General features: G+C 51.5%; 1 protein-coding gene across 4 annotated transcripts; it reads right to left on the reverse strand.

Moving 5' to 3' along the window:
* Positions 1-26,346: 26,346 nt before the first annotated feature.
* On the reverse strand, positions 26,347-49,427 carry Pcdh1 (protocadherin 1). Of its 4 annotated transcripts, XM_047556435.1 has the most exons (6): positions 49,223-49,427; positions 40,134-40,996; positions 35,066-37,261; positions 29,819-30,038; positions 28,804-28,842; positions 27,490-27,601 (listed from the first exon to the last, which is right to left on the reverse strand). In XM_047556435.1, exons 1-5 carry the CDS (start codon positions 49,260-49,262, stop codon positions 28,817-28,819), a joined length of 3,345 nt encoding a protein of 1,114 aa, XP_047412391.1. In that variant the 5' UTR covers positions 49,263-49,427; the 3' UTR covers positions 27,490-27,601; positions 28,804-28,816. The 4 variants fall into 4 exon arrangements, with proteins under 4 accessions (XP_047412388.1, XP_047412389.1, XP_047412390.1 ...); XM_047556432.1 differs by lacking the exon at positions 28,804-28,842 and having other exon boundaries at positions 26,347-27,601; XM_047556433.1 differs by lacking the exons at positions 28,804-28,842; positions 49,223-49,427 and adding an exon at positions 49,088-49,179 and having other exon boundaries at positions 26,347-27,601.
* Positions 49,428-60,948: the final 11,521 nt, after the last annotated feature.

Consider the following 60,948-nt stretch of genomic DNA (forward strand, 5'->3'; position numbering starts at 1 on the left):
GATGCTTCTCTGCATCCTGCCTAGATGCCTGGACTTTTAAAAATCAAATGAAGACCCTGGTCTCCTTACCTTTCCTCTGGACTCCCCTCCCCCCCACGACTTCTCGCTGCTCGCCAGCTGCACAATGCAGTCAGGAAGGGGGTGGACTGGCAGAAACCAGCTTGTTTCTGAGGCTGGAAAACAGAACTGTAGGAAATTAACAGGCTGAGTAATGTCTGCTCAGCTCCGTGTTTGTTGGGCACCCTCAGTCTCTGCAACTCCCTCCTCCTGCCCCCGCCACCTCGATCCTGGCTCCCTCGCCCCCACCGAGTGGGTGCCTGGGGCTTGGTGGGTGTGTGTCCGGGGCTTTGCAAGAAGGTGCACTCGGGGTGTGAGTGTTTCTCTGTGTGTGTTTAGGGATGGCAGACCTGCCCCTCCTCGGGAAGCAGCTTAGCCAGAAATGCCAGCGGCAGAGACAATTGTGCGGGTGGGGTGCTGAGCCCAGAGCTGGCGGAGCCCGCAGGCAGGCAGAGAAGCACCACACAAGAAATTGATTCCATTAAAAAGTAATCTTAAATTTAATAAAAGTTATGATTTGATTATAGCCACAGAACCTACAGGCAAGAGGGAAGGGGGTGGTGGATTCTAGTGATGGATAAACAGAAAGAAAAAAAAAAAAAAACAAGATGAGAGCAGGGAGGAGGGAGAGATGCTTAGGTTTGGATGGATGAGAGGATGGGAAGACCTGGGGGTGGGGAACGAGACCATTTTCTCTCTCAGATGGAAGAAAAAAGCCTGTGGCTGGTTTCCAAAGAGGAAGCCAAGTGAGGAGTGAGTGGGGAGCCTGGAGGAGCTCTCAGGAGATGGAGAAGTTGGAGGAGGCTGGGTGTGCAGCCAGGCCTCCGCTAGGTAGATCCGCAGGAGGATGGTCTTGAACCCCAGGAAGGAACACAAAGCATGACTTTGGCAGTCAGACAGGCAGTGTTGGGTTTCCATTTCAGGGCAGACTCTTTCTAGCAGTGTAACTGAAAACCTCTCAGAATCTCAGTTTCTTCATCTACTAACGGGAGTGCTGAAGATAGCACCTACCCCTGAGGTGGTCACCAGGAAGAATGGACTTATGTAGGTGCAGGATCTGGCATGTTCTAAGTGTTCCATAAAAGGTAGCTCCCTTGCTGATTCTCTCCCACTAGAAGTCATCACTCCAGTACTGCTTTCTACCATTTTTTTGCAGATACTGGTTTATTCTACTTCTTTCTTTTATTCTTTTGGCAACTGAGGGGAACTGACTGGTTTTCATCCCCAATCTCAACCTGGAGGTTGGTTCTACTAGGTATTCTTATACTTGGTCCTTTGTCCATCTCTCAGGGGCATTGACAACGCACCCACTTCCATTGTGGGTTAAGGGACCACATAGGGGACACATTGACTGCTCAATTCCTCACTTTGCCCTGCCTCTTCTCTCTCCTACTCAGCCCAGGATCATGCTCAGGCACAGAATTGAAACTGGCCCGACCATGGAGAGGAACGCGTTGGGTGAGATGGCCCAGGTCTAGCCTCTCAGTCACTGTAGTCTGGTGGGTTTGGACAGAGCACTTGGCTTTCAGGCAAGTCTCCTGTCTGTCCCTTCCAGCCAGCTCAGGCCTTGCTGTGAGGCATGTGGGGAGGTGCCAGGGCCTGGAGGGTCAGCACTACACCCTGTGAGTGGGGCCTGGGCAGGAAGCCAGGACATCACTGTGAGATGCTAAGTGAGGCAACAGCCAGAAGATCTCAGCTTCCCCAGCACCCAGGAACTGGGAACCAGGAAATATAGTCAAGGGAACGTGAGTCTCCAAGGGACGTAAGAAATCATTCTGGAGATAACTTGACCAGCCCTGCTTGGTCCTCTCTTCCCCATCTGGACTACTTTCAGAGAAGTATTTCTACCTGGATTCACTCTTGCCCTTTGGTCTGTAAAGACATCTGCTGTTAGAGACACTGAGGAAGAGAGGACTGGAGGTACTGGCACCTTCCTTTTACTGAAGAAGCTGAGGTCAGAAAGGGTCAGCTGAGGGCTGGGGTGCAGTTCTAAAGTGCTTGCCTAGTATGTCTGAGGTCCTGAGTTCGATCCCCAGCACCACAAATAAATAAATAGAGCAAGCTACTTCCCTCAGACCCACAGCCTCCCCCGAACCATCATGACTACATCTACCTTGTCATGTAGCAGGTGACGACATCTGCCTTGTCACCTGCTGCTCAGCTCCACTCTTACCAGGTTCAACAGAACCCAGCTACCTCACTGTTCTTTGCAAGGATTCCCTTCTTTCTCCTCTGCAGAGTCTGAGAATGTGAAAGGCAGTGGCTGGGTGAAGAGACCATTTAGGGAAAGGTCCCGGTGGAGTCTTGTCATCTGCATGGCATTCACTAATAAATCAGTCTCCAGGTCTCTCCTCAGACCTGCTCTTCCATGATGAATGCAGGAGATCCAGGCAGGGAAAGAAAGATAACATTGATTAAGAGCCTACTATGTGCCAGGCCCATGGTGAAGTTTTGGCCTGAGAGACACCATTTTATCCTCGCAATAGCTTTGTAAGGCAGCTCTTATGTTCCTTGGCAGTTAAGGAAACAGGAGCTCAGAGAGGTTAAGTGACTTAACCAAGATCACACAGAAAGTAGCAGAGTCAAAATTTGAACCTGAATATCTCTGAATGGACAATCTATGCTCTTTGTACCCTGGGTGTCTTTTATCTCTGGTTCAGCCCCTGGGAGGGAGGACTCCTCCACAGGGAAAAGGTCTTCACTCCAAGTTGGCAGTATCTTTCAAAATGAAAAATTCAGGGCTGGGGAGATAGCTCAGTCGGTAGAGTGCTTGCCTTGCAAGCACAAGGCCATGGGTTCGATGCCCAGCACCTCAAAAAAAAAAAAAAAAAAAAAAAAAGAAAACACAAAATGAAAAATTCATACACATTTTAAGCCAACAATCTCTCTTCTAGGAATGAATCCTCAAGAAACACTCATACATGTGCACAGATTATATTCTCTGTTCTTGTTTGCAATGGCAAAAACTCAGAAACAACTTAAATGTCCATCAATAAAAGAATGGATAAATAAACTGAATTAATGTGTAACTATAAGAAAAGATGAGTTAGGCCAGGCACAGTGATGCACGATTATAATCCCAGCTACTGGAAAGGCTGAGGATGCAGGATCACAAGTTCAAGGCCAGCCTGAGCAACATAGTGAAACCCTGTCTCAAAATTTAAAAAAATAAATAGGGCTGGATATAGCTCAGTTGGTAGCGTGCTTGCCTCGTAAGCACAAGGCCCTGGGTTCAATCCCCAGTGCCGCAAAAAAAAAAAAAAAAAAAATTTAATTAATTAAAAAAATAAATAAAGGGCTGAGGATGTGGCTCAGTGGTAGAGTGCTTGCCTAGCATGTGTGAGGCCCTGGGGTCAATCTCTGTTATTGGGAGAAAAAAAAAGATGACAGACTAAAGCCATACTGGCATAGAAATCTCTCTGTTTCAAGGAGGAAAATAACAATACTTTGAATAGTGTATATATTTAGGTATATTTTATATATACAAATACATTACAAAGCTGTTTCTGACTTATGCAGGGTTTTTTGGTTTTGTTTTGTTTTTTGTTTTAAAGGCATCAACTGTTGCCCAGTGAAGAGAAGTAGGAAAAAGTAGATTAGGGTAATGGGGCTCCCAGGCACCAGGAACCAGACCTTCCACCCTCTGTCTTTCTTTTCTTTCTTTCTTTTTTTTCCGGTACTGGGGATCAAACTCAGTGCCTTGTGCTTGCAAGGTAAGCACTCTACCAGCTGAGCTATCTCCCCAGCCCTCTGTGTCTTTCTTCAGGGCTCTGTCCTCCCTGTCACCCCTGACGATTCCCAGCACAGACATAACAGTGTGCGTGGGACCAGGGAAGGGAGTTTCTTATGGGTTCTGGGCACGGCTTCCTCCCCAGGCCTCCGCCTCACCTGGCTGCTCCTGCAGCAGCCTTAGTGCAGACCCATGGTCGCCCCCAGGAGCTCATCTCTCTAGGTAGGTTTACAACTGAAGGGGGTTAAGCACATCTTGCCACTCGAGGGTGAGAGGCAAGTGGGGCTCACGCGCTCTGGGCAGCATCTCATGACATGTTGGAGTTGTGCAACCTGGACCACTTAGTTCTGCCATCTGTCTCTCTTGTTTATCCCTGAGATTTGCATACTGTACATCAGATGAAATCTGGGAACATCCGATAAGGAAGGGCTTGAGCTAGGGGAGGAATTCCAGTACATGCAACAAGCAGGGATGCGTTGAATGTTCCACTTGTCTTTAAAGATATGTTTTGGAATGCAGTTGGCGTAATAGGAGCTATTAGTATAGATGTCCGTTGCAACTGGACACTAACCAGATAAACTCCAACAGACTTCATCTTCCTCTCCACCCCGTGTAGACCCACACCCTGCACAATTCCTAGGGACTATTACTATTATGCCAAGTTAGCAGCAAAAATGTTTTCACCCCATCTCAGATTGGCCTCTCAGAAAAACATCTTTGGTTGTGTGTTGTTTTCAATAAACTCTCCTATTTCTGCTTCACTGCTAAGTCTCAGCTCAGTGATCCTAAAGGACACCCCACCACCCCTCCGCTTCTGCCACATACACACTTGCTTTCACATCAAACTCAGGATTTATCCCTCTAGTTGTGTCTCTCTCTGTCTGGGTTGCCCTTCTCTCCATTTGTTTCTCTAAGCTGACCTAGAGTCTCTTGGATGCAAGCAACAGAAATTCAATTCAAACTGGCTTAAGCTTTTTTATTCACATAATTAAAACCTTCAGGAACAGACTTCAGGCACAGCTGAATCCAGGCACTCAGACAATGTCATCTGGCATCTGTCTCTTTCTGATTTAGGCCTGCTCTCCTTTTGAGGTAGCTTTACTCTCTAGTAGCCCCACCCCAAATAATCTAAGCGTGGGAGGCTTAAACCTTCCCAGGTGACAAACCAAACAGAAAGAAGCACCCTTTTCCCAGTAGTTCAGCAAAAGATTCAGTGCTGATGTCATTGGATCAATTTCTATTGAGTCACTGTGGCCCAGAGAAGACAGGCACAGATTGACATCCAGTCTCATGTCCACCCTAGGGTCTGGGGTAAGGTCAGGAAGGTCAGCTCCTTTCTAAGTAGACACTTGGAAGGGGGTCCCCTAGGGAAATTCAGGAATGCTCCCCAGAAGAAGGAAGGTGAGAATGGAAGTGACTGTTTAACCAAAACACTGACTCTGGGGAGATCTTTACCTCTCTCTGTCTCAGTTTTTTTTCTCTCTCTCTTTTGTTTTATTTTTGGCAGTGCTGGGGATTTGAACCCAGGGCCTTGTGCTTGCGAGGCAAGCACTCTACCAACTGAGCTATAGCCCCAGCCCTATTTTATTTTTTTGTACAGGGGATTAAATCCAGAGGTGCTTAACCACTGAGCCATATCCCCAACCCTTTTTTATATTTTATTTAGAGACAGGGTCTCTCTAAGTTGCTTAGGACCTCCTTAAATTGCTGAGGCTGACTTTGAACTTGTGATCCTCCTGCCTCAGCCTCCCGAGCTACTGGGATTACAGGTGTGTACCTCCATGCACGACTCAGTTTTCTCTTTGAAAACTGGCGTGTGGTGTCCAGATCTGATTCTTTGCTCTTGGGACTCTGGTGGCCTGGCTTCTTCTCACAGCCTTGGGCAGATGGTCTGGATTAAAGCAGCTCCCAGGTATTTCCTGACATCACCACTCTCACTACTCCCTTCCACTTCCACTCTCAGTGGAGACCCCCGGGAGAAGAGAGAAGGTAAGGGATAGGACAAGAGCTGGCACCAGTGCACACTGTAACCTCAGCCACTTCAGAGACTGAGGTATGAGGACTGCAAGCTCAAGAACAGCCTAGGAAATTTAGTTAAACTGTCACAAAATAAAAATCAAAAAGAGAGCTGGGGTTTTGGCTCAGTGGTGAACACTACCTCACACGTGTGAGGCACTGGGTTTGATTCTCAGCACCACATAAAAGTAAATAAATAAAATAAAGGTATTATGTCTACAACAACAACAACAAAAACAAATTCAAAAGAGCTGGGGATGTGGCTCAGTGGTAGAGGACTCCTGGGTTCCGTCTCCAGTACTAAAAGAAGGGGGTGGGGGTGGGGAGATATGATGGGAAAGGGAGAAAAGGGAAAAGCAGCAGAGCAACAGAAGTAGAGAAATGGAGGGAGACAGAAGCTCCCGAACAAACTTCCAAGGCTGCGCTGGTCCAGGTCACCTCAGGCCCACCTTCCCGCCTGCTCACATGCTCCAGCCTGGTGGGTGGTGCGAGATGGCTTAGCTATGCCAGCACCCTGGCTGGGCTGGCCTCCAAGCCCCTGCTTCCTTGTCAGGGTATCATTATCCCCTTTCTGCAGCTCATGTCACCTGGAGGTTCTTTCTTCTCGCCAGCCCACACACTAAACCTGCACACAGGTGCTCCATGCTCACCTCCTGCCAGCTTTTGGATCTTCCTAATTGCTGCCCTTTTGAGGGCCCTTTCACTGTCACAAGGTCAGGGCCTCTGCCCAGGGAGTGCTGTCCCTCCCTAGCCCCATGCTCACCTCCTTTTCTTTCCCTCTGACTGGATTCTCCACTCTCTCTAAAGACAGCCTGGACCTCTGCTTCAACATCTTCCTTTTTCTCTGTGACAGACAGAGGTAGAGAAGGTCAGAAGAGGTATAAGAAAGGTGGCAGAGGGCTGGAGTTGTAGCTTAGTGGCACAGTGCTTGCCTAGCACATGTGAGACACTGGGTCCCATCCTCAGCACCACATAAAAATAAATAACTAAAATAAAGGTGTTGTGTTCATTTGAAATGAAAAATATTAAAAAAAAAAAAGGTGGCAGAGAGCCGAGCATGGTGGTACATGCCTGTAACCCTAGCAGCTCAGGAGGCTGAGGCAGAAGGATTGCAGTTTTGAGGCCAGTCTTGGCAACTTAGTGATGCTGTAAGCAAACTAGCGAGACCCTGTCTCAAAATTAAAAATTTTTTAAAAAGGTCTGGGAATGTGGCTCAGTGGTAAGCTCCCTTGGGTTCAGTCCCCAATACCAAAAAAATGAAAGGTAGCAGAGATACCCAGGTGTTGGGCAAATTAAGGTACCTGATCCTCCAGTAAAAACTGGGCATCCCTCTGGGCTCCAGTCCAAGATGCAACCACAATCTCCCTACAGCTCTGGATTTTCTGTTCCTCTACAGTTATCCCACACTCAAGGCTTCTGAATTCCCCATTCCCCTTCAGTCCCTTGTCTTCATCTAGTTGGGAAATGCCACCTGGGTTTTAGGAGACAGCAAGAGGTTTGAGAGTTGCCTGCAACTCACCTTGGCCAAATCCCTTTCCACCGGGCTCCTTAGTTGCTCTATAGTGAAGACATTGAAACTAGAGCAAGGATGTAAATCCTAGCACACACCACCATCTCTCACCCAGCGACCATGGCAGACATTGCTAATCAATAATGGCACTCTCTCCCAGACAGCTCCTACTTATCATTCCACATTAGCCTGTGACTCGAAGCTTCTTTGTCACTCCTGGATTGGCAGATCTGAGGGCCCTTCCTATACTGACAGTAAAGGATTCTTTGGGCCTGACTGAATCAATATCGCTTCCTCCATTTCCCATTTCTCCCACCAGCTCATTCTTTTGATTATCCCCAGCCCTCTCTCTCTCCCATCTTGCCACGTTTCCAGGTTTCCACTGCTGAGCCCACGTAAGCCCTAGATGATGTCTGGGTCTCCAAGGTTCTGTTTCCTGTCACTCAACCTCAGGCTCCTTGAAAGTTACATTTTATAGGCAGTCACACTTACATGCGTTGGGCGGTTCCGTGACATTGGCTCGGGGGAGGTAGTGAAAAGAGACACCAGAGTCAGTCAGAGGAGGTACAGGAGGGACAAGACCAGAGAAAGATTGAGATAACAGAGTAGGCAGACAGAGGGGTAGAGTTAAATTTATGTATCAAGGTCATCCTGGTAGGAATGAGGAGGAGAAGTTTGAATGGAATTTTTCTGAACCCCAAGGTCACAGTGGGAAGAAGGATCAGGTAGAATCTAAAAGCAAAGGACAAAGAAAAATTAGTGGTTCAACTGACAAACATGAAAGGAAGAAAGGGATACTTTGGTAGGGGGAAGTATCAAGAGTTGCCATAATGAGATGGACTGAACAGTGCTTTGTGAGTGTAAAAGCAACCACAAGTGATTGATCAGAGGAGTTTGGTAGGAAAGGTAGGCGCTGGCCAATAGCCAATTAGAGGCTTAGAGCAAAGCCTGACCCAGGTTGTAGGACATGGCCTAGCCCATCAGAACTGTCCAGAGCAGTTTCAGAATTTCAGGAAATACTGTCCATTTTATCTGAGGGGCATGTGCACTTGTGTGGCATATACAAAGACCAATCAGTTAGAAGAGTGACCACAGGCTGGATGTGGTGGCACACACCTGTCATCCCAGCAGCCCTGGAGGCTAAGGGAGGGAATCAGGAGTTCAAAGTCAGCCTTGGCAACTTAGCCAGGCCCTAAGCAACTTAGTGAGTCCCTGTCTCAAAATGAAAATACAAAAGACTAGGGATGTGGCTCAGTGGTTAAGCACCCCTAGGTTCAATCCCTGGTACCAAAAAGGGGAAAAAAAGAAGTGACTACAAAAATCTCCCTAATCTCCAGACCTGGGTTCAAATTCCAGCTCATCTGCTCACTAACTGTAAGACTCTGGCCTCGGTTTCTCATCCAAAATCAAAATGACTCTAACTCTTAGGGTCATTTTGAGGGTGGGTTGTGTGTGTGTGTGTGTGTGTGTGTGTGTGTGTGTGTGTTTGTGTGTGTGTGTTAGTAGGGATTGAACCTAGGGGTGCTTTGCCATTGAACTACAACCCCAGCCCTCACTAAGTTGCCGAGGCTGACCTCGAACTTGTCACCCCCCTGCCTCATACTCAGCAGTAGCTGGGGTTATAGGCACACACCACCACATACAGCCTGAGTTTTTTATTTTTTTTTTCCCTCCTGATTCTGAAAATGAAACCCAGGACCTAGTACATGATAGACAAATGCTCTACCACTGAGCTACATCCTCAGTCCTCAATTTGAGTATTAAATAAGAATGCACATGAAATACTCAGCAGTGTCACATATATCAATCACATTTATATGTACATATGTATGTATATACATATATATGTATGTATGTATATATGTATATTTTATATATATATTATACACACACACACACACATCAGGTACTGGATTATGAGTTTACAAGTTTTTTGCCAACTTGAAGGGTGAGATCCTTCCATGCCATCTAGTCCGATATGATAGATAAATTTTGTTTAAACCAAAAAGGCTGCAATCCAAAATGCCTGCTCTTAGGAATTGTTATTGGTATAGGAAGAGCTGAACAGCTTCCACAGGGCCTAGGAAGATAGGCTTATTTTTCCCTAGGATGTAAAAGCCAGATGTGGCAGAAAAGCACTGGCTGGAAAGGACCCAAAGATGGTGACAGGAGAGAAGGGCAAGTTCTCAAGTCGGTCTTTTTTTTTTTTTTTTTTTTTCCTGGCAGGACTGGTAATTGAACCCAGGGCCTATGCATATGCTAAGCAAGTGCTCTACCACTGAGCTACATCTCTAGTCCCAGTCTTATCTCCTTTGCTATTGTGCTATGATTGGGCCCCTTCCAAGCCATTAGGCCCGCCCAGCCCCTAGCCCCTGAAGGAAATGGAAAGGCAAACAGGACTTCTGCTGCCGCTCCTGCGAGCCCTCCACTGCGAACTGCCTGGTTGGGGTCAGCAAGGGTCAGCCAGGCCTGCAGGCGGGCTGTCAGGGCAGTCAGGATGCTAGTCACTTGGGACAAGAATCTAGGGTTGAGGCTGATGGGCAGCTTCCCAGAGCCCCTACAGCTGGCCTCTCTGCTGCCACCGGGAGGCTTGCACTGAAAGGTGGCCAGGAACGGGAGCCAGAGACCATCTGACCTCATGTGTTGTGCCCACTGACTCTAGCAGGAGGGCAGAGTAGAAGCCCAAATCAGTGCAGGAGGAACCTGTCTCCCAGCAGGCTACTATCCCTGGGGCTTGAGGAGGTGGACTTAAAGTTTGGAACACCATTGTTTTCAAGCTGCTGCCTCAGTGGGGGGCCATACCCTCAGGCTGTTGGCACAGAGGTTAAAAGGAAAAGACTGCAGAATCAGACCAACCCGATTTCAAGTCCCATCTTTGCTATTTACTACTAGGATCCAGGACCAGCTCTGTGAGCAATCTGTGCCTCAGTTTCCTCACCTGTAAGTTAGGGATGATAAAAATGAGTTCCTGACAGAATTGAGAATAATATATATGTAGTGTTTAGCCCAGGTCTGGCGCACAGTAAATACTTACAAAATGTTAGCCAATCTTCTTTCCATTAATTTATATGGTCCTCGAGGCCCCCAGAATGTACTGTAGCTGAGCTGTTCCACAATTTCAATCAGATATGCCGTAGGGCCTAGTATGGAAGTGAATCTTTCTGAAATACACTTTACTGTGGTCCTGGTCCTTCTGCTATGAGGATATGACCCTAGACTGCCACAGACGAGTTAAGAGTGCCCTTTTGGACCACTGTGGAGCCCATTTCCCGTGGCTACTTGGTTGCCCAGCTGGAAACACAAGCAGATCTCAGATGGTCACACTCCTGGGCCCCCTTTGGCCTCTGTCCTGGCCAGGGTCCAGGAGGAGGCAGAGGGTTGGGAACAGATGCCTGATCCAGTTTGCCCAAAATGGCTGTCTTCCCATCCCTGGGAAGCAGAGAAACGGGATACCCTCAGGGGATATGACCCCAACCTGTTGCAGGGTAGAGATGGGGGAGAGGGCTCCCTAGATTTTAGTCCTGACCCTGGACAGGGCTGACCTTCAGGGAGGCAGCCCACGTTTCTCCAAGCCATTGCTGAGGAAGTGGGAAGACAGCTATCACTCCTGATGAAAGACCCAGGCCATTTTGGTTAGGGACCTTAGTTCAAGAGCTCCACTGGCAGCGTTCTCCCTCCCACCCCGTTCGTTCCATCCCCCACCTCTTGCCTTCTTTCTCCTCAGGAACAGACTTTGTTCCTGTGTTTACCTGTGGGTGCAGGGCCCCTGGGTCTGGGCATTTCTTTGTTTGTGGGTCCTTCCTTGTCCCCACCCGGAGGATGCCTGAGCCGGATTGTATATTTCCGGAGTTGACTACTTGAATCACAGGCTTTTATTTTTAGAAGATTACAAATGCGAGGGCTGGAAGGAGAGGACAGGGGCCTAGAGCTGGAGCAGAAGATGAAGTTTAGGGGTCTGGACATGGTGAATGTGGAACAGGAGTGGAGTGAGGCCCCAAGGGGAGTAAGTGGGATGGTGGGAAAAAAACAAGGTGAGGAAGCGGGGGTGGTCTCAACCTCCCAGTGCCCTGAGGGCCCTGAGCCTGGATCAGAGTTTTTAGCTGGCTGGGGAGTCAGTGGAGGGGGCCAGGTCAGGGGTCACCTCTCTGGCATGTAGCTGGATCCCCTGGGAGGCTGAGGAGCCTGGGAAAGAGACTGAGAAAGTCGCTCCCATCCCCCTTCCCCAGAGGCCTTTGAGACTGGGAGAGTAGCTTCCTGTGTGGACAACTCCTCTGTCCCCTGGGCTGGGGACGTCTTAACCCTTCTGGTCCTGGTATCAGAGAAAGCAAAGAGCAACACATGTACACACATGTTCTTGTAGCGTTCTTGCAGGCGTGGCCCAAACACTGTGTCCCACGAAGGCAGCAGTCCTCTCACTCTTTCCTGCTCCATGTGCTTGTCCCACATGCAGAACTCCAAGCCCTAGATGGCCCGAAACTGCAAGCTGTACTCAGCGGACTCTCCCAGAGTACAGTAGGGAAATGGGGTTCCTCCGCTCTAGGGTGGTGAGGGGACATGAACCAGAATTCAGGGCTTGTGGCATTAGGAAATCTCCATCCTGCAATGAATGGGGGATTTCGGGTTGAGAGGAAATGAGCCTTAAAGTCCAGAGCCCTGGTTTGTATTTCTGTCTCTGTGTGTGACCTTGGGGGGTTCTTAAGGTCTCTGTGATTCAAACGCCTCTGAAAAAATATGACAAAATCAAACAAGAGATGGTCTGGAACCATGAGGAGCAAAGAAAGGATGTCTTTCGGTCCTTCCTTCCTTGGAGTCCCCTGACCAAGGCAGCTCCAAGTTCATAAACAATGATCTTCAGGACTTTCTTCTGCTGCATGAAAGCAAAAACCATTTGCTTTCTTCACCCCTGAATTAATATGCCAACCACACACTTGTTTTCTAAAAAGCTTATGAAAAACAAATAAATAGACAAATGATGCACTTTGACCTCAGGATACAATGTCTTTCTTTTTCCATTGTCTCCTTAAGAGCACTCACTAGACTACAGGTGAGAACTGACCTGGGTTCAAGTTCTGACTGATACTTGCCAGTTGTGAGGCTTGAGACAAATCACATTGCCCCTCCAAGCTTCAATTTCTTTTATCTGTAAAACTGAAGTCAGAAATAAAACAACTACCTTAGGATAAAACAACGACCCATGGTAAATCCAGAAAGCCTTTGTAAGCTCTGAAGTTGAAACAGGGATGGAACAGCTCCCACCTCTAGTTATCAAAGTGATATACAAAAGCAAGTATACTGCAGTCAGTGACATTGTTGATAGTCCTAGACCTAGTCCAGGGGAGTAGAGTTTGGCAGTTTCTGAGGTTAAGGAGGCTGGATAGATGTGTGACCTTAGGCAAGTTCCTTAACCTCTCTAAGCCTCCGTTTTCTCATCTGCAAATTGAGGCTTCTAATAATACCCACAGCCAAGGGTTTCGGGAGTGTAAATGAGAGAGTACACATAAATGGTGTGCGCGGTGAACTCCAGAAATAGTGGCTATTGTTATTTTCACATCCCCATGAACTCCTCAGCAGCTTCCCTTACCCTTCCACCTGGAGGTAGTCACTGCACCCATTCCTTCCTTGCACATGACAGATATTCCCAGTTTTCTCCTTTGGCCTCATTTGGATGAAGATGTATCACCCAGAAGCTACCTGCCTCACAGCCCTGAAGAAAAAAAAAAAAAAAAAAAAGAGCAGGAGTGAGGGTTGCTGAGGGGAGGACTCAGGCTTAGGGCATTGTGAAGTGACAGGGGGCTCAGAAATTGACCGCCGGCACCCGCCCCTCAGCCTCTTGGAATCAGGTGGTTCAGCCTGCCAGGCGGGGCACATAGATGTTGGGAGCTGCTTATCAGGTTAGAGCGGAGCTGCTGTCTCTGGCTGTCTTTGCACATTACCCGACCCATCCGTCCCGCTCTCCTGCGCGCCCTGCTTGCCCCCAGCTCTGCCTGCGCTAACTAGTTAATTGGATCTTGGCTAACCTGGTTATGGGCCAAGTCAGCCAGTTCCTCTGTCTCCAGAAGCACGGTGGGGGAGGGGGAGGGCGCAGGGCGTATGTGTTCGTGACCGTGGTGTTTGTGTAGAAGCCTGTCTTTGAGACCCAATTCCAAGCCTCCTGAGATCCCAGGAACCCATAGAGACCAAATTATAGAGACTGAGGGAAGCCCAGAGCACTTTACCCTACTGTGAGATTTGGGAGCATTGAGTCACATGACCCTTTACAAAGGCCAGTTCTGCCACTCACGTAAGTCTACAAGACCTGGGCCGGTGGGATGGGGGCTGAGCCTCAGCTTCCTCCTCTGTAAAATGTAGATTATAAACATATCACCTCAGGTGGCCGTGTGAGACAGGGAACATCCACATCAGTGCCTGGTACTTAGTAGGCACTCTGTAAATTATAACTGATCACCACCATTTTAGTTATGCTGGGCTCCCGCCGCTCCCCGCTCCCCCATCCTGGGTGGAGGTAGGAGGGATCTCGGGCGGGGGTGGAGCGGCTTTCATTCACAGTTCCTTGCAGGTGTTTCCTCTGAGGCCCGACTCCAATCTCCTCAATTGTTCTTTATGCAAATGTTATGCTAATGATCACGTCAGTGCACCCCTGTGCCCAGCTCGAGGTGAAGGGTGGGCTGACTCTCTGGGTTTCCCTTTGGCTAAGTCTGTCCTCTTCCTCCTGCAAAAGGGTGCAAGTGCTGGTCCTCTCCGACAACACCGTCCGCAGGGCAGAGATCGAGAGACCCCGATGGAGAGGGAAACAAAGCAAGGCCCCAGTCATGGGCAGCCTCGTCATCGCCATAATCATCAACATCAAAAAGGCCTTTGGAAACGTCAAATTTTTCTCCGCCCTGTGCAGGCTACTCTATAATTATAGAGGCCCAGCCCCCGGCCCTCCCTCAGGGAGCTGGAGCTGGGTGGAAGGTAGGGAGGAGTCGGAGGCGGGGGAGAGCTAACAGGCTCTGTTTGCTAACAGGCAAGTGGCCATTCTTCTAGTTCCTGGGCCAGGCCCCAGGCTCAGGCCTCCTGGTGCTCCAGCTCCAGTTGGACCGAGGGCTCACAGTAGAGGGGAGATGACAATTAAGGAAGTGATCCCAGCATTTCTTGTCACCACCCTGTTTTCACTTTCTTCCCAGCTGGTGACTTCACCTCTTTGTCTTGTGTCCTCAACTATAAAATGGGTCTAATAATTCCGGCCTCGCCAGGTTACTGTGAGAATGGCATTAATCCTGTAAGTTTCATGACAGTTGATCCTAAATGGTGAACAGAACAACAGCAGAGGAAAGGCAAATGGCTGTCCTGGTTATGGCCCACCTTAGCAGGGTGGTCCAATATAGCTGTCCCCACTTTGCACTTGGCAACTTGATGTGTGATCTGTTTCCTGAACCAAGGTAAATATAATAAAATCAAATGTAAATATAATAAAATCAAATGGTATGTGCCCTCCCAACTAGGTGGGTTTGAGATTGGGTCTCCACCGAACACTGACTGGCTTTCTGAATTTGGAGAATAAGATTTACAGTTGGACCTTAATCTTATCACTCTGTCTCTAGATATTTCAAGGTTAGAGATTGCAGGGTGAGTCTGTAATCAAAAGTGCAGCCACAGGTGAGGGGTATTGATGAGGCCACTGTGGACCAGGGCAGACCCTGCTCTGGAGACATAGTAGATACTCAATAAATACAAATAGGATGGACCAGAGAGAAAGCCCTGAGGATACTGCCAAATAACCAATTGTGCAAGTAGCAGTCCGCTGTAATTAGACCAAGAAGGACAGTCAGTTATTAATATCAGACACGTGGCAGGGTTAACAGCCATTGAGGGTAGGGATAATGAAGAGAGAGTTACTTCCCACACCTTCAGGGCTTTCCTCCCTGATGTTATGGCCTTCTAAAGAGCGCAGGTCAGCATCAAGTACCCTTGCTGCCTCAGGGTCCTGTTGCCCTCGTGGTGCCCCATATGGTCTCTGCCTTGGTGTCCCACAGTTAGGTCCCCCACCTGTCCCGATCCTATCTCTTTCTTAGAACCTCCACAATTCTTTATCTGCATGTCCCTCACTTTATGATGAGAATCTGTACGGAGCCCAAATTAGAGTTCTTTATCCCGAAGCCTTATCTCCTCTGCGGGATTCTAAACTCCAGGATGGGATTTAGCCTCTGCCCACTGCTGTATCCCAGAGGTGGAACAGAGCCCCCATGCTGTAAGGGACATTTAACATGTGCTTGTCAAAATGGGGATTTCAAGTGAGGAGGAGAGGGGGAGTGAGAGGAGTGGAAACAGGGAAAGGGGAGGAAGAAGACAGTGGCAGAGAAAGAAAGAAGGCTAGCTCGAAGAACAGAGAGAGGAAAGGAGGGGAGAGGGGAGGGGAGAAAAGAAGGAAAGAAGGACAGGAGGAAGAGATAAAGGGTGAACAGGGAGGCGGCCATGTCTGTTGTCTGGATAGGAATACAAGCCAACCCTGCCTTATAAGCTCATAGTCTATTTGGAAAGATAAGGTGACCACAAACACAGCTCTGTCCTCCTACCCCATGTTGGCCGGGGCCAGCTGTGTGTCCTTGGCCTGTACCTGCTCTCTGTCCTGTCGACCCAAGCCCGCCTTACTTGTTGGCTCCCCTTGGCAACCTGGCCCTGAGGAGGCACTCCTGGGTGCCATCCAGGGGGTGGGGGCCTAGCAGGAACCATGCCAAGCCAGGGAGCATGGCCAGGAAGGAGTCGGCAAAGCAGATGCCGCCCCTCTCCTGCTGCCTTGATTAGAGAAATTGAGATGTTAATAATATTCTGAGATGCAAGGTGCTAATTAAAGTTAATTACTGTTTCCTTGTGAAGTAACCTCTCCTCGTGTTTACCAGGAACAAGGCTGCCAGCCGCTCCCCTGGCTCGTGCCAATCACGATGCCCAATGCTCAGTGCACCCCACACCCTCACAGGTGCCCAAGCAGGACCTGAAGTTTCCAGACCCTGCCCCTTGGCCTAGTACCAGACCAGTCTTGCCAGAGAACATGGGAACCCTTGAGCATGAGTGACCTGGAGGGCCTGGAGACAGGACTAAGGCCTCAGGGGCTGGCACCCTGTACTATGCCTCCTCCCTTCCTGCAGTTTTTCCTGTCTCTTTCCAACCTTGACCTGGAAACACATTATTTAGAATCTCAGTTTTCTCATCTGTAAATGGGGCCCATAATTCCTACCTTGTACTGTTGTGAGAATCAAATGGGATACTGCCTGTTAAATGCTTACCATAACCACAAAGTTGGATTTAATAAGCCCTCAATTAAAGTTAACTGTGATTATTGTTGTCTTTGTTAATAAGCATCTCCTCCCAAATCCCTGTCCTGTGTGGTCTGGCTGAAGGACTGGAGTAGGTGAGCTGAGTATAACTGTCCTTCACACATACTGGGATACACCTGAGTATAATGCACATATTACCCCACCCTGTCCTCCTTGTGAAGGACCTCCCCCTCCCTAACACCCTGACACATCTTCTCCATGGTCCCCTCCGTGGTCTTAGCCTCACCCAGAAAGTAGGGAGAAGAGGGAGGAAGCCAGCAACTCTCCCACGAGTACAGTTCTGCAAAGCAATTGTGCGCGCGCGCGTACACACACACACATACACACACACACACACACACACACACACACACACAGAGTCTCCACTCTCCTGTTCCAGGCTTCATAGGGCTTTGGGGGAGAAGCCACCCCCTTGGGATCCAAGTCAGGTTGCCATGACAACCACTGCAGGTGCACACCTCCAATCTCCTTTGCTCCCCTTCCACCCCTGCATACACAGCCACTCTGGCCAATTCTGGGGGGAGACACTATCTCTCTGATAGGAATCTCCCCACCCCCATTCCAGGCGACTTCCCCTGTCCCTTGTCTGCCTTCTTAGGAAGACCCTTGCCTGGGGGGAGGGCCAAGGGACCAGGCTGAACCCTGTGAGCAATTACTCCCTCCAACCCAGTTTCCTTTGGTGGTTTAGTGCTAATGAGTTAATATTGCCGTCACCTTTGATTTGGGAGGATGAAGGTTTCCGGAGGGGCCTCTCTGAATATAGCAGGGTAATCAGAGGGTCAGGTGCCCCTGCTGGCTGAGTGCATCTTCCCCAGCTAGAGGAAGATCCCAGGTTTTTTATCTAAGGGCAGCACTGGCCAGCCCAGCCTGGGGTAGTTCCTGTTTCTGGGCTTGGAAGGGCAAGAGGAGGGTACCTGGGCTGGGCAAGGGTGATTTGGAAGAACACCAGCATGAACCAGAAGGCTCTGAGAAACCCCTAAGATTCAGTTGCTCCTGGTGGGCCCCAGACCCCAATTTCAGGCTCAGCCTTGCCGAGGGCTCCCTATTCCAAGCTTAGTCTCCTTCTTCCCAAAGCCCCTGCATGGACCTTGATCCCTCTCTACAAAGCCCTGACTTCCCAGGTCCCAGGTCTAGCTCCACCTATTTCTATCCCAGGTCTTCTTCATCCCCATCTCTTCCCTGGTTTTCCTCCCATGCCCTACCCTTCACACTCCCCTCCTTCCAAACTCACTTCCTCCTCTCCCCACAATCCCTCTCACCCACAGCCCACTCACCTGGGCCTGCCCTCCCTCTGCCTCCCTTTTCTTGCTTTGACTACACAATCCCCAAGGAGATTTTCTTTCATTCATTCATTTGGCAAACATTTTGGTGGTGGTAAATAAATTAAACAAGGTTCTTGTCTCCTGCTAGCTTTTATTTTAGTGGGAAGAAACAAAAATTGAACAAGTAAACAAAATAGTGCTATTTGGGGATAAGGTCAGGGAAAAGGACAAAGGGAAGCCTGGAACAGACACTGAAAGGGGCACCTTCCACTCCCTTACTCTGACATGGAGTTAGAATAGAGTCACAGAGTATCCCTCTGGGGACCAGTTGGAGGAGGCACAGATTTGGCAGAGGCAGTCCCCTGGGTCATCTGTGAGTGTGGACGTGGAAGCCACTAAACCCTGTTGCTATCCCCCTTTCCTGCCTGCTCAGATGGACAACTTCCTCCTCAGTCAACCATGATAGGCATAAAATTAGGAAAGCCTTGGTTTCCTCCCCACCAACCCCCACCTCTACTTCTGTGCCCAAGCACACGATTCCAACATTTGGATTTCCTGATAATGCTGAGGGGATAAGTAAGGGTCCCAGTCCTTGGGGAAGCTAAAGGGGTAAACTTCAGCTGGGGTAGAGTGCCTGCCTAGCACATATGAGGCCCTAGGTTCAATTCCTAGAATGGTTAAAAAAAAGTGGGGGTACTGAATACATGGGCAAGAAGAGATGTGACCAGGTAAAAAACAGCCTAAAAGCTTGACAGATTCCACAGCTGTAAGAAAGAAAATATGTGTGTACTGGGAGGATTTCAGAAGGATCATGGCCAGGAAAGGGTTCCTGGGGCGGCTTTCTGTGGGTGCAGGAATTTGCAGGTTGGGTGCAGAGGGCATTGGGCAGGTGGAATAGCTCCAAACCACGTGCAGGAGTCACATGCACACTCACAAACAGCTCAGGGACTTCGCCCTTTGCAGTGCTGCAGCCCCATGAAATATTTAGGCTTCTGGACGCTGCTCATCTCTTATTGTCCCCCTCAGCAAGTATACTTCCCCTACATCATTTATGGCTGTCCCCTTTTCTCCTCTCAGAGACCTGCAGAGCAGGGCAAAACAGACCCTAGGCTCTGTCCTCCAGAACTTGTGGGCAGAGGCAGGATCCAAGCCTCACCTGATAAGCAGCTACACCCACTGAGTGGCCATGGAGCAAGGCAAGGGGACAGGTGTAGGAAGAAGTCATTTTGGCACCTAAGAGTAAGAAGCAGCAACAGGAGGAAGGGATTTGGAAGATACAGATGTCCTGGCTCCTAAAGGGCTCCAAAGTAAGGAAAGGAATCTGGAGTAACCTCGGAGCTGTCATTTATTGAGCCCTTACAATTTACTGTCCTAAGCAGTTTGTATGCATAATCACCTTAAATCCATAGGACAAATGACAATTTTAGGAATTATTATATTCATTTCTTTTTTCTCTTTAGGTACTGGTGTTTGAACCCAAGGACATTTTACTACTGAGCTACATCCCCAGGTCTCATGATCACGCCACCCCTTTTAAATTTTGGAGACATAGTCTCACCAAGGTTGCTGAGGCTGGACTCAAACTTGCAATCCTCCTGCCTCAGCCTCCCTAGTAGCTAGTAGCAGGGATTACAGGGGCGGCCACCGCACCCGCCTTTATCTATCTATTGAACAAGATTTGCAGGAGGCCAGAAGTCAGGAGATCCTGAGGAAGGGAAAAAGAGAAGGTGAGTGGTTCTCAGGGGAAAGTAGGAGAGAGTGAGAGAGCTACAACTAGAGAGACACACAGAGATAGGATGGGTGGGGGCAGGGCAGAGCAGAAAGCAGGTAAGTGTGAGGGGGCAGTGACCACTGGAGAGGCCAGTGTTAAGAGTGACCCCAGCCTCCTTGGCAGTTACAGCCATTGGGTGGTGATAGAATGGGTGGAAGGTGGGAAAAGGAACCCCCATCCCTACCCCACCCAACTCTGTCTCCACATACCCTTCCCCCTTCACACCCCTGCATCTCTTTCCCCTCCCCCACAGTCTTCTCCGGAACAATTCTAATTAGACTAAGTGACTAAGAGGTGGTTTCAGCCTGAACAGCCAATTAGGCCTGGAATAAGGGAAAGTAGCTTCCCCAAGTCCCCCACCCCTACCCAACCCCCTTATCTGCCTTCTACCCAGACCAAGTATTCTCATCCTGACACCTCACTGCCACTCAAGCTCCCCTTGCTCTGGCTGCTCTTTCACTGTCCACTGTGCCCCATTACCTGTGTCCAGACAGCCCCCAGCCCATCTTTAATCCCCACCATGAGTCCCCATCCTCAGGGCCTGAGTCCACTCACGTCTTCCTGGCAGGGGGTGCAAAGAAAGGGTAGGGGCCTCCTCGGAAGGCTATCTTTCTAAGTCTCCTGATTTCTGAGGTTTCTCTCCTCATTCTCTTCTTCTTCTTCTTCTTCTTCTTCTTCTTCTTCTTCTTCTCTCTCTCTCTCTCTCTCTCTCTCTCTCTCTCTCTCTCTCTCTCTCTCTCCTTTTCCTCTGGCACTTATTTCTAACATCCATGGACCAGGCCTCCCGGTTACCATGGAGACGCAGTGTGCAGCTGGATGGTGAGTGTGTGAGAGGAGCTGTGTGCGCTCTGCAGCAGGGCGGGTGGCTCTGGGAAATGTATCCATGTGTAGGAAGCATTCTTCAAGGGGGCACTGGACAGGGATCCAGGTCCCCTCCCAGAAGTGAGACCCAAGCAGAGGGAGAAACTGCACAAAGACTAAACCTCTCAACACTGACTATCTTCCTCTGGATACACCCTCCTCTCAGCCCCTGCAGGTCAGACGCTAAATTCTGTCCAGCCCAGGTTCTGCACTGGAGATTCTAGAGGAGCCTGCCTAAGGAGAGGACTAGGAACTGGTCGGGGGGAGACAGGAGTGGAGCAAAGTCGGGGTTAGGGGGAGCGAACTGGACTGCAGATTAAGCTGGGCAGATAGGCTGACTGATAAGAGGACAGCAACTCTCCCAACACCATACAGGTGATGGGGTGGGGCATGTGATTCAGAGAACCAGAAATCCCCCTATTCGTTTTACTTAGAATTTACCCAGAAGGTTAGGAGAAGTGAGAAACCTAGGTGACTGCCCTCAGGAAGCCCAGTATATTAGTGGACTCAGGCTAAATTCTTTGTCTCCCACTTTGCAGATAAAATTTCTAGTTCCTGGGATGTTCTTTTTGAACTCCAAACCTTCCAGTTTCTTCAGAGAGCTTCTCTGGCTAAGTGGAGGAAAGCAGCCCCTTCCCCTACCCCAGCTCCAGTTATCCTTTCTCATGCCCCACTGTTTGTTTCCTTCACAGCACTTTAACACAATCTGTAATTATCTCATTTGTTTGTTTATTGTCTATCTTCTCCACTGGAATGTATGTTCGAGGAGAGAGAGAGAAAGAGTAGGGAACCTGCCTGTCTTACTCAGTGCCCTAACCCCAGCATCTGGCACAGGGCCTGCCACATGGTAGGTGTCAAACGTGTGTTAAACAAGAGTGGACAAGTGATTTCATTGACGCCTCACAATAGCCCTCATTATTATCTCCATTTTACAGCTGAAGAAACTGATGGTCAGTCACATGCCCAAGGTCATACCACTAAGGAACTGGTACAGCCAGGTTTCTAATGTAGGTCTCTTTGACCCTACGTGTGATGGAAGGAAGTGGAGACTGTCTTAACCAACTTGAAGCGTACCTGGTTCCCTGTTCTGTCTTTCCACTCCCCACCCAGGCATCCCCAGAGAAACTTAGGGCAGGGAAGGGAAGAAGACAGAATCTGTAAAGAATGTAAATCTGACCTTTCTTTGAAGCTTGGAAGACTGCAACAGCCCTCCCCTTTTCTCAATTCTTAGGTTGACCAGCAGGTCATTCTAGTTCTGGCTCTGGTTCCTCTCCAACTTCTCTTGCTCTCCTGAACCACCCCACCTTCTCCTCTACCTCCAGGCCCTTCTACACATATTCCTTCCACCTGAAATGCTGATTCCTTCCTCAGTGAGCTTTCTCCCATGTGCCCTTCAAAATGGAACTCTGGCACCACCCCTTCCAGGAAGCCTTCTGGTCTCTGGAGGAGGGAACTCCTTTGGTTCTTCAGCTGGAATTTCCGGCTCAAGGCAGGGCTGAACACATGACATGGTCATTGTTTACCTGCCTGCCTTTCCCATAGAGATAGTGTGTCTTTCTTGAGGTGTCCCAGTACCCTGTGCTGGTCTGGCATGAGCGAAGGGCTCAGGAAATGTTTGTAGAATGAGTAAATGAATCAGGATGAGGATTCTTCTGGTACCCAGTCGGCCACTCCCAACTTCCCCAGCTCTCTTGAACCCTGAAATCTTTTTCTGGGCTCAGCATTAACAGGAAGGGTTGCTCACCCTCCACTTTCTGGTCAAGTCAGGGATGGGGATGATGTGAAACCTTCCCAGCTGATTGCTATTCGGATTAAGGTTAACGGTGGGTCACCATGTACACTGACTAGTAGGGGGGGAATTTGTGATTCTGTAGCTAGGGGATTGGCGGGGGGCACACTCAGGGTTGCAGGCTGAGCCAGGGGGCTGACCTAACCTTTGTGGAATCAGAAGCGGACAAGGAGGTCTTTGCCTTTCCTTCCCTCCTCCCTACCCATCTCACTCCCAACGCCAAGCTCTCGGTGTGTCTGCTCCCACTGTGTCTTCTCCACTGCCCCTCACCCCACTCGCAGCCCGATTCCTCCCCATTGCACACAGAACCACAGGTCTCTCCAAAAGTAGCAGGGGGCACTTGGCGTAAGCTCCAGGTCCCGAGATGCCCTGCGTTCGGGAATGGATGAAGGGGCGCCAGCGACGCCCGCGGTCCCCACAGTCGATCCGGGTTTGCACGGAGGCTCATCCGGGATTAGTCCCTGCGCTCTTCTAATCCCAGAGGCTGGACCGACCCCGGGGTCCGGGAGCTAGGCCCACGCAGCGCGGGCCGGGGGAGAGAGGGCGCCTGCCGAGCGGAAGGGCGCTGGGCGGGGGAAGAGGCGCGCCCGGGAAGGCGGGGCCGGGAACCTGCTAATCCGGTCTCCGTCCTCCAACCTCTCCCGGCCGGTGTTTACCCCGGAGCCGGGCAGAGCCGGCCAGGGCCTCTCGAGTCCGGAAGAGGGGCTGGGAGCACAGTCGGAGACCCGGGCTCAGACCTTTTCGGTTCGCTTCCCCGAAATCGACTTCCAACCCTCGTTCCTGAGCGTGGGAGAAAGCGACAGACAGACAGATGTCTCCCGCCCCTTCTCCCATCCAGTTCCGCAATTCATACTCGTTGCCAAAGGAGCGGGAAGTGATACACCAGGGAACGACAGAAGGGCCCCAGTCCCCACCAGCAAGACCTGGGAGGGCGACCTGTGGGAGAAGGCAGCACAGCACAAACCTCCCCAGCACCCCCTCTATCCCTGGTCTGCACCTGAGCTCGGTGCGGATGGAGTCCCCGGAGCTGGCGACGTCCAGCAGATGGGGTAGACGCCACTCTGAGGTATACGATTTAGGTTTGTCCTCAGTCTGCGTCCTCTCGCCCTCATCCCCCCGAGGCACCGAGGAATCCCAGCTTGGGTCTGTCCCTCCTCTCCCTCACGTTCCCCACGCCAGTCCTCTTCAAGGCCTCCACCCCAGACTTAGCTCCATTCTCCCCGGGACGCAGACCCGAGGGCCTGGAAGAAGTGGAGTGGGGTCCGGTTTTCACACTTTTATTGTAAAGCTCGGGAATAATTACACGGGTCTTTCATTGACAGCTCAGCAAACAAACCGGAAACGAACCGAACCGGAGGGGGTAGGGGCGGTGCCTGCGCATGCTCGCGGCGAGGGGGGAGGTCAGAGAAAGAGAAAGACAGAAAGAGACAGAAATCATTACAAATCAACGGGATTGTGCTCGCAGCGCCAGGGATGGGGATGGAGTGGGGGCGGGGCGGGGGCCCTTCCCGGGAGGAGCGAGGCGGTGGGAAGTGGCACGAACCAAGAGAAACACGACCCCAAAGTGGGCACCCGACGCGCCCAAAACCCCCCTCCCGACCCCCCTCCCCGACACACGAGAGAGACACGGCCCCCCTCCCCACTCAGATAACCCGAGGAGACACAGTCTCCCCCTCCCCATGGGCGGACACATCCGCCCGGAACCCCATGGGCGAGACACAGTCCCCCCTCCCAGAGAAGTCCCGCATGGAGACGCCCCCTAAGAGACCTTCTCACAGCCAACACAAGCCCTCCCAACGCCCGGAGACAGCCCCCACCCAGGGAAGAAATGGCTCCAGAGGCCCCGCCCTCGGGAGAGAGAGGTATCCCAGAGCCCCTAGGAGAGAAGACAACTCAGAGATGCCCAGCCTCATCGCAAAGTGCTGCAGGGCAGAGACACCCCCATAGGAGAGATGGGGGAGGGCCAGAAACACTCCTTCTCGGGCGCTTCAGAGATAGCCCCCTTCCCTGGGAAGAGAGTTGGCCCAAGACTGACTTGTCTTAAGTGCTCCCAGGAACCCTGGGAGGAAAACAGGCTCTCCAAGAGCCTGGGTTGGGAGGGAGACATGCTCCCTTGGCCCCCAGCGGGAATACATGTCCCCCAGAGATTCCCAAGGGGAGACATAGAGGCTAGGGAGCCCCCAGAGGTCAGGGCTGCCCAGAGACACTCCCTGCCTCAGGAGAGAGATGCTTCAGGGACCCTAGGAGAGAAATTTGTCCCCGTGTATTCTTCCTCTACCAAGAGATATGCTCTGAAGTAGGGGGGTGGGGACCAACTAGGTCCCCTCTAGGAAGACACTGACTGGGTCAGGCTGGGTTTGAGGGAGGTCTCCTCTGGCCAAATGTCGCCTATTTGTACATAAAACTGTACGCGACACAAGGCATTGGGGAGGGGCTTCACAGACCTAGGACCAACTTAGTCCCCTGTGCTATCACCCATCCCCTGCCCACCTTTGGTTTCACCTCTTGAGTGCCCAGGTGGTAACAGACTCAGAACTTTGACCCCAACCAGGGGGCCAGGAGCTCTGCCTTTGCCTGTGGGAAGGACTTCTGTGTGCTTCTCAGTCCTCCCAGCCATCTGGGCAACCCCCTTCCTTCTGGCTTCTCCATTGTGCAAAATGCTCCTCTGCCCTTCCACTCAGTGCTCAGGAGTCTCCAAGGCCAGTGAAGGGTACCAGGCCACAGAGGCTTCCAGCAGGAGTCCACTGACCCGAGGAATGCCTCTAGTCTGGACCACCCTCTCCACCAAGCAAACAGGCCTCATACAATCTTTTTGCCTGAATCCTGACTTCCAGAACCCAGGACAGCCCTCAAGGCCATGGCCCCACCAAATGGGCACCCCATGCTACCAACTCTACTGCTATTGCACCTGCCCCGTTTGTGCAGGGGAAAGGGGCTGCCTCTTTAACAAGCCCCCAGCCCACTTTCTGGGCCTCCCCCAGGGAAAGGAGCCTTTGGCCAACCCCTAGACCTGGCTGCTGCCACCCCAGTCCACTGTACCCACTACCCTCCATAGAAGGGCTGTGGAGGCTGGGGCTACCAGCCTAACAATGCTCTCCTTCCCAGCACCGTTACCCCAACCAAGCAAGGGGCAAGGGGGCAGAGAATAGGGTGATTCTATAGCCCCCTGGCTTTTCTGGGGTGGGGTGGGGTCTCTGGGGTTACAGGAGTAAAGACCCCAGCAGCACAGCTCCCAAAGGCACCAGACAACCCAGCAGCCTGTACCCACCCCTCCCACACTTGGGCCACCCCTGCCCCAAGCTTAGACTAAGTCAAGCAAGGGCCATACCCTGAGTCTCCAGCCTCCCAGCCTGGGCCCCTGGGAAGCTGGAGAGGTATGGGCCAAGGCAGTGGGGGTTTCTGGAAGGAAGAGGGGCTGAGGCTTTGAGATGGCCACAGTGGGAGATGGGGGCTCTGTAGGATGCCACTCACACCCTGGCCCCCGAGGTGAAGAAAAGAACCCCACCTCATCATGGCTGACTGGGCTTCTCTGACCCCCATTCTCCCCACCCCCTCCCTCATGGGACCCCTGACCTTGGTGAAGGGAAGCCCAACTGGAAGAAGGGGGCCTGGAGCCCAGGGTGCCCTGAGGCAGCCCTTCCCACCCCCTGAGATCAAGGCAATGGTGGTTTTACAGGCTGACGGGTCAGTCATGGCAGGGGCTGGAGGTTGGGGGGCAGGGAGGGGGCAGGGTGCAGGTCCCCCCATATTGGAGGCAGCAACCAGCCACCCCCTGAGCAAACCTTCCTGCTCCCAACTCACCCAACCAGGCCAGAGGCACAGTCATCCCACCCCTGTCCAGCTGCCCCCCCACAGCCTCAGGGCCCCTCTGTGATGCTCATCTGGATGTGGGAGGCCAGCCTGAGCGGGGATCCCCCCCCAGGGCACAGCGCAACAGTTCCAAAAAAATAGAGATTTGTATTTTTAAAAAAAATTAAATAAAAGCCCAGCTCTGCTGATAGGCGAATGTTACCCCCATCCCCACCCCCACCCACCCGTTGTTTCCCTGGCCTGCACCCCCATCCCACCACGGCCCAGGGGTATTTACAACATGGAACAATAGAGGCCTGGGGTGGGGGGCACTGCGGCAGGGAGGAGGGGCACAGGGCAGGTCCGCCCCCCAGAGGGGTCCCCCAAGACAACACAACATCAACGAGAAAAGTTGCAAATCAGGCAGAAATGGGGACATCATTCCAAGGTCCTTATATACAGACACTGCATGACCAGCAGGGAAGTAGGGAGCCCAGATGGGACCAGGCATGGACATGTGGCAGGTAGGTGGGCCAGCCCAGGAGCAGTACTGGAAGACAAGGCCTCCACCCCACTCCCACCCGATCCCCACCCCACCTTTGGTAACAAAAGCCCTTCAGGGAGCCCCAGTGGTCAAGAGTTTCCTCTGGAAGTTCCCGGGGAGAGGGGCTTCCCAGTTCAGCCCTGTTTCAGGGCTGAAATGGGGCATGCTATCCCCACCCTGGTTGGTCATGTGGGAAACAATGAGTTAAAAGTGTGCTGCCCACCCTTGACTCCACCATCTGCCCGAAGAGAGGAGGTACTCCCTAGAAGTTGAGAGAAGGGAGCCCAGTCACTGTAGAGGAGCCCTCTTGGGCATCAGCTGGGAGGAGCCCCATGAAGGGGAAGAAGGGGCTCCTGGGAGCTGGGGGATGGAAATGAGGGGAGAGGACTTGGACCCTGCATGGGGGAAGGGCCAGCGTGGTCAGGAGGTCAGTATTCCCCTGCACTGGGGGTCCTGGCCATGGAGTCCACGCTGGAGGGGTCAAAAGTAGGGGCCCTGGAATGGGCCCATCTGGGAGCTGGCCGGCGGCTAGGGGAGGAGTGGCCGGCCGGCCAGAAGGGGGCTCACAGGTAGATCTCGCGCTTGGCCGTCTGGGCAGATGCCGGTGTGGCTGCAGGTGGGAAGTCCGAGGTCTGGGTCAGGGGAATTTCCTCCAAGGTGGCCGAGTCCTTGCAGGAATCATGGCTACTGTGGGAGAAGGCACTGTAGGAGGGCAGGAGGCGCACGGGGGCCGTTTTGGTGTTCCGGTCTTCCGGGGGGCTTGGGCTGCCGGCGCCCGCAGGCTCCTGCCCTCCTCGGTCCTGGTAAGGCACGAAGGTGGAGAGTTTGAGGGCGCTGCTCTTGGTCCGGCGGCTGGGAGATGACTGGCCAGGCATCCAGCATGTGTCAGAGTGGCCAAACTCACTGCACTCTCGGGTACATGTGCCCGTCATGGCAACATCAGGCAAAGGGCGGAGGTCTGCAGGAGAGAGCAGGGAGGATAGTTATCAGGAATGGCGGCCTGGAAAAGATCTGCTCCATGGTCTCCCACTGGTATCTACACCCTGCCTCAGAACAGGGGTGTGGGATTCTTCCTGCCCACTGAGCTCACAGGCACACACCCTTCAAATAGACACACACCCTCCCACTCTCTACCCAAAGCCCACTGTGCACATAGCCCTCAGATACACACACACACACACACACACACACACACACACAAAACTTATCCTTAAATAGACACGTTCCTTCCAGTCTCGCCCACCCTCCAGTGCTCTTCTCACACACCCACCAATATGCCCTCAGTCAGGTGCACAAATACACAACTCATCTGCACACTTCGTCATCTGTCTCCATACAGGTTTAAACATGCAATTCTACCCTCAGTGTTTTAAGGAAACCCCCATCTTCATTTAAGAACACAACTGACTCCTCTCACATACCACTCACATACACACACTCGCCTGCACACACACACTCTGGTAAGCATGGACACACAAATCTGTTGCATTGAACAACTCTGACCTCAGACAAAGATGGGCACATACCTCCTTCTAAGCCTCCTCAGACCTCACGTGCTCCCACTTGTCTTGGAAGCCCACTCTGCCCAGCATGGCGAGGCCTTGCTTTAAAGCCAGGGGGAAGGGATGAGCTTCTATGCAACTGTTCACACACAAACATACACTCACACACCCACAAGCACGCTCATGCAGCCCCTGCCCACCTCACTCCAGCCCCCTTGCCAACCACCACCCCTGGCCTTTCCCCAGCTCCCTGCCCAGAACACCCACGGGAACAGGAGTTGGACGCCTGACATCAGCAGTAGCCGGTGTGGTTGCTGGGCAGCGGGGATCACCATGGGAACGGTTGGGCCATGAGCACTTCCTGTCACAGCTGCCCTATCCCGCCCTTACTCTGGGACAGCACCAGGCGATGACCCCCCCTTAGGGACATAGCAGCAGCACTGCCTGGGGCAGGGGCTCCCCTGGCACCACCCACCCTGGCTTGGTCTCCAGCCAGAGCAAGGTGAGGAGGGGACAGCTCTGTTGTTAACCCTCAAAGTGCCAATCTTCAGCTCAGGGCAGAGTTAGGGGACCCAGTGTGGCACGGAGCACTGGTGGGCGGGGCTGGGTGCTGGGCCGAGTCCCACAGACCCCAGACCCCAGAGCAGCTCCCACATACCTGGCACTCTGCCTCAGGGCCTGCTCCGGCCAGCTGGCTCTGCGCGGGCACAAAAAGGACGAGACGGGCATGAGATCACACATGGAGGGGCAGGAGTGGGGCAGAGGGCCCTCTGAGACCTAGGGCCTGGGAGGTTTGACAGGGCCCTTTGACTGAGGAGTAGGGAAGAGAACTTTCATCCTTTGGAGAGAGGGGCGACTTTGGATTGAGGGAGGGGATGAGAACCAAGGACAGCTCCAAGTTAGAGTCTTGCCATCCAAAGGGCTAGCTTCTTCAGGCTCCCCAGCTTCATAGCTGCCAAGGACACCTTCATGCACACACACCCATGCACATACACATGCACAGCGCACACACATTCTGACAGTGCACGTCATCCATCTCCACGCTGACCTCTGTTCCTGCCCACCCCTCCCTTCCATCGCCCACCCCTCCCAGACAGGCCTTTCTCCTCCCAGACCTCCCAGCAGCTCTTCCTTAGCCAAAATTTCTCCCACTCCTCTTTCGGGGGCAGGGGGGTCATCATACCATTCTCTGAGCTCCTCATAACATTGGGGGTCCACTCTCTATTCTCAAATCCTCCCAACCCATTAGGGGGCCACCATTTGCCTTTCAAGGTTTCCTCACCATTACCTGAGCCTTCTGGCCACTGTTCTCAGGGTCCCTGTTCCCAGGGAGGCAGTGAAAGGTAGTGCTGAATGCAAGGGCTCTGGTCTCAGAGAAACCTGGGTGTGAATCCCTCCCAGGTCTGTTGCTTCCTGGATGTGTAAATTTGGGCAAGTGACTTAACCTCTCTGAGCCTCAGATTCTTCCACTGTAAAGTGGGCACAATAAAGTTCTCAGATCACAGCGTGGTTGTGAGGAGTAAACGAATATATACCTGAAAGCACTCAGCACGGTGATTACTATTGAACACACAAGAAGAACTCAATAAATGGAGGATATTTTTAAGGTCTTGTCACCATTCTCAGGCTTCTACTCATTCCTGGGGTGCCTCGACCATGCCGACGCTCCTCACCATTCTCGGGGTGCTCCATCTCTCCTATGCTGCCATCAGGGGTGGTACGTTCATAGTGATCCTCAGGCAGTGCCAAGGGACCGAGTCGGGGCCCCGAGGATGACTTGCTAGATGGCGTCTCAGATTCCTCCAGGCCACTATCATAGTAACTGTGCTGGGATGGGTCCTGCAGCTCCTGAGCCTGGCTGGTGGCTGAGAAGGTGACACGACGGTGAGGTAACTGCAGGGAGAGAGAGTGTCACTGTTGGCTGCCCAGCACCACACCAGGCCCCAGCCCCAGCAAAAGCCCCCTCAGGCCTCAGCAGCAACCAAGAAGTCTCAGCCCCCAGCACAGCAAAGACCCCAGAAAGCACAGGCTCCAACAGAGGACTGCCCCTCAATTCTAGGACAGCTCCCAGTACAGCCAAGTTCACATGAAGAAAGTTCCATACAGCACAGGCCTCAGTGTTATAACAGCCCCCAGGCCACCCCAGTAAGCGAGTCCAGCATGACTTCTAGTTACAGCACGGCCCTTCTAGTTCTGGTTTAGCTTCCCAATATGGGTCCGGCCTTCCTTTAATTTCAGAACAGTCCCTGATATAGAGTAGAGCCCAATACCAGAACAGCACAACACCAGCCAATTCCCCAAATGCCAGCATGGCTTCTAAAGACCAGCACAACCTAAAAGCAGTAGACTCCTAACTCCCAAAGAATTCTCCAATACCAGAACAGTCCCCTAATTTCCCAAGAGCACCTTCCAGACTCCAGCTCCTCACCTGTCTCACTGCTCTGCAACTCCTAGGGCCTCCATCCAAATGAGTTGCCAACTCTCTCATCCTGTTCCTCATCCCTGGTTTGATTGCTGAGGCCACCTCAGGACTCCCTGCCAAGTGCCACCCTCCATCCCCAACCTCACCTCATTCCCCTTCAGAGAGGCCTGGGAGTGAAAAGGGACGGAAGGGAAGTAGGAGAGGGAGCCTGATAACAAGCCGGGGCACCTGGGGTGGGGTGCAGAACAGTGGAAACTCCCCCGTCCTCCAGTTAAGGAAACAGAATACTGACTGTGGAGGGCAGGGCCCTGTGAGGAGCCAGGCAGGGGTTGGGGCATGGCATCCATCAGAGAGTAAGCAAGTTGGCCTCAAACAGGGAGACTCCTAGGAAATAGGAAGGGGCTCTTAGGAAGGGCCTCTGGCTTGGTGGAGTCAGACTTGGAGCTTAGACTGGGTGCTGGGGTTCAGGAGCGTGGAACAATGACAGGCTGCTCCCAGCCAGCAGCCCCCTTCTGCCTGCCACGGGTTAACTATCAGCCCGGGGACCTGGCAACCTCAGCCTGGCACTTGGCGCAATCATCCAGTCACCCAAACACCCACCTGGGACTGCCACTGGTTTTCCTGCCAACCAGAAATTAGGAGTTGAGGGCACAGACCCAGGGTCCCTGGAGGTCAGGTGGGAGTAGCAGGGCCCAGGCCCTACTACTGAGCCTCCAGGCGCCTCCAATCCTCCACACATTGGCAGCACTTTACTCTTTAGCCCTCAGCAGGAGATTGTGATGATGCTCGGAGGAGGTGGTCCTGGGTCTACAGACCTCCCTCCTGATTCCCCCTACCACATACACAATCTCCATCCCACTGCGGGCAGCTGGGGTGGGGAGGCTGTCAGGACAAGAAGTTATGGCCCCGATGGGAAGGCGGCCCAGAACTGACCCCCATACCGTGATTCCCAACACTGAAGAATTTGGGTGAAGAGAATTAATGTGCATGTTTGGGGTTGGGGGTTATACAGGAACATAGTCCACTTAGTGTTGGGGTGAACAGGCTCCAGGAGGGTTCTGGAAGGCACAGAGCAGTGTGGTTGTGGATGGTTCTCTTTTGTTTTCTTTCAAGACTTTGACCAGCAGCTCTCCCGCCCTGTAGGACCCACACCTGGTAATGGAGGGCTTTAGTTCTGCCCACCAGGCAAGTCACCTGGGTTCTTTTCCTATGATTCTTTTCTGTAAAATGGAGGGTTGGTTATATTCAACAAAATGTTTCCTATAATTCTGTGACTATCAAATCTTCAAAGCCTGGGACTGAATCTCTTACTCTAGTTTTGATGTTTGAAGCACTTGCTGGATCATTCTAATTAGCTGCCCCTACTGACCCTTCAGATTCGACGTGCCTGAAACTGAATTATTTTTCTTCAATCAGCCTCCACATAGACAATGATCTCATCACCGTCCCATTACTCACACTCAGAAGGCAGACATCCACCTGGGAATCCCAGCAGCTCCCCCCAGTCCCTATCCCTATTCCATATCAAATTAGCCTTGAATTTCGTGGGTCCTTTCTCCCTAAATATAGCTAAGTCCACTCATCACCCCCATTGCCACTCTCTTAGTCCAAACCTTAGAGTTTCAACTTTGGACCTTCACTTCTGCTTCTTTCTAAGTTCCAGTGAACTTACTAAACTCAGTTCACCTGAAAAGTTCCTGAGCTTTCAGAGACTTCCATTTCCTTTGGCAAGGCAACCATGTCCTCCACAACCTACGGTGCTTCCAATCTCATCTCTCAGCTCTCTCCTGTACCCTCCACTCCAGCCAAAACACTCCCCTCTCTGGCCTCTCCCTGCCTCCAGTGTGGTCATGCTCACTCTTGCCTTGGGAGTTTGCTCACACGGTGACCCTGGGCAAGGGGATGGGACCCTCTTGCCCAAGTTTTGTTCATCTTCGACAAGTTAGCTCAGGATTCACAATCTCTTCCCAGAATCCTATACCATGAAAGGGAGGGGGCACTCTGGTCAAATAAATTCAGGAAACTCAAGAGTTGTAAAAGTTTAACGAGTTCCCCCTTTCTTGCACGTTTCACAGAGCCTTTAATAGGCTAATATGATAGTGAATCTTTTACTATCAATCATGAACCCTTTTAAAAATAGCATATGGCTAACGGTAAACTCTAGAAATCAGATTTCCTGTTTTGTGTGAATTCTGGCTCCATCACTAGTTTTCACTTCTGTAAAATGAAGAGTAAGATGACCTATTCATCAGTTATGAACTAATTCACATGGTACTTGCTCCTAGCAAGGCCTCAAAAAATGGAAGTGAGTAGCAGCAATAGAAGTAGTTTCGTGGAACAAGTTGGGAATAGATTTACTTTGGCACTTCTCACTTGAAACAATTCATTTCTCTTGTGTCTTGGGCAAGTACAACCATTTTTTTCATCACAGTCTGGTACTATGCTGAGAACAAAGTAGGAGCTTGGTCCATGAGGGGGTTTTTTGTGTTTGCAGTGCTGGGGATTGAACCTGAAGCCTTGCACATTCTTGGCCAGGGCTTTACCACTGAGCTCCATTGCCATTGTGGCCTATGTTTTGATGATGACAACAGGTGGTATGGTTTGGCTATGTTGGAAAGTTGGAAGAAGGTATTTGGTGTGGCTCTATGAATGAATTGGGTTGACATGGAGCTGATAAGGAACAATCCCTCAGATCCTGAGAAAGAAAAAGAAATGAAGGAGCTAAGGGAATGAAAGAAGCAAGAGGTTGCAAGGATAGAAATGCAAGAGAAAGAATGGGAGCTCAGGAGTTGCTGGAGGTCATGCTACACACATTTAATTTGTCCAGGAGAAATGTGATTTAAGCACATCTCACTTCTCCACTCCTCCAAAGTCCCTAAGAGTTTTAACTTTGGGGGTACCCCAGGGCATCAGGGAGTTTGTGGATGGTATCAAGGAGAGAACTGGCGCCTTGGACCTCCTGGGAGTGTCTCGAGCCTCTGCGGTGACCATGGAGATAGGTTGCCTCTGGCCTTAGAGACTCCCCCAGGACCTGAGGCCCCTCACCCACACTTTAGCCTCCCTTAGGCACAACCAAGGACAGGGCAAAACAAGGACAGGGTAGACCTAGGACAGCAAGAAGTGAGAGATGGAGAGAGAGAGAGTGAGAGCCAGCAGCCCCAGCTGGTCAGAGCAAGGAGGCAAAGGAAGCACCCATGAGTGGGGTGCAGAGCAGGTCACTGCAAAGAGCTCAAGAAGTCCCTTGCCTCTCCTGGGCCCTCCCTCCCTGCAGCCCAGGCCCTGATCACAGTGGGGAGACATAGGGCAGGGCTAGTTAATTGCTAGGTGTGGGTGGTATCATGATGAAGAGGCTGGGAAAGGGATTTGGGGAAAGATCTTGGCCCTGAGGGAGGGTGACTAGTGTAATCAAGAGGTTCTCTGGCATCACCAGAGGCAAGTAGGCTGCTCACCACCCCATAGGTGGTCTTGTCTGAGGTCTGTTGGGCTTCTCAATTTGGGCAGTCTGGAATTATTAAGTCTTGGACCTTGGAGACAGGGCAGGACTTGTGTGCATCTCTACCCACCCTTATTTGGAGAAGGGTGTCACCTTAGGTAGAAGGCCTCAAGCATGGGGCAAGGGAACAGGCTACCAGATGCCTCCATTTGAAGGCTGGTCAGGAGGGAACTTCCCCTAGACATGGATATGGATGTGGGGTGGGTGGGGAGATGGTCTGCTAAGATAGGGTTGAAGTAGAGTAGGCAAGTCTAGGATATGGGAAGGGGTAAAGAGTGACGGGGAAATTGAGGCAGGACCTGAGGACCAAGGGCTGCTTCCAGTCTCTCTCACTTCTTCTCTCAGTTCCAGGAAAATAAGAAACCAAAACTCCAAAAATAGAGAACTTTATTGTCAGGGACAAGTGTATAGGGCTGGGGTAGGGGATATGGGGCCCAGCCCCGGGTGAGGAAGAGGTTAATACACAGTACACATGGAAGGCACAAATTGGGAGGACCCCCTCCCTAGCAGATTCCCCATCTGGTTCCCAAATGGGACCCCAGGTCTCCCTGTTTCCCCTCCAGAAAAGCACCTATGGTTGGTCTCAGATAGAGACCCAGGTTTGGAATAGACTTCTTCCCATTTTTCCTGACCCCCATCTCCAAATCCTTCTGCTCACCTGCCCATCAGCCCCAGCAGCTGGTCCAGCATCCAGGAATCTGACAAGTCACAGGCCTCTCCCCAGTGGGGAGGGGGCAGGGAGGAGACCACAGAGCATGCCCTCCCTCGGTTTCTACTCAGCCTAAACCCCATATCTGGGTGAGGCAGCAGGGTCATTATTAAGGCCTCAGCATCTCCAGATTTGTGAGCCCACCTCCCACTACTGGCTCAGGCTGGCCCCCAGGTGGACTAGTGAACGTGGCAGGTATGCTATACCTGCTGTCATTCCCACACCTCGGTCCAGATGGCCCCGACGTAGGGGTGGGGTGGGGGCCGGGGTGTGCTGAGCCGAAAGGGCTGGCCTACCTGCTTGCTGGGGTATTTGGGGGGGTTGGTGCGGTAGCTGTAGTCGGAGTACTGCTCAGAGCCCGTGGACGTGGTGTCCCCGGTGCCCACAAATGTGTTTGCAGGCGGCAGGTCTTGCACCACCTGGTGCTTCTTGGAGGCCGAGGGTGACTGGGGCTGCAGCTGGATAGAAGGCAGTGGGGAGTTAGAACGGTAGTGGCGGCCCAGGTCAGGGCTACCTGGTGGGTAGTTGAGGGGCAGATGGATGCGGGGACTGTCCCCAGGTGCATCGCTCATCAGGTTGAACTTGAGGGACTTCTGCAGTCCAGCCTCGTCTTCGTCCTCCACTGGCTTCACAGGCTTCGGGGACTTGCTCTTCTTGCCCTTGCTCTTGTTTCCCTTGGAGGCTTTGCCACTGGGCTTGGGGGCATACAGGTCCTTGGTCTCTTTCTTTCCAGCCTGGTAGCCACTTTTGGCCTCCCGCTGCCGGCAGTAACGCACAAGCACTGCCAGGGCAATGAGCAAGGCCACAGCCACGACACCAGCCACCACACCAAAGAGGATGTTGCCGCGCTGCTTGGAGCGCTCATATTCTGGATCCCCAGCAATGTCAATATCCAGCGGTGTGTCCAGGCTGTGACCCAGTAGGGTCTCCAGCAGTGTGCGATTGGCTAGGGTCTCATTGACATACAGGTGGACCAAGGCTGTGCCATAGCGTGGGGGCTTGCCACGGTCACTGACCTTCACCACAAGGCGGTGCAGTCCGTGGTGGCGCCTCTCAATCTCCTTCTCCAGGGTGATGGCACCTGAATGTGGCCCGATTTGGAAGAGTCCATAAGGGTTGCCACCAGCGATGCTGTAGGTCAGCTCAGCATTGACACCAGAGTCAATGTCCTCAGCTGTCACCTGGCTGACCGTCTCACCAAGACGTGTCTGGGGGGTCAGCAGCCGGTGGGATGTGTTGGAGGGAGCAGTGATAAAGGGTGCATTGTCATTCTCATCTAGCACGTTGATGGTGACGCCAACGTAAGCTGAGCGAGGTGGGATGCCACCATCCACTGCCTTCAGCTGAAAGGTGTAGGTGCTCTGTTGTTCTCGATCAAAGCTTAGGCTGGACAGGATAGTACCTGTACCATTCTGGATAACAAAGTCACCATTGTCTTGTTCCACTGAGAGTTGCACCCGGGCATTCTCCCCCTTGTCCCCATCGATGACAGTCACCATGCCCACTGGACTCAGTGCTGGCATGTTCTCCATCACTGAGAAGTTGTAGCCGCTCAGCATAAATTTGGGGTCATTGTCATTGCAGTCCAGCACATTGACAAGGACGGTGGCTGTGCCCTGGAGGCTGGGGCTGCCCCGGTCAGCTGCCACTACTTTCAACTCATAGCTGTCTCTCTGTTCCCGATCAAGGGATGTCTTCACCCGGATTTCTCCATTCTCTGGGGAGATGGTGAAGAGGCCTTGGGCAGCCGGCTCAGGCTCCAGAGAGTAAACTAGCTCTGCATTAGAGCCAGAGTCGGCATCACTGGCAGTGACCTCGGCCACCACTTCACCAGGCTTGTTGTTTTCTGGAAAGGCGACCTCAGTGATGCTCTGGGTGAAGACAGGTGCATTATCATTGACGTCCACCACCTGCACCTTGAGGGAGTTGGTGCTAGAGAGAGGGGGGTTGCCAGAGTCCACAGCCACAATTTCAATGGTGTAGTCTTTGACTTTCTCATAGTCAAGCGGGGTGGTGGTCTGCAGGAAGTACTTCTTCTTGCTGTCACTGCCCGTCTCACTGGCTTGGCGAAGTTGGAAGGGCACGTCACCTGCTACCACACAGGTGACAGCTGCATTCTCTCCCTCATCTCGGTCAGATACCTGTACCAGAGCTACGGCTGTCTCTTCTGCCACATCCTCTGAGATGTTAGCCATCCCATCTTGATGAGTCACCAGTCCTATGCCTCGGATTTCAATGGTGGGGGCATTGTCATTCATGTCCTTCACAGTCACAACCACTTGGGCACGGGCACTCTTGGGGTTGGCGCCTCGGTCCTTGGCAAGCACAGAGAAGCGCAGGGTGCTTAGATCCTCACGGTCCACAGGGCCCTGAACAGTGATGAGTCCAGTGTTTCTGTCCAGTCGCAGAAGACGCCTCACAACTTCAGGTGCTTGGTGGAACGTGTAGTCGATCTCTGCATTGGCGCCTTGATCTGAATCATTAGCTTTCACCTATAGGGTAGAAGCAAAAACCAAGGAGAACAGGCTGGGTTAGACCAGGGATAGCAAGTTCAGGGGTGCATGAGCTGCTAATGTCCTTTCCAACAATCATGGCATACACAATACATCTAACTTAGTGCCCTTTCCAAAAGTGGCATGTGTATAGTCTTTTCCCCAGTCCTGGCACTTTGGCAGACACTACTAAGCTCTTTTCCTGAGGAGCCCAGATGTAGCCTGCAAATCCTCAACAGTGATACAGTCCACTAATAGAGATGGGACATGGCAAAATTAAACTCCTTCTCATTCCTCTACAGGTCCACCCAAATATGGGGGTTAGGATCTAACTTGCAACACTTTCATCCAATTAAAGTTCTCCTAACCATCTGAAGCGATGGAAAGGTGGGTTGGTAGTTGAGATGGTGCACATATATGTGTATGATTGTGAGCTGTGTGTGCTTATGTGTGACTGTAAGAAGGTGTATGTGTGTTTGTGTGCAAGAGTGGAGAACCACATACCCACCTGGAGGTCACAGGTGAGGGAATTGCTTCTGAAAGCAGTCAGGTAGTGATGTGGGTCAGAGGGAGCCTGCCAGGCCAGGCCCAGCCACTGCTCTGTCAAACTGGGGAAACCTGTTTCAGCAGTTCCTTCGACTGCTGGCTGGTGCTGGCAAGGCACCAATGTGAGGAATCCGGCCTGAGCCTGCGGCCAGGAGGGAGGGGTTGGTGCAGGCCACAGAGCCTGCTGGCAGCGGGCTGGGCTCCCAGCATCAAACAATGAACTGTCTGTCCCTTTGCAGTGGGCACGCCCTCCCACGCCAACACCGACGCGCACTGGGTCCAAGTCTATACAAACACTGGCGGTAATGGGACAAAAAGAATCAGGTGGAACTGGCCATGAGGAACCACTTCTCAGGGTGAAACATGAGGGCTGGAGTTAGGTCAAGTCAGACAAATGTGATGGCGGGGTGTGGTGTGGTGGGGGGCTAGGCATAACCTGGCAGAGTCTCTAGGGAGTAAAACAGAAGCCTTAGGTTCAAATCCTAGTTCTACCACTTCTCGAATAACTATGTTACTTTGGGTTAATTATTTAACCTCTCCAAGCCTCAGTCTACAAATGGGGATTAATCATAGCATTTATTTCATAGGACTGTAGAAGAATAACATGTGTTATTCCACTTGCCAACATTGCCTGGTACATAGAAAGTGCTCCCTAAAAATTCTTTCTCTTTTTGTCCATCAGTCTGTCCATCTATGCATCCATCCTCCTGTCTGTCTCTGCAAACTAGTGGGAGCTCAAGCCATGGCTTGACTTTTCTCCTTCCCCTTTGGAAGGGACTCATACCATGCCTGCCAGGGCTCTCTACAGAGGAGACTCATGGACAGAGACTCCCAGCTACCCTTGTGCCTACTCAAATCTGTGAGGGCCAAACCCTAACAGTTTTTCCTAGTCTGGACCTCAGTCTTATCTGTCACTAACTTTATGATTATGCTCCCCACTGTCTCTAGATTGGTCGCTCAGTTCCTTATCTTTCTCCTGTCATCTGTCTCTGTCTCTGACTCCTGGCTTCTGTCTGTCTGCCTCCAGTCCCTGCTCAGTTCTGATCCTGCCTCTTTCCCACTGCCTGTTCTCTTCTGTCCTCTCTTTTCAGCCTGTCTATCCCTCAGCCTACCCTCTGCCCTGTTCTGCTGTATCTTGCTGGTAGGATGTAAAGCTATTACACACATAGGCTATGAAGGCACCCTGTGGGATGTGAGCCAAGGTGGGTTCTGAACCTATCAGCTGTGACATCAGACAAATTTCTTAACCTCTGCGAGCTCAGATTCCCATCTGTAAAATAAGGATAATGCTCACTTACCCTGCACTATAAGAATTAAATTATATAATACACAGTGTGTTTAGAACAGTGCCTGGCACTTGGGCTATTATTATTCACCATTCCCAACTGTCTGTCTCCCTTTTCTTTCTCATCCTCTTGTCTAGATTCCAGTCCACCAGTTCCTAAAAAAGATGAAACTCCCACCCACCACTTCAGCACCAGGACCTAGGATAAGGGTCTCCTAGGCTGGGTAATGGTGTCCAAGGCAGCTGAGCCCCGCTCAGCTCCCTCTCATTGAAGACAGGCAGCTTCAGCCCATGGAGAAGGAGAAAGGAGCTGGGCTGGCAGGAGGCCAGTGCTGAGATGACAGCAGGAGATACGCCCACCTGTCTGCAGGGACGCTTTCTTTGCTCCCTCCCAGGCCCCATCCCCATCAAGCTGCCCAGCCCCTGGGGCAGTTCCCATGGAGAGGGGCTGAGAACTTCCATGAAGGCAACTGACCCTCCCCCACATGGTGCCAAGCACCCCACACCCATGGGCATAACTAGGGGCAGAGGCGGGTATACCAACACCCCATATGACTTTTCAGAACTTGGAGGACCCATCTGACTAAAATGATCTCACTGGACCCCTCATGGAGGGGTGCAGTGAGGATGTGTCCCCAGTTTCAGGAAAATCCCATCTGACTAATGTGTACCTGTCCCTGTTTGGGAAGGTTCTACCTGATAAAAAGCAGCCCTTCTGTTCCACCTCAGCTCTCTTTGCAGGGGAGAAGGCACTCCTTGGACTTAAGGGGGAGTTTCACTTTTCTGAGTTTCTAACTCACATCTGCCTTGGAGTGGGGTGGACACACCAGATGCAATGTCCCTTAACAGTGATGGAGAAAAATAACATCACCTATTGGTGTGGGAGAGGGAGGTTGGTGGGAGTTTGTCACCTGGGGAGAAGTCTAGACACAGCATTCTGGCAGTTTCTCCCCTGAGTGAAGGGAGTTCTTAGCTGGTTGGGGTGGGCTCCCATTTTTAAAGGTAGATCACTGTGACAGGTAGACAGAGGGGACCTCTCACCTGAATGACTGAGTGGCCTATGGGACTATTCTCAGAAAGCTCGGCCTCATAGGAGGGCCGCTCGAACTTGGGAGCGTTGTCATTGGTGTCAAGCACAGTGACACGCAGCAGGGCGCTGCTGGCACGCGGGGGGCTGCCGCCATCCTGAACCTTGATGGTGAGGTCGTAGGAATCCCAGCGTTCGCGGTCCAGGTTGCCCATCACGATGAGCTGTGGCTGCTTTTCCTCCTGGTCCTCGGCTACCTGCAGACCAAACAGCTCCTGGGCCTCAGGCCCGGCCTGAAGCTCATAGGATGCCACGCCATTGGGGCCAGCATCACGGTCTGAAGCCAGTGGAATAGGGAAGAGCGAACCGATGTTGGTATTCTCAGGGATGGCCAGAGTGATGACTGGTGAGGCGAAGTTCGGTGTGTTGTCATTGATGTCCTGTACCTCTATCTGGCCCTCTAGGAGTCGGGGACTGCCGTTCTGCACGAGGTCTGTGATAGACACTTCAAACTCCAGGATGCAGGGCTCACCAGGGAGCTGGTTCTGGCATTCGCGGAGCCCCTCACGGTCAATGGAGGTCTCAGTGGTGAAAATATCACCGGTCTTGCCATCCACTCGAAGGTATGGGGCACCTACCTCTAGTTTGTACAGGTGGCCCACATCTGGAAAGCCATAGTCAGCTGCGAGGCTCCCAATGAGGGTGTTGGGTGGCTGTTCCTCTGGTACTTTGTACACTACCCGAGTGGCGTGGCCTGTGGATGGAGCCAATAGGAGCAACAGTACCAGCAGCAAGGGGGGCAGCAGCAATCGCTGCCCTCCAGGGCCCGGGCTGGGCCTCAGAGACCCCATCCTGGCAGGCTCTACAATCAGGAGGGCTGCAAGGAAAAGAAGCAAAATGGAGGCCATCAGCTGGGCAGAGGAAGCTAGATTTGAGGACTGCCCAGAGCCAGGCCCCCCACTACCCCTCTTCCACCTATACACTCTCTCTTCTCCCACAAGGAGAATCAATCCCAGGCCCAAAACCCAGTTCCAGAACCCAGAGTCCAGAAGCCTGAGTTTCACCCACAGCTGGGTGTAGCAGTTGTGCCTGGCCCAGCTGGAGGATCCTGTAAGAGGCCTGGCAGGCCAGGAGCAGCTCCCGCCCATGGCACGCCCTTACCCACCTGACGTTCCCTGGGTCCTGGCCCTCCCTTCCTCCCTCCCTCCTTTCCTCTTTCCCTCCCTGTTCTCTGCTTTGCCCAACACCTCCTTCTCACCAGCATCCTGCCTTAGTCACCCATGGTAATTACCCTGATACTGAGATACCGAGAGAGCAAGTGGAAGGGTTAGGCTTTGGGCACCCCCAACCGGAGCACCCCTCCCCACATATGTAGTAGGAGAGAGACGTAGGTACCCTCTAAATGCCCCAGACCCTGGGGTCACTTACTGCCCACACTGGGTTCCCTCAGGTTGTCTGGAGGGAGAGGGGAAGACATCTCATTTATCTCTCTTCTGAGATGCCACATCAGTATATGTACATGAGATGTGACATGTTCGATTCCTTTTTCTAACAATAATCACCCATAGCACCCAGTGTTTCTCACCCCAACAAGGGTCCAGCTTGGACACCAACCAAGATTTGTGAAAATGGCTAGGGTTGAAGGGTATGTGTTAGCCCTCCCCAACTTCCCCCACAAACAAGTGTCCAGAAGCACTTGTGTGCACATGTGAGCACACACGCATATGAACATTTCTAGGTTCTTCTCTCTGCCTCTTGCCATGGGCAGGTGCATAGACAAAGAGAATAGAAGTAAACATTGGGGTCACAGGGCTGAATGGCCCTCAAATTGGCATTGGGAGTTGCCCTGACCTGTCCTTAGCAACTGAAGCCCAGCAGGTCTACTGGGACAGAGCTTCGATGACACCACTGGCCTTTTCCTGGCCCCTCCCCAACCCCACTCTGGGTGACCATCTGGTTCCTGTTTGACCCCTACCCTATATAGGTCCAGTTGTACACCTGGTCCCTCCCGTCTCTAACTGGTCCAATCCCACTTCACACCTGCTTCTCCCTGCCCACCCCAAAACTTTCCAGTTAAAGCTTTGCATGTCCTAGCCAATCACAAGCTGCACCCCCATCACCATGCTCATCCTTTTCTTTCACCCATCTCCCCGCCTACCCCACTTCAAGGCTGTCCATTTGCTGGCCACTGTCAGACCTGTCAACTGCGCTACCCTGCAACAGAATCATGATGAGCCTCTTCTCTACCCAGATCTAAAGATCTCACAGCATTTCTGTGGAGGGTTCAGGCTCAGTCTCCTTCCCCATCTCCCCTCAGTGTACCTGGAAGACCTGCTCCACTTCTGGAATTCCTATCCCAGGCCTATTGCCGACCACACCCACCCCACTGAAGGCAGGTTCAGGCCCCCCGAGGAAGCCTTCCCAGGCCTTTCCAACCCACAGTGACCTCTCCTTCCTCCAACTCACAGTCACTTATTGTCTGCTCCAATCCTAAAGCAATGAATCATGGGCTGCCTGGGACACCGCCCGCCTGTGTTGTTCTCTCTCCAGGCAGACGCCAAGCATCCTGAAGGAAGGGGTAGGACTTTGTACACTCACTCCCCTTACCCCCGCCAATACAGCTTTGCAAAGCCAGGCCCACAGTAGGTGCTCATTCATGCATTCAACAAATGCTCATTGGGCACTTATAATGTGCCAGCCTCTATCCTGGGCACAACAGTAAAGACTGGCCCAGTCTGTCATGACAATAGTTCTAGCAAGGACTACCTGTCAATGCCTCTCTATACTCATTTGGCATATGTTAGGCAGCAAGGGGGAGAATAGCAAGGGTTGTATTGTCAGAAAGCCTGAAGCAAACCCCAGCTGCCCATTTCCTGTATTTTGTTGTTGTTGTTTTCATACCAGGGATTGAACCCAGGGGCATTCAACACTGAGCCACATCCCCAGGGTCTCACTAAGTTGCTTAGGCCCTCACTAAGTTGCTGAGACTGGTTTTGAACTGGGGATCCTCTTGAGCCACTGGGCTTACAGGCATGCACCACCGCATTCGGCTGCCCACTTCTTGTTTACATGACCTGAAGCAAGTTATTTAGAGTCTCAGTTTACTCATCTGAAAATAGTAAAGATATTGCCTATTTCCTGGGGGCAGGGATTGAGAAAATATAGGCTAACTGCCTAACACAATGTGGGTACTAAACAAATGGTCCCTGAAAGTACTCAGCACAATTATAATTATGTCCTTATTTGGAAAATTTGATAACCTCTGTCACAAGACAGTGACCAGAGTGGGAGAGCCTCTACTTTGCTTATTTCAACATCTTCAGGGCCTTGCACTAGACCTAGCACAGAGTAGGCTCTCAATAAATAGCTCTTGAGTAACTGTGTGGTTGTTTTCCCTCAATGACTATCTGCTAAGCCCAGAGCACTTGTTGCGCGGGTCACTGGTTCAGGTCACTGGTCCGGGTCACTGGTCCATTTAGTTGCCAATTTGCAGATTCCCTGATTCCTCTCCTCCACCGAGGGTGCAGAGGAGACTCTCAGCAAATGCTCATTGAATGCATGGGTTCCTTACACATTTCAAACACTTCACCTCCTCTGGTGAGCCTTCCACAAATACAAGCCCCTCCTCTGTGGCTCCTCAGCACTAAAGTACTCAATGTGTGTGAGGCCACTATCAGATTAGTGTGCATGTTTATTCTCAGCTGCAATCTTAATCTTTTTAAAGGAAGGAGGAATTTATCTGGTGCTCCATTTGGATCCACCCTCCAGTGACATCCCCTTTATCTGCATGGACCATGGCAAAGGTTTCATCTTATCATTTTAAGCCCCAACCCAAATCCACCCCCAATGAACCCCATTCCCTTCTGGGTAACTTCATTCAGCCACCACCCTCCTCCACACACACAAGGGGATCACTGTGCACCCCTATTCTCTGCATAAGTGTTGGCAGGTTACGGGTGAGATGGGATACCCATAGGAATGACCCTGAACCTTGTAGAGAAGAGAAGTTTGGCAGTGATTGCTTGCATCTATGCCCCACCCCTAGAATTTTACAAAAACCACAGATGTAGCCCTCACCTTGGGACTTCTTCCCTATCTCAGGGTCACAAAACCTCAGACCTCCTACGCAGCACCCCCCAACCCCAACACACAATTTCTCTCACCCGTAGAAGATCCTTTACTTCCAGTAGGCAGAAACAGGGCCCGGGGGAAGATTATGGTATTCAGCTTCTGAGTTGGAACAAGGAGAACTACAGGGTAAAATCCAAGACAGGGAAGGCATGGGGGCAATGTGGAGGGGTGTTCCTGGAATTCAGGAAGAGTAAGGGAAAAAGGGACTGGAGGGAGGCTTCCCCAGAGTGGAGGCAAGAATTGAGGAGGGGTGAACTCCAGAAGAGGAGTTGAACCTCTCTGGGTTGAAGCACCAGGAGAGTTCTTTCAAAAAAGTATTATCTGGCCCCACCCTTAGGAATTTTGATTGGAAGGTGGGCCCTGGAGAAACCCCCAGGCATTTGTGATGCAAAGGTCCCAGACAATCTGGGAACAACTTTGGGGTATACTAGATCCACTGAGTTAAGGAAGAACCTGAGCACTGTGGGGGTGTAGCTCAGTGGTGGAGGGCTTGCCAGGCACCACCAGGTCGGGGTTCTATTCCCAGCACCAAAAAAAAAAAAAAAAAAAAAAAAAGAGGAAGAAGAAGAAGCCTGGGGCCATATAAACTCTGTCATCACCTTCACCACCACCACCACCACCACCATCATCATCATCATCATCCAATATCACAATCACCACCCCAGTGAACACTAAGGTTTCATTAAGGTACTGCTAAGCGTTTCACATACAAGATCTCATTTAATGCCCCCACCCTCTGAAACAGATAATATTCATTATTACAGCCCTCTCCCCATATTATACATCAAATTGAGACTCAAAAATGCATTAATTGTCTTAGGCCAGAGAAATAGTATTAGGAAGAACCCGGATGTGAGAAACAGGGCTTCTTCACATACCAGAGTCTGGGGGAAAGGCTGGATTCAGGAAGGGAATCAACAGTAATCCCTAAGGCTGGAATGTGATGTTTGTTATGTTACCCACAACCCCACCCCAGCACGCACAAACATCAGCCCTGGGCTGCCAACACTGCTCACCATCAGGATAAAAAGGGCAAGAGGAGGCTAGGTTTCTAGGACTGAACCCAAGCCTCCCGGGCTGGTGTGGCTCACCCAGAGGGCCATCAGGATGCAGAAAGCCATGTGACCAGGAAGGGCAGGAGCAGTGGTTAAGTGGACCTTCATAGTCCCTGCCCCCACCATTTCTGAACTTTGTCCCCAGCAGTTGGTATGGGGAGTCATTAGTCTCAGGCGGTGGCCTTTGAAGCCACTGGTGCCTTATCTGCCCTTCCCCAGGCTCTGGCTGCCTTCCTGGGCAGGGGTGCTTCGCCTTCACCAGTGGCATGGTGTCCAGGGCACTGAGAAGCCAGAGCTTAAGCAGGGACAGGCACTGGGACCCATCTCCCTCAGGAGCAGAAGAACCATCGGGGTATAGGAGCGAGAGAACAGAGTACAAGGAAAGTTAAAAGAAACCTCATCTGTGTCAAGATTTGGGAAGGGTTGAGGACAGAGGTGAGGGTTCACCTGAAACCTTCATTTCCAGAGTTTTTGCTGCATTCTCTGATCAGAGAGCTACACTAAGACCAGTGATAAGGTCAGGCTCTGACACCTCCACTCCCTGCTGCCTGCCCCCTGCCACCAGTACTATTACACAACAACCACGCTTCCTCAGGCATGAAACAAACACCCAGGGACAGGGTGAAGGGTACACAAGTGGGGCTGCATGGGGTGGAGCTCTCCAGAGGCCACCCTCAGCAAGCAAGTGCACAGCCCTCAGCTCCTTTCCTCTCTTCCACAATCCTGTATTAGCCTCTGCAGGCTTCCACGCACTTGCATTTTGGTGCCATATTCATTTGAACCCTCTCTCCGCACTTCCTAGCTGTGTGACCTCAAGTGAATTCACTTTTCTGAACCTGTTTCCTTATTATGAAATGGAAATTGAGTTATTGGGGAGGATTAAAGGAGATCTGATGCATCTAAAGTCTATTACAATTGTAAAGGTCAGATATAAAAAGTCTCCAAAAACCAGAATAGAGCAGTTTATTTCCAGCATTGGGCACATAGTAGGTGCTTGTTTGTTCAACAAATAAATGAACAGTTGGCAAATCCTATGAAGGTAAATAAATACAATACATATCTTACTACTGCATCCTTTCCCCTCACCATGGGCCCTGGCACATAGAAGATGCTTAATACATTGCTGAACAGAATTGCTCTCTGCAGTACCAACTATCCCTGCTCATGGCAGGAGCAGCCCTCGCCCCATCAGAAGGGCCTCTTCCTTCACCACCTCCCCTATTCAACCTTGATTCCTTCTTAGCTCTTCCCCACCTTTGTAGGCCCCCTTCCTGGCCTTTTCAGCCCTTTCCTCCTGGTAGTATTCACTGTCTTTTGCCCAGCTTCTCTGCAGAGTAACCACAGTAGCAAGGGTTCTGGTAGGAGGACACCAGACCAGCAAGACACGGCTTTCCAGTCAAAGTGCCTTCTCGAATTGGAAACTGGGGATGGAAGGGGAAGGGGAAAACTAAATGCGGCCAGATCAGAACTGAACCCAGGCCTGCCCTCTATCACCCTGCCTCTGGCCATCTCTGGAGGGCCTCTTCTCACGCCTGTTTCCTGGATTCCAGCCCATGCCCTAGTCTAGTTATTACAGGTTTCAATCCCCTCAGACTCCCACGTCAAGAACGTAACACCCACTCATCCCCACACACACCCGGACCTCCGGGTTCTCACAAACACCTTCTGGGCGACCCCTTTTCTGGCAGCTCCCTAGGACTGACCCAGAGCAGGTGCTGGAAGGCGCCCTGCGTCTTCCGGCACGAAGTCCTGGCCTCTGCTCGCTCGGGCAGCCTGGCTCCGCACTGCTTGGGTCAGCGGGCGCTCCCAGAACACACCCAGTGCACCGAGTGTCTCCTCCCAGAGGCAGCCGAGCATGTGTACAGTTGGGGGACCGCTGTGGCTCCTAGGGTTCGGGTGGCCCCGCCCCCACCCCCGAGGCGCCTGGCCTCCCGAAGCCTAAGGCGAGGCCAGGCTAGCGCGCAGCACACTGAGAACGCGCCTAGGGCAGTCGGTCACTTGCGTCCCCCGCCCCGCGGGCGGCCGCGGGGAATCCCTCCTCCTTAGCATCTCCGGCTTCGGCCTAGGGTACCCCGCAAGCCGGCGCCGCGGCGAGCCGCGCAGCGGGCGCCGGGAGGGGGGCGGGGAGGAAGCCGGCGCCGGAATCACAAAGCCGCGAACCCGGCCGGGCGGGGACATTCTCATAAAACCGATGCTCTCGCCGGCGGCGGAAAGGGGGTTCTTGCCCTATGCTCAATTCTCAGTGGCCTCAGCGAAACCCCCAATCTTTCCTGCCAGAACGAATCGTCGCCCACCACTGCTAGGGAAACTGAGGCCAGAAGTCTGAGCTAGGGTAGCTTGGGGAGGGGGGCAACGGGTGCAAGTCCATTTCACCCACCAGTTCTGCTCCTGCGCCTGTCACGATCTCCCCTTTGGCCCTAAGGCCTTTCCCTGACACACGACTGGCCTGCAGCTGGGACCGGGAGGAAGGGGCACCCTAGTGAGACTGACCCAGGTGTGCGGGACTCAGGTGCGCTAGGGACCTAGGTGCCTCGCAGAACTCAGCTAAATGGTCCGGAAAGGGTGGCAAAAAGCGCCTCAGGCTTGCACTCTGCAAAGGGATCAAGGGCCTCGGAGCCCCGGGGAGGCGGTATGGCGCGGCCTGCCAGGTCCAGCTTGTTCCGGGAATACTGGGCCGGTACGGCCGGGGAGTGGGGGTTGGGGGAGGCGCCCGCCGGGAAGCCGGTCCGTCCGGCCACTGGGCTCCCGCTGTACAGATATTTACAATAACAATGTCGCGATTAAGGTGACAGGGCGCTTGGGTCAGTTTCTCCCCACGGAATCTGGCCTCCGAGGAAGAGAGGCAGAGCGTATATGGGTATGCCCCTCAGGGTGTAATGTGACACTGTTGGTGTAAGGTGTGTGTGACACCCAGTGTTAAGATGTGTGAAGACGTGGATTCCGTGTTTGTGACCGTGAGGCGCTGCTGTAGGTGCTTCTTACTGTGTTAGGGTGTGTGCCATCAAGGCGTGTGCTAAGACATTGGGTTGTGTTTGTGTGGGTGCAGGCTGCCGAAGCGAGTGAGACCTGTGCTATGTACCTGTGCTCTGGCCAAGGAGTGAGGAACATAATTTATGTTAGGGTGTGTTCCTTAAAGGAATACGAGTGTGGGGGGTTAGGTTTTGAGTGTTCATGTTGAGAACTATGGCCGTGACACTCGTACACGAGGGCACGGGTTTGTGTTTGTGTGTCTGGGTTGCCCAGTGTCACACCCGGTTGTGTTGTTGCTGTCTATGGACACGGGTTGTGTGTCCCTGCTGCTGATCGTGCAGACGCTAAAGCAGATTCTAAGCTGGTGACGGTGCCCCAGTGGGCGCTGGTGTGCGGGAGGTATGTCTGTGTTCACATATGTTCGGATGTATGTATGTGTGTGTATGTGTCTGTGATACGGCCCTCCAGGTGCCCGGCAAGCTGGAAGCGCCTGAGTGAGCTGAGCTAGTCGCCCAACAAGTGTGTGTGTGTGTGTGTGTGTGTGTGTGTGTGTGTGTTGTGGATAAGGTTTCTTCTTGCTTCATCCTCGGGGAGCCCCCCATCAAACTGAGGGCCGCGCGCTTTCCCCCAAACCATTTCCATCCCGCGCGCTCCTGGAGTCTCAACCCAGCCGTTCCAAGGCGCGCCCGAGTGCGCGACGCCTGGGTTGGGGTCCGGCTCAGCACCCCCTCCCCTCTCTCGGTTTCTTGTAGTGGACCTTGAGGCCAAGGTGCCTGGTTGCAACCCCCACTCTGTGTCCCAGCAGCCCCCACCTCAGCCCCCGCGCGCTGGGCACGGACTGGATCCCCTCGGCCTCGCTCGGCTGAGCGCCCCTCCCTCAGCTCCCGCCGGCCATGGCCGCTCCGGGCCCGGAGCCGCTGCCGCCTCCACCGCCGCCGGATCCTTACCCGCCTCGGGGCAGCACCGGTCGCCTGCCCCGCTGTCCATGAGCCGCTGCCGGCCCCGGCCCGGGCTGCGGCTCCGTACGGCTGGGGCTGGCGCTGCGGTTCGGGTTCCGGCTCCGGCTGACTCTGGGCACAGCAGCCCGGCGGCTTCGCGTCCGCGCCGCGCTCCCGCTCCCGGAGTGTGTGAGGCGGTAGCGGCGGCGGCGGCGGCGGCGGAGCCAGCAGCGAGCGGAGCGCACAGCCCGGCCCGCCCCCTCCCTCCCCCTCCCTCCTGGCCCGCCCGCCCGCCTCCCGCCCGCCTCTCCGCCCCCCCTCCGGCTGGGAGGTGGAGCTCGGGACCGCTCTGGTCCCGCTGGGAGGGGACCCTGAGTGCCGTTCCCTAAAGCCCGGACCCCCTCCCATTGCCGGAGGACTGGGTACATAGGCTTACTCCTCCGCTCTTCACCTAGCACTTATCCCACTGCATCTAGGACCCCCTCCCGAATTCCTCTCCTTGCCCCACTCAAACACCTGTCCCCCACTCTGCCTCTTTGGAAGTCGAGGCCGAGGAAGTGTCTCCCCTAGCGCTTTCTTCCCTGGGCACCTGCCCCTCCAGATTCATCCTCTTCCTGCCCAGACCCCCGAATCTCCCCATTTGGCCCTCCCTTCCCTCTGCGCTCCGGGGAAGTCCACCCCTCCCCCTCCTACCGAAGCCGCAGAGCGGTCAGCCTCGGTGGCCGCAGCAAGCCATGGGGGTGGGGCTATAGAGGGAGCCGTGGGAGGGGAAAGTGATGGGACCGGGGGCTCAAGATTGAGGATGGGAGAGATATACAAGTATGAGGATGAAGTGGAGCGCCGGAGCTCAGACTATTCGAGGGTCCCCTAATCACTTGCCCTCTGGGCTGTGTAGAGCTGTGGCCACACACATTTTACCGATGACATACACGCATTACACCAGGTCACACAGGTCCCTACCCCGCGAGTCCGCGCAGTGTCATGGCCCGTGTCACACGCCCTCACAGTGCCACACGCTCCCTGTCACACTCACACTCAACGAGTCACACACGATGTCACACGCAGTGTCTCACACACTCTAATACTAGGTTTCTCCCTCTCAGTTCTGGCTCTCTGGCGCCATCTAGAGGTTCCTGAGCAGCTTGGGAACTACCTCCGGCGCTCAGGGTTTGGTACCCCAGGCTGCCAAGTGTCCCAATTCAATAGGACCTCCTGCCTGCCTCCTCTAAATAGGCCCAGGAAGGGTGTTCTAGGTCAGAAGAACGAGGAAGGCTGTCTCTAGAAAGGCCTAGTGCTGGTTGTGGAAAGGCGACTTTATGACTGGTCTCTGGGCCTCTGCTGTAACTTCTAATTTCTCATCCCTATCCTCCCCCATTTCCCCATCCCTACCATTCTTCTTTTCTTTGTCTCTTTCTTCCACTTCCTCCTTTTCCCAGCTCTGACCTCTTCCTCTTCAGGGTAAAGGCAGAATTTGTGACCAGTTAAGGGAGAAAGCAAGGACTGTCCAAAATCACTCCTAGAGTAGCAACTCCCCCGACACCCTCACACAACTGGACTCTCTTTCTGGCCTGGACCCTACATTCTGGCCATCAGCCCCAGACCTCAGCCCAGGTACTCAAGTGTAGGGTCTCTGGATAGGAGGTGGAATAAGCTGGTGAAAAGAGGATCTGTCCTCTAAGTAACTTCTGTTTCCTGCAAAGCTCATACTCATCCCATCATTGAGGACAGCTCCAAGGAGGGAATCAGTGGCCCAGAGAGAAGAAATCTTCCACAGGGAGCTGCCCCAGTCTCCCTGCCCCCAGTGTTTGTCTGCTGCCCACTGCAGCAAACCCTCCCCAGGCTGCTTGCTGGGAGTCATTCAAAGGCTCCTCTGTTCTCCTCCCTTGCTTTGGGCTGAGCAAGATCGGCAGCCACAGAGCTGGGCAGGAAATGCTAATCTCCCAGATGTTCTCCTCCAACCTCCCTACTCCACCACCATCAAACCCAAATCCAGCACCAAGTGGTTGGAGCAGAACTGGGCCAGGACAACACCAGGGTGTGTCTACACGTATTCTGATTCCCATCCCCTCCTACTCCAGCTGCCAGGCTGTTCTGTGGGGAATCTGAGTTGGGGCAATGTAGGTATGGGTATTTGAGCATGTTTTCCCTGAGGAGGGCAATCAAGAGGGCTGGGACTGGGAGGAAGATGGTTGGAGAGTAAGGGAGGTTGCAACTGAACATGAGAGAAACCAAGCCTTGTACCAAACTGGGAGAAGTACTGGTTGGCAAGTGGAGCATGAGGGGAGGCTCCTGAAACTGATGGTGGCTGAGATTCCAGTTGGGACTGTGTCCAGGGAATGGAGCCTGGATGGTGCTAGGTATGGGAGTTGTTGAGTTTGCTTGCTGTGATATATGGGTACCTGGGATGGGTTGTAAATAAGAGGGCTGAGATGCTGTAGAACGTGCAATTGTAATCGAAAGGTTATGGACTCTGATTACAGCTGGGACACTGTTGTGATATTGTGATGCCTGTGTACCTAGGTATAGCCAGAAAATCAGATTACCTGAAATGATGTTGCCAAGTCCTGTGTATGTGCGCGCGTGTGTGTGTATGTGTGTGTGTGTGGGGGGGGGTGTATGCACATGTACATGTTGAAGAAGCCTGTAAGTGAAATGCAGTTGGGCCTGAAGCTATATAGATAAGGCTGGCACACCGGAGACTGGCTATAGATGAGAAGCTGTTCTCAGTTATTGTGACAAAGGTGGGGTTCTAGCTGGATTCAATGCCTAGGTCCTAGGAGATAGAAAGCTGTTGCTAGGAGCCTGTACCTGGGAAGCAGGCTGTTACCTGGGATAAGAACAGAGCTTCTGTTGTATATAGGACTGTAGCTGGGATGCTATTGGTCCTGAAGCTATAGCTGTGATGACAGCATACTGGGGATTGGCTATAGCTAAGATGCTGTTGCCCAGGACTGTGGCTGGGCTGTTCTTGTGTGCAGAACTCTAACTGGGATGCTGTTATGCCTGCAGCTATAACTCTGAAGCTTGGGTGTAGCTGGGAGGCCATTTCCTGGTGATATAGCAGGGCCACTGTTGTGTGGAGGCCATAGCTGAGACTCCATTGTCTAGAAGATGAGAAGCTGTTCCCTGAGATGCTGTGCTGGGAGGCGGGCGGCTACCTGATATGGGAGCTGATCTGCTGTTGGAGCTGATCTACAGTTGTGCTTAGGATGGTCCCCAAGTGGCTGTTGCTGGGTCTGTGACTGGCTGGGTGGGGGAAGGTGAGTGAGACCTGCCTTGAGGTCTGGGAGATGCCAGGAGCCCCAGGCTGGGTGGGGGCTGCTGCTCTGGGGAGGCCTCAGCAGCTGCTCTGCTGTAGAGCTGGGAAGCCTGTTTTCATTACTGTTTTAACTCTTTTTTTAACCTTGTTTTTCTCTCGGCTGCACTTTCGCTCACTCATTAATTTTGGTATTTTTCTCACGGTGCCTCAGCCCCTGTCACGGCTGCCATGGCAACAGGAGGCAGTGTGCACAGTGCCAAAATATCTGATCAAAAAATAACCAAAATAAGCAAACACCAAGATGGCTATGCTGGAGGCTATGGCCGAAGGAGAGTCAATGGCTGAGATCCAGGAAACTCTAGGCTCCCAGGGGACCCCTTTCACTCCCCTCTTCCCCAGGGAAGTTTTGCTGAACCTTCTGATAACCTGGGAGGCCCCTTCCCATGGGATTCCCACAACACACTCTCCCAGGACTGAGATTTCCAATAGTCCCTGGCCAAGAGGCAGCGTTGCCTGAGGTGGGAATTTGGGGAGTGGGTGAGGTCTGGAGCTCACATCCTGGAAGCTACCAGATGAAGCTTCTAAGAACCCCCCACCTACCCTAGCCATAAACTTTCCTCCCCACCCACCAACCCCTCCCCAGGCCCTCCTGTTTTAGGTCTATTCATCCTTCCCAATTCCCCACCCCCAGAACCACCTCCATTTCCCTCCTTTTACAGCTCAGCATCCTGAAGAGATGGACAGAGGGGAGGAAGTTGTTAGTCTCCAAGCTTAACCTACCAACTCTTCAAGGAAGGTACTAGGAAGAGATGCTGTAAAAATACCTGGCATTCCTAGGCCTCCAGCCTCCTACCTAGGGGAGACTCCTGAACATCCCTTTACACCCACACCCTATTCTGATTTACTTTCCCATTTCTTAGGGACTCTCTGGTTCCCTGGTGGTCTCCTCTCAAGTGGGCATGTCCCCCGGAGGGGTAAAAGGAATAGAGCCTCATGGGAGGGAGGGAAAGTCAGAACTTTTGGTACTATCTGTCTCCCTTCTTCACCCACTAATTTCCCCTCTGTGGGAGCTTGTCTAGATATCTGGGGCACTGGGAATCTGGGGAATGAAAAGTAGCCCCTCAACTCTGTCCCATCATTCAATTACATTTCCCTTCCCTGTTCCTGCTGCACTCCACCAACACGTGAAAGTCTTATTCCCAACACAGCTTCATTCCCTTCTGAAAGTGGCTAGAACTCACCTCCAGCTCCTCACTTTCAATTTCCATCCCTCCTCCCCTCAAGAGCAGTAGTGGCCTTGGCCTCCTGGCAGAGCCTTACTAGCCCGTTTCCATAGAAACATGGTAGGCTATGTAGTGCAGGAAGGGGAGGGAGATAGAATCAGGAAAAAGGGACCAGGCCTCAGGGGCAGCCCCAGATGATGGGACATGGGCACTGAGAGGAGGTGGGGGAAGCTGGCCATCTAAACAAAGGGTGGAACCCTGATTTGGGGAGGAAAGACAAGAGGGAGCAGGAGCTTCCTAGGTTCTCTCCCCATGCAGTTTGCTCTGCTGCCTCCTGAAGAGAGGACACAGAACTGCCCCTTTCCTTTTAAGAGGTGTGGGGCAGGAGCAGCTGATCCTTCTCCCCCACACCCTCCTAAGAACCCCCTTTACCAGGAATTGCCTGTTTGGGATGAATCTCTTTTCAGATCCACCAATCTCTAAGACAGGGACTATGGGATACCTTCCCTCCTCCACGAGCTCCCCACCCTCCCCAGCCGAGCCCCGGACCCGGTGGCCGCTGCTGACCCGATGGCGTGCCGCTCTCAAAGGCCCCATTCATTTCTGGGGGCTGAAGGCGCCATTGTCCCCCGCGGGGGGTGGTGTGGGGAGTGAGGGGGTCTGGACTCAGAAGGAAGGAATGCGTCTGGAGAAGTTGCCCCCGGGGCTTCAGTCTCAAAGTCCCCACCAGATCTCCATCGGGACCCTTTCATGACCCTGAACCCTTTCCCCAGGAGCTCCCAGCAGCCTTCGGGCTTCTCCTGAGGGTGGGGACTGCTGCAGCGCAGAAGAGCCTCGCTCCACCCCTCCAATGCACTCGGAAGAACCGTTGCCGGGGACGGGAGCTGTCCAGCACCTTGGGTCCTGACGGACCGCTGACTCGCCTAGGTGCCATCGGACAAGGGGGTGCCTAGGGCCACCTGGTGGCTCAAGAGCTCTTCTCCACCAAGTTTAAGACCTAGGTGGTCTTAAATACAACTCTGGACATGGGAATCCACCGGTGCTGAGAACTGACTTAGGGAGCAACCTGATCCCTGACCTATCTGAGCAGAATGGAAGGATCAAGTGCCACCAGGCTACTCTCCTGGTGCCCTGTCTCAGACCTGAGCCGGCAAAAGAACCAAGAGAAGTCAGGCCCTTCCTCCCCGCTTTCCCCCCATTTCTGTGTCTCTGTTTCTGTTTCCTCCCCTCTCCACCCTCCTCCTCTCTTTCCATCCCTGCTGGGTTGGGGGCTGCTGAATTATCATTTCTCAGCTCTGCTAATGTGCTCCCTGCTGTGGGGAGGGATCATAATTCTGGGAGATGATTAAGTTTCAAATTGTTTTTCTTTGTGTTGTTGAAGATGAGGTTTTAATATGGTCCCTCCTCAGTTAGAGGGCCTTACCCCGATCCCTCCTCTCTTAGTATTCTCCTCACTGATAGACCAGGTTTAGGACCATGTCCTTTGGGATCCCCTCTAAACTTTTTGTGTATAGGGTGTCAAGACAGCTGGGGGAACATAGACCTCCCCTTGCCCGGAAGGGGAATGAATATAGCATAGAGGTGAGAAATGCTGAATTTAAAGTCAGACAAATCAGAATTCAAAACTTGAACTCTATTACCCACTGCCTGTGTGATCTAGTTACTTAAACTCTTTGAGCCTCAGTTTCTTCATTATTAAGTAGGAATATTAATAATTACCTTGTAGGGTGTTGGTGAGGGTTCAAAATAATAATGCATTGTATAATGCTTAGCAGAGTGCCTGGCTTATGGTACTCAGTAAATGTTAGCAAATATTGCTGGTTGCAGTGGCACACATCTGTAATCCCAGCAACTTGGGAGGCTGAGGCAGGATGATTCCAAGTTCAAACCCAGCCCCAGCAACTTAGTAAGGCCCTAAGAAACTTAGTGAGACCCTTTCTCAAAATAAAAAAAATAAAAATGGCTGGGGATGGGGATGTGGCCCACTGGTTAAGCACCCTTGGGTTCAATCCCCAGTACCAATAAAATAAAATAAAATAATTAGTGATTATTAGTATATATATACCATCCGCTGTACCATTTTGCCTCCCCATTCCTCTCTGACTTTGTTCTTCATTTCAGTAAATGTTTGTGTTAGGTTTACTATTTTCCAGGCCCTGTGCAGCAGACATGAAGTTATCTAGGAGTGAGGAAGTTGGCTAATCTGTTCCTCAAACACAACTTCGAACACTTCCTTCCTTTCAACTTAGATTCACTCCTATTACACTCTCCCACCTGCTTCCAGCTCTTCCTTCATTATTCCCACTCCATTGTTCCTTCTTTCAAGCAAACCTATTGTTTCACCTTGATTCCTATCCCCTAGCATACATCCATCTTTTTTACTTTCTACATCATTCCTCATCCCATTTGGTACTTTCTGATGACAAAAGGAGTTGAGTTTTCAAACTAGGAGAGAAAATTCTTAGTCATTGTGTATGTGTGTGTAATATACACGTTATATTCAACAGTTAGTAATAGACTTCTGAACTTCCACATTTGAACTGTGTGCTTCTTTCTCTGTCTATTCCATGTATATAAACCTTTGAGTTAGACGTGGGGCTCATGCCTGTAATCCCAGGGGCTCAGGAGGCTGAGGCAGGAGGATCACGAATTCAAAGCCAGCCTCAGCAACTTCACCACGTGCTAATCAACTCAATGAGACCCTGTCTCTAAATAAAATACGAAAATAAGGCTGGGGATGTGGCTCAGTGGTTGAGTGCCCCTGATTTCAATCCCCGGTACTCTCCTCCCAAACCAAACCAAAACAAAACAAACAAACCTTTGAAATATATGGTATTTCTTTGCCATCCTTATATGTGCTAATCCTTATGTGTGCTCTATCCTTGCCTTTATCTTTTTTTTTTTTTTTTTTTAACCAGGGATTGAACTCAGGGGCGCTTAACCACTGAAGCATATCCCCAACACTTTTTTGTATTTTATTTAGAGACAGGGTCTTCCTACGTTGCTTGGGGCCTCGCTAAGTTGCTGAGGCTGGGTTTGAACTATCAATTCTCCTGCCTCAGCCTCCCAGGCTGCTGGGATTACAGGCATGCACCACCATGCCTGTATCCTTGCCTTTATCTTTTTTGTGGAGGTCAGAAATGAGTATCAAACCCAGAAGCACTTACTACTGAGCTATATCCCCAGCCCTTTTTATTTTTTATTTTGAGACAGGATCTCACTAAGTTTCTGAATCTGGCCTCGAACTTGCAATCCTTCTGCCTCAACCTCCTGAGTCTTGGGGATTACAGTCATGCACCACTGCATCCAGCCTTGCCTTTATCATTTTTAGAGAGATTTTTTTCTGATGCTTTAAATGTCGTTGAGATCTAAATGATACACAAAGAACCAAAAACATTTAATATGTACAATTTGAGAAGTTTGGATATCATTGTTTTACTATGAATGAGAAAGCTTACCAGTTGTAGTAAGAGAGGCTGACTTATGATAATGCATTTTTGTGTCTACGTAATTGACTTCATACTTTTCACATACTAGTGATGAAATTTAGTACACACTACTCCGAAATATGGCAGCATGGCAAAAACAGGAACACAATTCTTTGTTTTCCCTCAAGCTGGCTATAATACTTATGATCTTTTCCTTTTTTTTGGTACCAGGGATTGAACCCAGGGGCGCTTAACCACTGAACCATATCCCCAGTCCTTTCTGTGTTTTATTTAAAGACAGGGTCTTGCTAAGTTGCTTAAGTCCTCACTAAGTTGCTGAGGCTGGCTTTGAACTTTCAATCCTCCTGCCTTAGCCTTCTGAGTTGCTGGAATTACAGGCATGTGCTACCACACTCGGCCTTTTTTCTCCCCTAAAATAAGTCATAAGACCCTCATTCCAGAGGTACCCTCCCTATGTGTGGAGGAAAGGAACATCCTTGTCCTCAAAGACACAGAGTCAACAAGAAGAATCTGGGCAAATAGGCCTTGAGAAGTTCCCCCTAGTGTGTTCCATGTAGGTCATATTGCCTATGTCCAATCATACATCTGCATGACCATCCACCCTACATCAACCTAGGCAGAAAAATTACAGCTTTCCCTGTTTCTTCAGGTCTTCTTTTCTTTCTTTTTTCTTTTTTCTTTTTTTTTTTTTTTTTTTGCGGTGCTGGGGATCAAACCCAGGGCCTTGTGCTTGCAAGGCAAGCACTCTACCGACTGAGCTATCTCCCTAGCCCCAGGTCTTCATTTTCTTATGAAGTCTCCTGTGTCATATAAAACTGATATTAAATTTGTGTGTTTTTCTCTTGCTAATCTGTCTTTTGTTATAGGGATCTTGGCCATGAACCTAATGATAGATGAGAAAAGAAATTCTTCTCTCCAGAAAGAAAGAAAGAAGTCTATTCTTTCCAACTTTTCTTTTTCTTTTTTCTTTTTTTTTTTATAACTATGTGAGAGATTGGTTTGGTGCAGAAACAGATACCACTCTAGGTATTTTAAATTTTTTCTCAATACTGGGGATTGAATCCAGGGGCACCCAGCCACTGAGCTACATACATCCCAGCATTTTCTTTTTTTCTTTTCTTTTCTTTTTTTTTTTTTTTTTTTTTTTTGGTGACAGAGTCTCACTAAATTACTCAGGTTGACCTAGAACTTGCGATCCTCCTGTCTCAGCATCCTGAGTCACTAAGATTACAGGCAAGTGCCACCATGCCGGACCACTCTATTTTAAACTGAAGGGAATTTAATATAGGGAACCTGTGATTACAAAATTGTAAGTACTTGTGAAACGGACTCCCAGAAAATGCACCAGGAGAGCTAATATGTTTAACATGATCAGTAAGGTAGGAAATCAAAAGGCCACCACTGGCATTATTGATTTAAAGAACACATTGCTAACATTTGTCAACCAGAAATTAGGAAGTGGAGACCAGCAAGCTGGAATTACTGTTATAGGAGAACTCTCTATCTCCAGGATCTTTCTTGCCAGCAAATAGCCCAAAATAGCAGAAAGAAGGCCTCTTCCTCCTTTCTGTCTTCTAGTCATACAAATATACCTGATAGCAAAGGAATCAGGGAGACACAGTCTAGCTCTCTAATCTCTGCAACATATTAGAAGAAAGTAGGAACAGAGGATGCATGCCAATTGACCGAAGTCAACACTGACTTGGACACTGTCACTTAGGAGTTCATTGTCTGTCAACAGAAGGTAATATCAGGATCAACACAGGTTGGAGATTTTTCTTTTTCTTTTTGGTACTGGAGATTTAACCCAGGGATGCTTTACCACTGAGCTGCATTCCCTTTTATTTTTTAATTTTAAAAATTTTTTGTAGTTGTAGATGGATGACTTTATTTCATTTGTTTATTTTTATGTGGTGCTAAGGATCAAACCCATACATGCTAAGCAAGCGCTTAGTCACTGAGCTATAGCCCCAACCATTTTTTTTTTTAATTTACTTTTTTTAAATTTCAAGACAAGTTCTCACTAAGTTGCTTAGGGCTTCACTAATTTGCTGAGGCTGGCCTCAAACTTGTGATCCTCCTGCCTCAGACTCTGGTGTCACTGGGATTACAGGTGTCCACCACCACAACCAGTTTAGAATCAATGCAGGTGGAAAAAAACGAATCAGAAAGTGTCTCAGACCAAGTTTGCTGGCATGAGTCTGGTACCACAGTAGTCTCAAACTGATTTCATACTTAATTTGGAGCTATGGAGATCAGGCTCTGAGAATAATTGGAAGATCAAAGCCAAACCAGAGCACTGGGGAAAGAAGGGAACAAAGAGACCATTTCCAGATGTCAAATATATGAAGTTCTTACTTCCTATAAGGGGTTGTACACAATAATCCAGGGTCTTGACCATCCCAAGAAAACAGGGCCCACCTTCAGTAGCAGCTTCTCTCTCAAACTGTTTTGGTTTGTGTGGCCCTGTGTGGCTCACTTGTCACCTGCCTGAAGACCATCATTCTCCAATAAGTCTCCAGATCACCACTGGAAGAAGAGAAGCACACAGGGAAAAGACTCAAAATGGGCCCATCTTTCAAGAAGCAGGACCAGGAGCCCAGGAGTGTTTTTCAGGGGAACATCAAGAAACTGGTGCCTTCCAGCTGTTGATACCTGTTCTTTCCTGCAGTTCCAGATGTTTTGGCATCTCTCCTGTTCTCTGAATTCAGGTCTTCGTGGTTCTAAGACAAAGGAATAGCAGCAACTCCCAAGCTCCCAAATATATCCAAAATTAAAAAGCACCATTTTCTATTTGTTGAGTGAGTTTGAGAGTGAAGGCACAAGGGATGGTCTGGCATCTCCTAGGGGACTTAAGTGGAATGCAGCCTATCCTTGTAGTTAAGAACTTGCCTCAGAATTCAGTCTTGGCTCAGTTGCTTCCTAGTTGTGTAATCTCAGACCAATCACTTATTCTCTGAGTTTGTTCCCCCATCTGTAAAATGGGGATAAGAGTGTATTTGCCTCATAAGATGTTTGAAAGGATTAATTGAGATAATTGCATTTAAATAGGTATAAAGTACTTGCCCAGTGCCTGGCATATAGTAAGCTTTCAATAAATGGTAGTTGCTAGTGCTTTTGTAATAATTGTCAATACTCTATGACCTCAGAAACAAACAAACAGGAAAGAGAGATTTCCTCACAAGGCTTCTCTAAAACTTTGAACTCTCAGTTGCATTCTGGAAAAGTGGGGAGCTAGACTAGGTCAGAATGTCCCTCAAACCTGTTTCCTTCAGTTAAGAAGTCTCCGCTTCCTTTAATTCTATTGCAGTCCCTTGTAGTTCCATTGGGCATCTTAGTAGGACCCATGCAGGGTAACATGGTGTCACCCTGGCGGGTGAGGAAGGGAAATACGGGTTACTTGAAGGCCTAAGATCAGAGGGTTTGAAAAGATCTCTTCTGACCTTTTGTGATCCTTTCCCTCTTTCTCTGTTCTTTCCCCAAACCCATCAACTTCATGTTAAGTTTTATTGACTATCTACCAGGCATTGTGCTAGCTGTGGCAGTGAAGAATGGAGAGAAAGTCCTGACGCTGTGGTGCACACCTGTAATCCCAGCAGCTGGGGAGGTTGAGGAAGGAGGATTGCGAGCTCAAAGCCAGCCTCAGCAATGGCGAAGCACTAAGAAACTCAGTGGACCCCTTTTCTAAATAAAATACAAAATAGGGCTGATGATGTGACTCAGTGGTTGAGTGCCCCTGAGTTCAATCCCTGGTACCCCCGCCCCCCCAAAAAAAAGAATGGAAGAAAGGTAGCCCCTAACCAA

The sequence above is a fragment of the Sciurus carolinensis genome, chromosome 6, assembly GCF_902686445.1.
Source record: "Sciurus carolinensis chromosome 6, mSciCar1.2, whole genome shotgun sequence".
Lineage (NCBI taxonomy): Eukaryota > Metazoa > Chordata > Mammalia > Rodentia > Sciuridae > Sciurus > Sciurus carolinensis.

Bases quoted from the DNA above. Each gene is read 5' to 3' on its own strand.
- Pcdh1 (XM_047556432.1), bottom strand. From the start codon at position 49,262: ATGGACAGCGGGGCAGGCGACCGGTGCTGCCCCGAGGCGG. The intron at 40,997-49,222 runs GTAAGGATCCGG...TTTTCCTTGCAG, and splicing joins CCGGTGCTGCCCCGAGGCGG to CCCTCCTGATTGTAGAGCCT. The intron at 30,039-35,065 runs GTAGGCCAGCCC...CTCTCCCTGCAG, and splicing joins CCAAATACCCCAGCAAGCAG to TTACCTCACCGTCGTGTCAC.